We start from the raw sequence: 72,089 nt of genomic DNA, 5'->3' as shown, positions 1-72,089 counted from the left end.
GGGACTGGTCCCATTGTCATTTTGGAGTCAGGAAGGAATTTTTTCCCCTCTGAGGCAAATTGGATCTGGATCAACTGGCAGTTCGGCAGGTTAAAAAAGAGTTAAAAGTTTGAACTTGATGGACGTGTGTCTTTTTGCAACCTAACTTACTATGTTACTATGAGTGACAGAGGAGCAAGAGGCCCCCAAGTAACTTCTGATGCAGTCAGTGACCACCTCATCTCAGTCTGCTTAGAAATGATCTCTGACACGTAGGCTACAAACCTGTTGGGCTTCCCTCTGGGCACACAGACCCCCTCCAAGCATTTCTGGACCTGCGGGACACTGGTAAAAACCCAGTGGGCTCGGTCCTGGTTGGTCCCACTTACCCAGACCCAAACTCTGCAGGCGCTCCCCCAGGCCTCTGATCTCCCTCCACCAATGTGCTGAAGGTAGGTCTAATTTACACACACTCGGGGAGGGAGGGCAGTGGCAGCCCCTGTAGGGCAGTGAGGCGGAGGCCCCTTGGGGGTGTGGGTAAAGTCAGTATCTTATAGGATAAATCTAACCTTATATAGACAAAAAGATTTTTGCCTCAAACTCCCTTTCCAGAACCATTGACTCCCAGCGACTGTACTGGTACCACTTCATCAGACATTGCAACCAGGCAATTCCCTCCCCCACCACTTTGGCCACTCCCAGTCTCAGCAAAAAAGACTTTAATAAGTTCATATCAATCTCAGGTGTGACATTATTATTTTAGATAAAGTATATGTATATGGCGCACACTGTCTTAGATGGGACAGGAGCTCCCCCTGCAGGACAGAGGAAACCACTGCACTCTTTATTGAGCAGCGACTTGCGATTGGCAGTAAAGAAAATTGAAACACTCAATTATAAAAATTTTAATAATTAACAAGTAATGCCTGATGTTATGCTTTTGTGTAGATCCCAACTGTTGGCAGAGTATGTTGGTAATGTGAACACCGACACCTGCACCCGGCAGAGCTAAATCACAGGATAACACAGGGGATAAGTGAGAAGGTGTTTGTTACTAAATGACAATGTTCATACACAATAGTACTAGAAAAACAGATTAAATAAAGTACCTAACAAAGTCACAATAGACAGAATGAGCATAAATATGGTGCAACAGACATTAACTTCAGATTTCTTCTGTGGCATGTCAGATCCCAACATCGTTTCTTGTGGAGCAACATCTCTGTGTGTCTGAAAGACAGAAACATTTTCATTCTTATTCTATTGTAACTCATATAATCTGCACATTCATAGCTAATTCCCTTCAGCAGTACTGACACATTATGATTATGTATATATAGTAGCTCTTTAAATGGTCACAGAACCCTTCTAATATCCTTATCATTTACAGTAGGGGGTACATTATCCCTTATAATACATGAGTGATACTCAGAGTTCCCTGTATAACTCAGCCTGCAGCCTTGTGCCTTTATATGGTCACAGAACCCCTCAGTGACTTCTAATATCCTTATCATTTACAGTAGGGGGTACATTATCCCTTAAAATACATGAGTGATACTCAGAGTTCCCTGTATAACTCAGCCTGCAGCCTTGTGCCTTTATATGGTCACAGAACCCCTCAGTGACTTCTAATATCCTTATCATTTACAGTAGGGGGTACATTATCCCTTATAATACATGAGTGATACTCAGAGTTCCCTGTATAACTCAGCCTGCAGCCTTGTGCCTTTATATGGTCACAGAACCTCAGTGACTTCTAATATCCTTATAATTTACAGTAGGGGGTACTTTATTCTTTATAATACTAATCAAATAGACACAGTTATATCCAGAGTGGGTATTGATATATTGGTATACACATCTATCATATATAGCTATAACAAAACATGAATATATATTAAATATAGAGGGAGGAATAAAGTTTATAAGAACAGGATGAATTGAGGAAAATTCATGAGGAAATTCAAAAGAGACTAGAACATGTTAAGATTAACAAAGGTCCGGGGCCAGATGGTATTCATCCCAGGGTAATTAGCGAGCTTAGCTCTGTGATTGCCAAACCTCTTTACTTCATTTTTCAGGATTCACTGAGGTCTTAGCGAATTGCTAATGTGGTGCCTCTATTTAAAAAGTGATCCTGTTCTCAGCCTCAAAACTATAGGCCAGTTAATAAAGGATAAGATACTGGACTTCATAGCAAATCATAATACAATGAGTTTATGCCAGCGTGGTTTTATGTGTAATAGATCTTGCCAGACTAACTTAATTTCCTTTTACGAGAATGTAAGTAGAGACCTCGATTCTGGGATGGCAGTGGATGTGATTTACTTAGACTTTGCTAAAGCATTTGATACAGTGTCACACAGAAGGTTACTGGTTAAATGAAGGAATGTTGGCCTGGAACATAGTATTTATACCTGGATAGCGAACTGGCTAAAAGATAGACTACAAAGAGTGGTGCTAAATGGAACATTTTCTAATTGGACCAGTGTTGTTAGTGAAGTACCGCAGGGCTCTGTACTAGGTCCCTTGCTTTTCAACTTGTTTTTTTTTTTCAAATATGTCTTTATTGAAATTTTTTTTAAAACAAATAAAATAAACAAATACAAAGGAATTTGGAATTATGGAAAAAAAAGAGTAATGGAGAAATCCATCGTTAATATAATTCGAACGTACACACGCGATAGCAGAGCAGTAATCTTCACTTAATGGTACATTGTAAAATATACTAAGGCATTGCAGTACACAACATTATTTCTCTCATACCTATCAGTGAGGATAAAGAAAAACGATTAAGAATACTTCGTTCTTAACATCTGATTTATGTGGTGGTTCCTGGGGGGCGTTCGTGATGTTTCTTTTCAACTTGTTTATTAATGACCTGGAGGTGGCCATTGAAAGTACTGTTTCTATTTGTGCAGATGATACTAAATTGTGCAGAACTATAGGTTCCATGCAGGATGCTGCCACTTTGCACAGTGATTTGTCTAAACTGGAAAACTGGGCAGCAAACTGGAAAATGAGGTTCAATGTTGATAAATGCAGGTTATGCACTTTGGCAAAAATAATATAAATGCAAGTTATACGCTAAATGGCAGTGTGTTGGGAGTTTCCTTAAATGAGAAGGATCTTGGGGTCTTTGTAGATAACACGTTGTCTAATTCTGGGCAGTGTCATTCTGTGGCTACTAAAGCAAATAAAGTTCTTGTAAAAAAAAGGGCATTAACTCAAGGGATGAAACATAATTATGTCTCTTTATAGGTCCCTAGTGAGGCCTCATCTGGAGTATGGGGGCAGTTTTGGACTCCAGTCCTTAAGAGGGATATAAATGAGCTGGAGAGAGTGCAGAGACTAAGTGCAACTAAACTGGTTAGAGGGAGGGAAGACTTAAATTATGAGGGGAGACTGACAAGGTTGGGGTTGTTTTCTCTGGAAAAAAGGCACTTGTGAGGGGACATGATTAGACTTTACAAGTACATTAGAGGACATTATAGACAAATAGCAGGGGACCTTTTTACCCATAAAGAGAATCACGTACCAGAGGCCTCCCCTTCAGACTAGAGGAAAAGAAGTTTCATTTAAAGGAACAGAGTAGGGGGTTCATCACAGTGAGGACAGTGAGGTTGGGGAATGCACTGCCGGGTGATGATTCAGTTAATGACTATAAGAGGGACTTGGATGATTTCTTGGACAGACATAATACAAAGGCTATTGTGATACTAAACTCTATAGTTAGTATAGATATGGGTATATAGAATTTAATTAAAAGTAGGGAGGGGTGTGTGTATGGGGCTGGGTTTTCATTTGGAGGGGTTGAACTTGATGGACTTTGTCTTTTTTCAACCCAATTTAACTATGTAACCATGTATCTGTAACTATCTAACTATGTAACTGTAACTATTTAACTAACTATGTAACTATGTAACTATGTAACTATATACAGACCTTATTACAAACCTCAGTTTCCATTTACTAATTTATAAATAAAAAAACAAAACAAATACAAAAAGTATTGTAGAAGTGATACCTATATTGGCTAACAATAAAAAAATAGATTGCAAGGGATTCATGGGCAATAAATTAGGAAGTTACAGATAGAGATCAATTGTAGAGATAATACAATGAATTAGGGTGGGTTGTAAATAGTCTGGATTCAGTCAGGTCCCATGAATCCCTTTCACTGATCTAGAATATATGCCGTGCCTTTCCAGCTTTCATTTGTATTTTGCCTGACGAAGGGGCCTTGGTGCTCCGAAAGCTTGCAATCTATTTTTTTATTGTTAGCCAATATAGGTATCACTTCTACAATACTTTTTGTGTTTGTTTGGTTTTTTATTTGTTATTTCTGCTACTGGCTAACACGGTACCATCGTTTTTGTTTTGTGCATTTACTAATTCAGTTCGTAAATAGCGATAAGCAAAACTTTTTGCTAGATTTCTCCTAAAAAAAATGCCCATCGACTCATGTGACTTTTCATCACAAATCAAGAAAGTAAAAAAAAAAAAGTTTCCCCCCCCCTCACTGATTTGCCTTTGCAAATTAGGGTTCAGATTCGTTCAGTATGCGGCCGAATCTTTCATGAAGGATTTGGGGTTTGGCCAAATCCAAAATAGTGGATTTGGTGCATCCCTAGTTCTGATATACACAAAGATAAGCAATCAAAGCAACCAGACTTCAATGGAGAGCCACAGAAGGGAATCGGGTGCCAATTGAACAGTACTGTATTAGTATATAGGATATGCACAGGGACTATGAAGGTTGGCATTACCTAACTCATTTATTATCCTTATACTTCCCAATACAGTGTCATATTATGTCACTTTCAACAATTACATCTCCATTGCCCTTTGTTCAGTATTTGGAGACAAAGTAATATGGACTGACACAATACAGAGATTCTGGGGTCTTTAATTCAGCAGGACCCTTCTCCCCATTAAATTGCCCCATTTGGGGCAATTTAAACGAAAAAGTAACCTGGTCTATTGCCCCACCGTTAGTGCTGAAAAGAGTGTTGTTAGAACATGAGTTACATGAGCTTTGTCCATATGTGGCAAAGGTTAAAGTGAACCACTTGTATGGGCATCACATTGGGCTGACCCAGTTATAATGCCCACTACTTACCTGGGACTGGATGTTTATCAGACTTTCAGTTTATTCGGCCAGTGCCTCTCAATTGTACCTCATGAGGAGCAGCGGGTAGGTTTTTAGAGGGAAGAAAGTGAAGTTGAGGGCAGCTGGAAGGTGGGAAGTGTAGGATGAGGAGTATTCTGAGTTACTGATATTACGGCAGATTATAAAATGGCATTTGGGGTAAGCAGCTGGAGAAGCATACTCACATTGACTTGGATATTGGCACTGCCATTCTCTGCATCGGGGGGACTGCGCCCATAGAGACGCTGGTAGTCTGGGGTTTTTTCCTTGAGCAGATGCATCTTTCCAACCTTCTTCTTTCTCTAGAGCTTCACCTGTGTCTCTGCTGACACCGTCTCTGCATCTCTGCCCAGAGGAAGTGACCCATATCCTCCAACCTACATAGTCGCTCATGTGACCACATCAGTGGGCAGAGGAGACGAGAGAGTATTTCGGGTTTTCACACTGACATAGCTGGGGGCAGGGGGGCTGATATCATCCAGTCAACTCTGTGCCCTTTTCAACATTTCCCATAGGTGGTAAATGAAACCACAGACACATTTTCCTTTAAAGCAATGACTATTATTACTATTGTATAAGTATAACATCAGTAATTCATTAATAACGGCTAACTGGATCTCTTTATTGTGAATGAAGTCAGTGACAGGCAGAAGATATTACTGCAAGAAGAGAGAAGGGGGAAAACTGGCAGCTCCATCATATCAGCACCCTCTGACTGTCAGTTGCCACTGATCAAGTTCCTGATCCAACTGTCAAAGAAGATTAAAATTCTGATTTGTGGAGCAATTCAGTTCCAATCTGTGGCAGTTTAGGTACAACAGTGCTGAATAGCAGAGCCCAAAAGCAGCAGGCGGGAGACTGGGTATTGAGGGCATAACTGGATAGGGTAGATCAGGGCGAGGCCTTTAATGTCTCTATTTAATATATTGGCAGGCAGGGGATTTATTGAAACAAACAATGTAGCTTTTGTGCAGGTACAATAAGGGCATCTTGATTTGTTCTCACTACCAGGGGTGGTGTTGGCCATTCTAGCACCCTGAGATGCCCGCTCACTTCTTTATTTCTTTCATTGAATTGGAACTGCAAACTGGTATGAAAAATCAATGTTGTTTGCACTGGAAGGGTTAAGCTTTAATTGATTGAATATCAGCATTGCGCCAAAAACCACTGCTACAACTATCAGGATGCAGAACAGCCAACTGCAAATGCTGCAGCAAATATTGCAGCCAGATTTCTGCAAAGTGCTGGACTGATGGAGGGTCGTATCCTTCTGTCTGAAAGAGAGAAGTCATGAGAAATGAGACGCACATATATTGGAAATATCTCACCATTCCACTGGAATGCTACACCAACTATCAAAGTCTGAACCTCACACCAGTCTGCTTTGTTGCACATCCAAAGTACAGGGTCCAGGGGTACAAGGGAGCTGTGGAATTAGCGCCAATTAACACCCAGACAGAGGTTCTGAAATGTGGGTAATGGGGGCACAGATAGATTAGGGTTGCCCAAAAAGTTTAGGAAAAGTGAAGAATGGAAGAGCTGGACTTCCCAGAGGTTTTTTTGTTCAAAGACAAAGAGTAGGAACTTCATTTTCAGGGCAAATTATTTCTGGGAAATGAAGGAGGAAATGTAGGGTTCTTAAAAGGTTTTGGGTGTAGGAAAGTGTAGGGGTTTCCAGAGGCTTTTTATGTCAGGAACCAAACCTGGGATATACGAGTGACTCTGGCTTGAGGGTTTGAATGGAGGGTCAATAAGGAGGAGTGGGAATTCCCAGATGGACTGGGATTTGGAAGGAGGTGGGGAGAGGTAGCTTGATATAAAGCCGTTATATGTCTGACAACTTCCTTGACTACTTGCTGGTCAGACTGGTGGGAAAATGACCAGCAGGTGGTGCTGTTGTAACAAAATTCATTCATAGTAACAGTACATGTATCCTTTTAACAGAGCAAAAGTGCTTAGAATATCACCCTCATCAATTTTACATTCACTTATTTGTAAGGTTTACTTATCCTTTAAGAAGAAATCTAAGTGCATTGCTGTCAGCCAAGTGATGCCCTAATAAAATGCTGGAGCTTCCACTGTGATGTGTATGTAAATGGTCCAAAAATCACTGATATAGAGAGTAAGGTGAGAGGAGGAACAGGGTTTCCTTGAGGGACTGGGTATATGGAAGCATAACATAATATCAGAGTTTCTCAGAGGCTTCTGGTTTTAAGGAAGGAAAAGAGAGCGTGGGCAGGGTTTCCCGAGAGTTTGGAGTTTAGGAAAGAAGGAGATCATAGAGGGAACATTTTGTTGGGTTTAGTGAAGAAGAGAAAAACAACAGGGTTTCCATGATGTGTTGGGTACCAAGAACATTAGAGAAGCAGGGTTCCCCCAGAAGCTCTTAGGTTTATGGACTAGTGACTATTTGTCTATAGTTAAGAAACAACACTGATTGGTATCCCTGTGTGTATATATATATATATATATATATATATATATATATATATATATATATATATTTGATCCTTATTTAACCCAAACTATAGGTAGAGGTCTGACGAAGTCAGATGAAAAAGTGTTAATATTGTTTAAGAAAAAAGAAACCCCACCAAATAGATAGTTACTATATCTATACCAAGTAAACTCAAACCATAAATTGCAAAACCAAAATAATTAATTATAATAATAATTCATTCATAAGGGTGCTGACTAATAAATTAGGTAAAGTGCTAGTGCAAATAAATAAGGTGAAATCAATCAGTCCGAGGACTGATAAAAAAAAAGTTGATTATTCCTGAATCCAAAGGGTGTATTACCCCACCAATTCCAATAACACCCCTTAGTAGATAAATTCATTCAGTAATTAATATATAAAGTGTGATTAATCAAGATAGATTTGGCAAATTGATATTGCAATAAATTACACCAATAAAGTGCAGTGCAATAAATAGGCTAAAAAATGAGACTTGGTAATTAATTAAACCAATTCCTTTTTAACCATTTAACCTTTTTAACCACTAATTTATTAGTCAGCACCCTTATGAATGAATTATTATTATTATCATTAATTATTTTGGTTTTGCAATTTATGGTTTGAGTTTACTTGGTATAGATATAGTAACTATCTATTTGGTGGGGTTTCTTTTTTCTTAAACAATATTTGTCTATAGTTTTCATGTTTTCCCTGTTACAACTCCCATCCTTCTTAGTGGCTTTGTCTACCGTATTATTTAGCAGCAGTCACAAGTATCTCCCCGCTTGGATGGGGAACCAGGGCAGGAACAGATACAGAGAGTTAAGGGCTTCATCTTCAGGTGAGGAACTATACTCACACTGACTGGTGTATTACATACCTCCTCAGTATATTCCATATAGCTGAAGTCCTGAAACATGTCCAGAGGGTATGGATCACTGTAGGCTTCATAGGCTGGTGGCCCATCCATGTCTCACATCTTCCTTTCTTAAGCTCAGAGGAAACAACCCATTGTCCTAATGATACTAAAACACACTCTCTCTCTCTCTACATCTCACCCCTTTACATGTTTTAGCTGTATTAAGAGGAAGTGGTCAAAACAAATACTATACCCATCATTCCCACTAATAATTCGCTTGACCTTCATAAATAAGCCAAGGGATTCTGAAAAACAAATATGCAGCAGTGGGGCTGAGGGATATATTGGCAGAATGGTGTAGAATTGAACAATTTAAATAAAAGAGAAGCTGCTTCCAAGTAGGGATGCACCAAATCCAGGATTCGGTTCGGGATTCGGCCAGGATTCGGCCTTTTTCAGCAGGATTCGGATTCGGCTGAATCCTTCTGCCCAGCTGAACCGAATCCGAATCTTAATTTGCATACGCAAATTAGGGACAGGGAGGGAAATTGAGTGAGTTTTTGTCAGAAAACAAGGAAGTAAAAAATGTTTTCCCCTTCCCACCCCTCATTTGCATAAGCTAATTAGTGTTCGGATTCGGTTCGGTATTCGGCCGAATCCTTTGTGAAGGATTCGGGGGTTTGGCCTAATCCAAAATAGTGGATTCGGTGCATCCGTACTTCCAAGTGAATCCCACCGTCAAATAAATCCCTGCATATCTCTAGTGTGGGGCACTGGCACCAGTGGGGAAGGCTGTGGTTGCTCCATGAAAATAATTCTGTTAGTATCTTTAACTTGTTTATTAATGACATGGAGGTGGGCACTGAAAGATTCTGTTTTTGCTGATGATATTAAATTGTGCAGAACTATAAGTCTCATGCAGGATGCTGCCACTTTGCAGATGGATTTGACTAAACTGGAAAACTGGGCAGCAAACTGGAAAATGAGGTTCAATGTTGATAAATGCATATTGGTAGAAATAATATAAATGGAAGTTATACATTAAAATGTGGTGTTTTGGGGGTTTCCTTAATTGAGAAGGGGGGTAGGTGTGGATAACAGACTGTGCAACTCTTGACAGTGTCACTCAGTGGCTACTAAAGCAAATAAAGTTCTGTCTTGCATAATAAAGGGCAATAAACCTCTTTATAGGTAAGTAAAGGAAGCGGACTGGAGAGTATGTGAACTGCGTAGGAAAGAACAGTGTGGCACCAATTGCTACTCCCTGAACACCACCATATCTCCAACAGCAGATCCTTCTGAGGAGTCTGGACTTTTACCTTGGAATGTGATGCTGAACTGTTTGTGAGTAGGCTATTGGCGTTCTGTGATTGCTTTTAAAACATTTATGAAACGGAATTATACTATTATTATTTTCTCTTTTATCTCCACTTCATGTATGGAGTAATGAATTAACTGGGGAACACAAAACAAATATAACATGCAAGCTGAACATTGACTGTAAGTACATGCCCAAAAGGGAAGCCTAAAGAATTTTGAACCCTTTGCCAAATCTTAGAAAGTGGATCAACCAAGGAGTTTACAGCAGGCACATCTGTGGAGTGACCTGAAAATGAAAAGGCTCAAGGATTATAGCCAAAAACAGAAAAAATACTGACCAGAGAGACTGATTACTGGAAATATAATACCTGAGATATTGTTCCAAAGTCTAATTACTTCTTTCTGTCTGGCCATTGGTTGAGGATGGTATACTGACGAGAAAGACAAACCAGTCCCCGTGAGAGAACAAAATGCCAATCAAAACTTAGACACAAATTTAACCCCTCTATCAGAAACATGTTTTACTGTGGCCTGGATGTCCGGCAACTTTAGAGTCGTGAGTCTCTGCCTAAACTGCGTCATGAAGGTTTCCCGGAACAAAGAGTTTGCCAGAAGACCCATTGGGAGGAGAATTTACCTGTGCTTTAGACAAAGACAGATCTGGGCTCAGACTAAACTTCTTAGGCACAATGGGTACAAGTTCAGATTCTTCCCTAGGACTAGAGACAAAAAGAATGGGCATCAGCTTTAGTATTCCTTTGTCCAGGCCTGTATGTTATAACAAAATTGTAGCGAGCAAAAAACAATGCCCACCTGGCCTTTCTGTGATTTAGGAGCTTAGCAGATTCAATATACAACAGGTTCTTGTGATCGGTAAAGACTGTAACCATGTACTTAGTGCCCTCTAGAAGATGTCCCCACTCCACAAAAGCCCATTTAATAGCCAACAATTCCCTGTTATCAATATCATAGTTCATCTCCGCAGGGGAGAATTTTCTAGAGAAAAAAGCACAAGGATGAATTTTACCAGTAACAGTACCGCATCAGTTCCGATTTCGGAGGCATCCAACTCTACTAGGAAGAGGAGAGTTGAGTTTGGATGCTGGAGAGCTGGAGAGCTGGAGCTAAGGTGAATGACTCTTTCAGCAGATCAAAGGCTTCTATAGCCTCAGCAGACCAAATACTGGATCTGTCCTTTTCTTAGTAAGAGCTGTGATTGGAGCCACCAGAGTGGAATTTTTTTAATAAACTGCCGACAGTAATTGTCGAACCCCAAAAACCTTTTGATAGTCCTTAATAAAAGGGGCTATGCCCAATCTAGAATGGCCTGAACCTTAGTTAGACCCATCTCTAACCCTTCTTGGGAAATTATGTACCCTACAAAGTGTACGAAGGAAACCTCAAAAACACATTTTTCAAGCTTGGCATATAGCTGGTTGTGCTGTAGCCTAAGTAACACCTCCTGCACATGAGCACAATGATCAGTTAGGTTAGAGAAAAAAATGAGGGTGTCATCTATGTATACCCCTACATACTGACCCAGGAGATCACGGAAGACATTGTTTACCAAAAGGCATTACTAGGTACTCAAAATGCCCATCCCAAGTATTAAAGGCCATCTTCCATTCATCGCCTTCCCTTATACGAATTAAATTGTAAGCGCCCCTCAGATCGAGTTTGGAGAAGATTGTGGTGCCTTTAACCCTATCAAAGAGTTCAGAGATCAAGAGAAGGGGATAACAATTCTTGACCATGATCTTTTTTCTCTACAAGAAGCCGGCACCCACAGGAGATGAGAAGGGCCTAATAACCCCTCTCTTCAGGTTCTCTGTAATATACTCTTCCAGTGTCTGACTGGGGTGCCAGTAGCCCACCAGAAAACCTTAGACTGTGGGCCCACACTCTATGGTTAGAAACAAGAGGGCCCACTGACACCTGGGCTCACCGGGAGTTTTGCTGGTATCTCGGTGGGCCAGTCCGACACTGTATTCCTCCATGGGAAGGAAGAGAGAGAAGGTCAATTCTACCCTTAGAAGGAGAGGAACCTGGAGTCAAATCTATAGGACAGTCATAGGGTGTGTGTGGAGGCAGGGTTTTGGCAGCTCTTTTAGAGAAAACATCAGAATAGGAGCAATAAACAGACGGTAACCCCTCAAGACAGGTTGCAGCCAGTAATTGGGGAGACTTAGGACATGAAGGTTTATAGCCTGTACCCCAGAGTAGCAGCTTGCCTGTGACCCAATCAATTTGAGGGTTGTGTTCCTGTTGTAAGGGAAACAACTCAGCAACGCCATTCCTCGATCCAAAATGGCAGCGCCCTGTCCTCCCACATGGTTCTTCCTGGTCGCAGCTGTGACGCCAGCTCCTTCTCGCCAGCCGATTGGATGCCAGCGCCGGAATGGTAAAAACACCAGCATAAAAACGCCAGAGTCAACGTCGCCACGTCATCACTTCCAATTTTGTCGTCAAAGGAGGCCTATTTAAAGGAGCCTGAAGACTGCAACATTGCCCAAATATAGGTTTCGCCTTGTGCATTCCTGGGTGTGATTCTAGTATTGTTATATTGATTCCAGTGTACCGACCTTTGCCTGTTTAACCGCTTTGACCCTATTCTGCCTGGATTGACCCTTTGCCTGGACTGTGACCACTCTTTTGCCAAACCCTTTTGTTCCTTGAACTTTGTTTGTTGAACTGCTTCCTCCTTGGTCCGCACTCCATACTGAGCCTTCGGGCCCTTACACCCATAACCAGGGAAGGCCTAGATCACAGGAGTGTGAGGGCAATGGATAACATTGAAGAAAATCCCATCAGAGTGACACCCCACAGATAAAAGGAGCCTTTCATACTGAGAGGATACCAATCCATCCCATAGGGAACTACCATCTATTGCCACCAGTTTGGATAATGGGTTTTGTAGTTATTCCATTCCTTAGCACAAAGCTGATATCCAAAAAGTTCCCAGCTGCCCCGGAATCTAGAAAAGTGAAACCCTTATCCCAACTCACGAGTACTGGAAGAAATAATTGAGAGGAATGTTGTTAGGGAGTTGAAATGGTATGACCCAAATAGGACTCCCCACTCCTGTTTAGGCTCTGTCAGAGGGGGGTGGTAGTGGTCTGCTTGCGGGGGCTGAGGGTGACATTCTTTGCTTTTTGTCTCAGACAAGCAGTGTTGGACTGGCCCACAGGGATACCAGGAAAACTCCCGGTGGGCCCAGGTGTCAGTGGCCCCTCATGCTGCTAAACATTTGGCCTATTTCATGGCCATTCCCTATTTCTATGAGAACAAAGAGGCCAAATAGATGGAATAATAGATTATAGTGTGCAAAACTATAACTAGAGGTTGAGCTAGGAGAGGAAGAATAATAGTACTGACAGTGGACCCCTGGTCTAAATTTTCTTGGTGGGCCCCTGGTCTAAGGTTTTTGGGTGGGCCCCTAGTATCGACACTGCAGACAAGACACGGGTGCAAGTGAAGAGATAAAGCTGAACTCTGTCTCCATGTGGCGTATGGTGTGAATCACACAGGAAACCACATTTACATTCTCTGATTTATAACACAACAAAGAAAACGGAAAGTTCTGCCCACCGGCTCCCACATACATGGGCTCTGGGACTGGCACTGCTGGCTAACAGGCACAAGTCCCATTGGTGGCTCCTGTGGCACTGCCAGAAAGCAATTGGGCCAGACACTTATCTCATGGTTTAATACATAAAACCTCAATAGATACAGGAGGAGGGACAGTATTGGGAAGCATGGGTGCTTGGGTGCTTGGTTTCAGGGGGGAGGCCTCTTTCCTTGCCCTTTATATCCCCCTCACCCTCTTCAAGCCTAAACTCAGGGCTCACTCCTTGGATCACTAGCCCAGCATTTCGCCCAGTCTTGCCACTTATACAGCAATGTGGCTGTAAGGTTCCCATCTGGAATTACTATTTGCATTATACTAATAGTTAACATTGAGATTAACTTCCCCTTTAAAGGGTTCATTACAGGGGCTATGTAACCCAGGTGCAAAGTTGCTAAAGGTTTAGCCCGGTGGAGGCTGGGCAGGGGGTGGGGCTGTGATGTGGAGAGGGCGGGCTGTAATGTATAGGGGGCAGAGCCCAGATGCAGAGGGGGCGGATTGTGACATTGGGATTATGATGCCGCATCAATCTTAGAGAATCCTGCCAGGTTTTCCTAATATGGAAAACCGGGCATTTAGTTTTGACCCGGACAGCCCTTCAAATTACTGGGCTGTGTGGGTCAAAACCAGACAGGTGTCAACCCTAAGGTATGCTCACCTGTATCTACTTATAAACTGGCCTACTTGCTAAAGTTACTGCACCTGGGCAAAGTCTGCACCTTTTATACCATGGGGAAATATTAGCCATATGTTGTTATTAAACACTGCCATCAGTGAAGGTGCTGTGATGCCACAGGAGCTCCCCCTGCAGGACAGAACAAAGCACTGCACCAATGGTAAATACTTATACTGGATCCCCTGCACTAAGAAGGACCAACCTGCAATGGACTTTTAGTTAAAGGCAATTAACTCTCCTATCAGTAACTTTTTATTAAAATAAACATAATATTGTTCAATAAATTTGAATTCAGCAGGTACTGTACAATTTTTAATCATGACGGCTTTCTTTCCATATGATATAAATATATGACTGGTCTTTCTTTGTGTTTTCAGTTTTATTATAAAGATATTAATAATTACACCAACAAAATGGTTCTGTGTGGCTCCAATATAATTTCTGGAAATACAGTGGTGGCCAGGGGTTTAAAAAACAAAACAAAAAACACACACATTGGTGTTCAGTAGAATTGAACTTGTGGCTTCAGGACTTCAACTTCAGATCTTTTTGAGACTTTGGGTCTTTTTGCAACTTCGGTGGTTAAGGATTTCAGAAGAGGCGGAATGGCTTTGGCGCTGTCAAGGGGGGGGCCAGATATTTAAAAAAGTGCAGCACATCCGGGCCCCCTTTAGACCGTTGCCTGGTACAGAAGTACCCCCTGTTCCCCCTGATGGTGGTCCTGTAACTGTCAGTATGATGTACAGAGGGATATTCTGAGAAAATTTGCAATTGGGTTTTAATTTTTTATTATTTGTGGCTTTTGAGTTATTTAGCTTTTTATTCAGCAGCTCTCCAGTTTGTAATTTCAGCAGTCTGGTCCACGTACTTACAGAATTCCTTGGTGACTTCTAATATCCTTATAATTTACAGTAGGGGGTACATTATCCCTTATAATACATGAGTGATACTCAGAGTTCCCTGTATAACTTAGCCTGCAGCCTTGTGCCTTTATATGGTCACAGAACAACCCCTCAGTGACTTCTAATATCCTTATCATTTACAGTAGGGGGTACATTATCCCTTATAATACATGAGTGATACTCAGAGTTCCCTGTATAACTCAGCCTGCAGCCTTGTGCCTTTATATGGTCACAGAACAACCCCTCAGTGACTTCTAATATCCTTATCATTTACAGTAGGGGGTACATTATCCCTTATAATACATGAGTGATACTCAGAGTTCCCTGTATAACTCAGCCTGCAGCCTTGTGCCTTTATATGGTCACAGAACAACCCCTCAGTGACTTCTAATATCCTTATCATTTACAGTAGGGGGTACATTATCCCTTATAATACATGAGTGATACTCAGAGTTCCCTGTATAACTCAGCCTGCAGCCTTGTGCCTTTATATGGTCACAGAACAACCCTCAGTGACTTCTAATATCCTTATCATTTACAGTAGGGGGTACATTATCCCTTATAATACATGAGTGATACTCAGAGTTCCCTGTATAACTCAGCCTGCAGCCTTGTGTATTTATATGGTCACAGAACAACCCCTCAGTGACTTCTAATATCCTTATCATTTACAGTAGGGGGTACATTATCCCTTATAATACATGAGTGATACTCAGAGTTCCCTGTATAACTCAGCCTGCAGCCTTGTGCCTTTATATGGTCACAGAACAACCCCTCAGTGACTTCTAATATCCTTATCATTTACAGTAGGGGGTACATTATCCCTTATAATACATGAGTAATACTCAGAGTTCCCTGTATAACTCAGCCTGCAGCCTTGTGCCTTTATATGGTCACAGAACAACCCCTCAGTGACTTCTAATATCCTTATCATTTACAGTAGGGGGTACATTATCCCTTATAATACATGAGTGATACTCAGAGTTCCCTGTATAACTCAGCCTGCAGCCTTGTGCCTTTATATGGTCACAGAACAACCCCTCAGTGACTTCTAATATCCTTATCATTTACAGTAGGGGGTACATTATCCCTTATAATACATGAGTGATACTCAGAGTTCCCTGTATAACTCAGCCTGCAGCCTTGTGCCTTTATATGGTCACAGAACAACCCCTCAGTGACTTCTAATATCCTTATCATTTACAGTAGGGGGTACATTATCCCTTATAATACATGAGTAATACTCAGAGTTCCCTGTATAACTCAGCCTGCAGCCTTGTGCCTTTATATGGTCACAGAACAACCCCTCAGTGACTTCTAATATCCTTATCATTTACAGTAGGGGGTACATTATCCCTTATAATACATGAGTGATACTCAGAGTTCCCTGTATAACTCAGCCTGCAGCCTTGTGCCTTTATATGGTCACAGAACAACCCCTCAGTGACTTCTAATATCCTTATCATTTACAGTAGGGGGTACATTATCCCTTATAATACATGAGTAATACTCAGAGTTCCCTGTATAACTCAGCCTGCAGCCTTGTGCCTTTATATGGTCACAGAACAACCCCTCAGTGACTTCTAATATCCTTATCATTTACAGTAGGGGGTACATTATCCCTTATAATACATGAGTGATACTCAGAGTTCCCTGTATAACTCAGCCTGCAGCCTTGTGCCTTTATATGGTCACAGAACAACCCCTCAGTGACTTCTAATATCCTTATCATTTACAGTAGGGGGTACATTATCCCTTATAATACATGAGTGATACTCAGAGTTCCCTGTATAACTCAGCCTGCAGCCTTGTGCCTTTATATGGTCACAGAACAACCCCTCAGTGACTTCTAATATCCTTATCATTTACAGTAGGGGTACATTATCCCTTATAATACATGAGTAATACTCAGAGTTCCCTGTATAACTCAGCCTGCAGCCTTGTGCCTTTATATGGTCACAGAACAACCCCTCAGTGACTTCTAATATCCTTATCATTTACAGTAGGGGGTACATTATCCCTTATAATACATGAGTGATACTCAGAGTTCCCTGTATAACTCAGCCTGCAGCCTTGTGCCTTTATATGGTCACAGAACAACCCCTCAGTGACTTCTAATATCCTTATCATTTACAGTAGGGGGTACATTATCCCTTATAATACATGAGTGATACTCAGAGTTCCCTGTATAACTCAGCCTGCAGCCTTGTGCCTTTATATGGTCACAGAACAACCCCTCAGTGACTTCTAATATCCTTATCATTTACAGTAGGGGGTACATTATCCCTTATAATACATGAGTGATACTCAGAGTTCCCTGTATAACTCAGCCTGCAGCCTTGTGTCTTTATATGGTCACAGAACAACCCTCAGTGACTTCTAATATCCTTATCATTTACAGTAGGGGGTACATTATCCCTTATAATACATGAGTAATACTCAGAGTTCCCTGTATAACTCAGCCTGCAGCCTTGTGCCTTTATATGGTCACAGAACAACCCCTCAGTGACTTCTAATATCCTTATCATTTACAGTAGGGGGTACATTATCCCTTATAATACGAGTGATACTCAGAGTTCCCTGTATAACTCAGCCTGCAGCCTTGTGCCTTTATATGGTCACAGAACAACCCCTCAGTGACTTCTAATATCCTTATCATTTACAGTAGGGGGTACATTATCCCTTATAATACATGAGTGATACTCAGAGTTCCCTGTATAACTCAGCCTGCAGCCTTGTGCCTTTATATGGTCACAGAACAACCCCTCAGTGACTTCTAATATCCTTATCATTTACAGTAGGGGGTACATTATCCCTTATAATACATGAGTGATACTCAGAGTTCCCTGTATAACTCAGCCTGCAGCCTTGTGCCTTTATATGGTCACAGAACAACCCCTCAGTGACTTCTAATATCCTTATCATTTACAGTAGGGGGTACATTATCCCTTATAATACATGAGTGATACTCAGAGTTCCCTGTATAACTCAGCCTGCAGCCTTGTGTCTTTATATGGTCACAGAACAACCCTCAGTGACTTCTAATATCCTTATCATTTACAGTAGGGGGTACATTATCCCTTATAATACATGAGTGATACTCAGAGTTCCCTGTATAACTCAGCCTGCAGCCTTGTGCCTTTATATGGTCACAGAACAACCCCTTAGTGACTTCTAATATCCTTATCATTTACAGTAGGGGGTACATTATCCCTTATAATACATGAGTAATACTCAGAGTTCCCTGTATAACTCAGCCTGCAGCCTTGTGCCTTTATATGGTCACAGAACAACCCCTCAGTGACTTCTAATATCCTTATCATTTACAGTAGGGGGTACATTATCCCTTATAATACATGAGTGATACTCAGAGTTCCCTGTATAACTCAGCCTGCAGCCTTGTGCCTTTATATGGTCACAGAACAACCCCTCAGTGACTTCTAATATCCTTATCATTTACAGTAGGGGGTACATTATCCCTTATAATACATGAGTGATACTCAGAGTTCCCTGTATAACTCAGCCTGCAGCCTTGTGCCTTTATATGGTCACAGAACAACCCCTCAGTGACTTCTAATATCCTTATCATTTACAGTAGGGGGTACATTATCCCTTATAATACATGAGTGATACTCAGACTTCCCTGTATAACTCAGCCTGTAGTCACACGCCTATATAAAGACATATATATATATATATATATACAAGTAACAAGCAGCCAGACTGACATATAATAATGGAGGGGTAAAGTGAAGACACGGAGCTCAGTGTTGGATGGAACAGACAGACCAGGCCCAGCCATGTCATTTCTAATGAAAGGAAATAAAGGTATATAGATACAAATACAGCTACAGCAGTTGGTTACCCAGTAATATAGAAAAAGGTAATAGAAAATGTAAATCTAATCTAGTAACCCATAGTAACCAAACAGCCGGAAGCAATATCTGCCCTTCATCCTTTGCTGCTAGAACTACAATAGACAGCTTTGCCCTTATCAGTCATGGCGGTGGTTACCAGTACAGCACTAATCACGTGAGTAAGTGATGCCGGGAGCTGTCATTGCGCGATTGGCTGTGTGAGGCGCATTTCCGCTCGCTGACTTTCTCACATGCGATTGGTGGGAATTGAAAGGTTTCCGGTGATGTGGAGTTGTCAGTGCCGGGCGGGTAACATGGCTTCCCTCAGACTGTCTGTGCTCGTGTCGCTCGTGTCCGTCTCATGGCTGCTGCTGCTGGTGTCGGGCTTCCGCGCTGGGCCTCGCACTCTCGTCTTACTGGAGAACATCAACTTGCGGGAGACGCACTCTCTCTTCTTCCGCAGTCTCACCGGTAATGGCCTGGGCTGGGGTCTGGGGGTCCCGGTACTAAGCTGAGGGGGTCGTGTCCCTGGAGGAACAACTTTATGTGGGACTAGATCTCGACTTCCTGTGCTATTAATTGTCTGGATTGTTCCTGTCACTTATATTTGTGTATAATGAGATCAATGAGCTGCAGCTATTCATTCTGCAGCCTGGGCCTCCATCATTAGCTTCTTTATATTCTGTATATAATACACAAAAGCCATGAATATCCTGTAAATTATATCCTTATAAACAGTGAGTTCTGATGTCATCAGTTATAAACGGTGAGTTCTGATGTCATCAGTTATAAACGGTGAGTTCTGATGTCATCAGTTATAAACGGTGAGTTCTGATGTCATCAGTTATAAACGGTGAGTTCTGATGTCATCAGTTATAAACGGTGAGTTCTGATGTCATTTCTGTCACATGACTCACTGAAACTTGTGTATTATAATAAATAAAGTACCCCCAGTTGTAAAATATGAGGATATTAGAAGTTACCTCGGAGTTCCATGACCTGTATAACTCGCCCTTCGGCCTCGTGTTTTTATATGGTCATGAAACTCCTCGGTAACTTATAATATCCTTATATAGTGAATAAAGTATCCCCTCTTGTAAATTATAAGGATATTATAAGTAACGGAGGAGTTTCATGACCATATAAAAGGCCAAGTGTTTTTATACAGGTCATGGAATTCTAAGGTAACGTCTAATATCCTCATATTTTGCAACTGGGGGCACTTTATTTATTATAATACACAAGTTTCAGTGAGTCATGTGACAGAAATGACATCAGAACTCACCGTTTATAACTGATGACATCAGAACTCACCATTTATAAGGATATCATTTATAAGATATTCATGGCTTTTCTGTATTGTATTTCTATATACACACATATATATATCTGTATTGTACAGTGAAGTGACATCACGTGGGACTGTATAGAGACTGGTTACAGATCTCACTGTGTATAGAGTATATATTATAAGACTGGAGTCCCCAGTCTGCACATTGTACTAGTTAATGGTCACAGTAAGATGAAGTCACCATACAGGCTAGGCTACAGCACTATAAAGATAAGAGTATGTATAGATAAACCAGCATTCAGAGAGCTCGCTCCGCTTTAGTAGCTCTTTAGCCGGCGTGGTAAGCGTGCGGTGCTGGGCCCCTTTGGATGACGTCACAGCCGACGCGTTTCGTCTTAGTCAGACTTCCTCAAGGCTTCAATGTCATTACTGCGCTATAAAGATTTATATACATAGTAACATAGTAATTTAGGATGAAATAAGATCAAGTTCAACCTTTTAAGTCTATATATAACCTGCCTAACTGCCAGTTGATCCAGAGGAAGGTGAAAAACCCTTCTGAACACAAACCAATTTGCCTCAAAGGAGAAAAAATGCAATGGGACCAGTCCCTGGATGAACTTGTACTATGAGCTATCTCCCATATCCCTGTATTCCCTCACTTGCTAAACACCATCCAACCCCTTCTTATACCTATCTAATGTATCAGCCTGTACCACTGATTCACTTCCCAGCTCTCCCTGTAACACCCCTTTCCCTCCTCTAATCTCATTGGCTCCCTCCTGTCTGCTGGGAGGAGCTACTGGTGAATAAAGCATCCGACCCTTCCTTGTACCTATCTAATGTATCAGCCTGTACCCCTGATTCACTTCCCAGCTCTCCCTGTAACACCCCTTTCCCTCCTCTAATCTCATTGGCTCCCTCCTGTCTGCTGGGAGGAGCTACTGGTGAATAAAGCATCCGACCCTTCCTTATACCTATCTAATGTATCAGCCTGTACCACTGATTCAGGGAGACAATTCCACATATTCACAGCTCTCACTGTAACAAACCCCTTCCCAATATTTAGCTGGAACCTCTTTTCTTCTAATCGGAATGGGTGACCTTGTGTCAGCTGGAAAGACCTACTGGTAAATAAATCATTAGAGAGATTATTATATGATCCCCTTATATATTTATACATAGTTATCATATCACCCCTTAAGCTCCTCCTCTCCAGTGTGAACATCCCCAATTTGGCCAGTCTTTCCTCATAGCTAAGATTTTCCCTTTACCAGCTTAGTTGCCCTTCTCTGTACTCTCTAATCCAGTATACATTCTGCTGGTTCCTGGCTTGTGGACAAAGTTTGGGTGATTTGCAGTTCAATTAATTTGTTTAATTAATTTGTACTTAGCAGTGTCAGATACAATTGAAGTTTGAGCAAGTGTAGAGCTACAATACATTTGAAGTATAGGAGGACACCAGGGGGGGAATAGTGTTGTACTGGGGTCCTGGTTTGTTTTGCCGGAGGGATAGAGACAAGGCTGAGCCCACGTGACTCTACGTTGCCCTAGATTAGTTCAGTTGCTCATTAAAGCTCCCTGTAATAATTGCTCCGCACATGGAGCAGGGGTTTTAACTTATGGGATTTCTTTTTGTTGTCTGGTCTATAGGCTACACAGCAGCTTGTTTATATAAACTATAGTAGTACTTATCTGTCATCTACTGTGTATCTTGTGCTTGAATGGCTGCCCCCATGGCTACACAGCAGCTTGTTTATATAAACTATAGTAGTACTTATCTGTCATCTACTGTGTATCTTGTGCTTGAATGGCTGCCCCCATGGCTACACAGCAGCTTGTTTATATAAACTATAGTAGTACTTATCTGTTATCTACTGTGTATCCTGTGCTTGAATGGCAGCCCCATGGCTACACAGCAGCTTGTTTATATAAACTATAGTAGTACTTATCTGTTATCTACTGTGTATCATGTGCTTGAATGGCTGCCCCCATGGCTACACAGCAGCTTGTTTAAATAAACTATAGTAGTACTTACCTGTTATCTACTGTGTATCCTGTGCTTGAATGGCTGCCCCCATGGCTACACAGCAGCTTAATAAACTATAGTAGTGTTTCTGAAGCAAACACATCAGTTTTACCAGTGCAGGGCAACACCGCATTATATTTTTATTACTTTAAAAATATAAATTTTTTGGTGTTACTGTACCTTTAAATATTTAGATATCAGATTGGAGGAGGTACCAGATTGGGTTTTTCTTTTTTACTTCTGAATATATATATATATATATAATATCAAAACAGGGAACTGTGAGGAACTGAAACGTCGGATCTAATAAACCTATTCTATTTTTGACACTATACTTTGCTTGTCAAATCCTTGGAGTGCTGTCATCCTATGCTTGCTACACATTCTTCACTTGGACTAGCACCCAGGTTATTTCCATCTCATGGTGTGCGGACTACACGCATTTATATATATATATATATATATATATATATATATATATATATATATATATATATATATATATATATATATATATATATATATATATATATATATTTATATATATATATATATATAATATTTATATTATATATTTTTTTTTTTTTTTGCAAATTGTGAATACAAGGTTCTCCAGCCCTGCAAGGCTTCTCAGTGAGGATTTAGGACCAGGGATCCAGTTGAAAGGAATGCTTGAATGATACTCTATCTGTGTAGTTAATGAATAGGAAGTTCATTAGGGGGGTGCTTGGTGGGCCATGATACGCAGGGAACAAAGGGAGCAGTAAGATAATAAAATAACATTTCCCATTTCTTCCCCCAGACAGAGGATTTGACCTGTCCTTCAAAACAGCTGATGATCCCAGCTTGTCCCTCATCAAGTACGGGGAGTTCTTGTACGACAATCTAATCATCTTTTCCCCCTCCGTTGAAGGTATGTTGGTTACTTTTTGTTTCTATTTCAGGCACCACAAGTGCACACTAAGGAGTTAAATTACACACAATTTGTGCTGCCTGGTTCCTTATAGTCTGCCAAATGTTTCTTTGTAGTGACTTGAACAAGAACAATTATGAGCAAACAACGGAAGCTTCTACATATTTGCACTACAACTCCCAGCATGCTGCTGGAGCCATTGTGTTGTTGGAAGTTTTAGTGAAACAGCAGTTTTAGATTTTAAAGAATTTTGACTTTAAAGGGTTAAATATTTATATAGCCCTGTTTTGCTTGCCCACAGTGCAGCCCTATTGACAGCGTTCTGTTTTTCAGATTTTGGGGGGAACATCAATATCGAGACTATCAGCTCATTTATCGATGGAGGTGGAAGTGTGCTGGTGGCAGCAAGCTCGGATATCGGTGAGTCTTCATCTTTATTCTGTGTGTAATGCGTTATTTCTACTCCAGATTATTTCTAAAGAACACTTGAAGGTTATGTAAAAGGCAAAAAAAATAATAATCCCATTTTAACTTTCTTTAATGAAAAAGAAACCTATCCCCAATATACTTTAATTAAAAAATGTGTACCGTTTTTATAAGAAACCTGACTGCATGCAGTGAAATTCTCCCTTCATTTACTGCTGTGGATAGGAATTGTCAGACGGTCCCTAACTGCTCTGCAGGGAAACAATCATACTTATGAACAGCAGGGGGAGCCCTCAACTTACTTCCCAGCCATGCAGAACTCAAGCAGCTTTGTTTGTTTCCCTGTAGAGCAGTCGGCGACTGTGTAGAGATTTGTATTGGATTTTATTTTTGCCTTTACATCCCCTTTACTGTTTCCAACTCCAGCTGCAGGGACAAAGACCATGGAGCCAGATTTAAACAGATAAACTGGGATTCTATTTGGAGGATTATTTTGCTGCAGCCACTGGTTCTGCAGAGTTGCATAAAGTTTGTATTAAACAATACAAAAACTATAAAATCCACATTAGATTACATGACAACACAGGACCCAGTGCAGTCTGTATATTCTGATTATTAATCAGTCTTGTTGTATCGGCTTCTGGCAGATATTATTTGACTTGTGCTGTTTTTGATCATTTATGACGATCCCTAAGCAGCCCAGATCACACTGAGCAAAAGATCTTGCAAAGATGTGTTACAAGATGGGGACCCCCTGTGGTAAAATTTGAAAGCATAAATCATTTGTTTTATTAGACTTGTGGTGCAGTAAATTTATGTTTATGTTTAGTATACAAAATACAGCACTTCGAGCTTTATTCTATTTTAGACTTTACTTGCAATGCAATGGTCTGTGAATCCCTGTAGGGGGCCCCAGTGCTTTGTTTCTGCAGCCTCCAAACAGAATGATTATCTTGTTACATAGTTTCTGTTAAAGGGGTTGTTCACCTTCCAAACACTTTTTTTTTCAGTTTAATTGTTTTCAGATAGTTCACCAGAAATAGGCTTTTTTAAATTACTTAACGTTTTTCCAAAAAGTTTAAAGGATAATTAATGATGAGGGGGCTATTCTAAGCACTTTTGCAATGTACATTCATTCATTATTTATTTTTAATTCCAAGATATTAAGGGATACATGTACTGTTAATATGAATGAATTTTGTTACAACAGCGCCACCTGCTGGTCAGTTTCCCACCAGTCTGACCAGCAAGTAGTCAAGGAAGTTGTCAGGAGAAAGAAAGAGGCTGATGTTCTTCTGCTTAGGAAAGATGTGAGAAAGGTTTCTAATTTTATTCCTAAGCAGAAGAACATCAGCCTCTTTGTTTCTCAACAAAATTCATTCATAGTAACAGTACAAGTATCCTTTAATATCTGGGAATAAAAAGAAAATATGTATAAATAATGTAAATTACAAAAGTGCTTAGAATAGCCCCCTTATCAATTTTACATTCACTTATTTTCAAGGTTTACTTATCCTTTAATGAAAATCAGGGATGCAGCTCAGCAGGGACAAAGATAGTGAATGTATCAACCTAGGGGCACATTTACTTAGGGTCGAATATCGAGGGTTAATTAACCCTCGATATTCGACTGTCGAAGTTAAATCCTTCAACTTCGAATATCGAAGTCGAAGGATTTACCGCAATATGTTTGATCGAACGATCAAAGGAAAAATCCCTGTGCAGTAAGTTTATGTTTAGTAAACAAAATACAGCATTTCTAGCCTTATTCTATTTTACACTTTCCTTGTCCTTTAATGGCAGGCTTCTAAACTAGAGTGCTAGGATAAAGCTATACGCAGAGCAGGAAGTCATAGTCCAAGGAGACACGTAGGGAAGGCATGGGAGCTGCCGTCTAAATACACAAATCTAATCAAAATAAACTCACTTAAACAAAATAACTTACATTCCTGTTATCTGACTTTGCATTTTAGGGGACCCTCTGCGGGAGCTGGGCAGCGAATGTGGCATTGAGTTTGATGAAGACAAAACAGCTGTGATTGACCATCATAACTACGATATCTCAGACCCGGGCCAGGTGTGTGTCCTGTTGTACCACGGGAAAGCAGCCGGGGGAAGTGGCTGTTACTAGTGACGTTTTATTGGGGAATGTTGGGAGACTTATACCCTGCTCAGTGTTCTTCTTTATCATTTTAAACAACGTTTCAGTAAACATTCATTAAACTTGTGTAGTTATTTCAAACGGGTGGTTCACCTTTAAGTTAATATTTAGTATGTTATAGAATGGCTAATTCAAAGCAAATTTCCAATTGGTCTTCATTATTTTTTATACTTTTTGAATTATTTGCTACCTTCTCCAGACTCTTTCCAGTTTTCAAATGGGGGTCACTGACCCCATCTAAAAAAAAATGCTCTGTAAGGCTACAAATGTATTGTTATTGTTACTTTTTGTTCCTCCTCTTTCTATTCAGGCCTCTCCTATTCATATTCCAGTCTCGTATTCAAATTAGTGCATGGTTGCTAGGGGAATTTGGATCGTGGCAACCAGACTGCTGAAATTGCAAACTGGAGAGCTGCTGAATAAAAAGCCAAATAAGTAAAAAACCACAAATAATAAAAAATGAAAACCAATTACAAATTGTCTCAGAATATCCCTCTCTATATCACACTAACAGTTAATTTAAAGGTGAACAACTCCTTTAAAGTAATTTGCGACTATAAGGTCCTGTCCACATGCACCTCTGAGACAATGTAGTAGTAGTAGTAGTAGTTATAGTAGCAGTGTGGTAGTGCAATCGCTCCAGTCTTGACTCAATTACCCACAATGCCTTGTCAACATTTATGATTATTTTTGTTCAAAGATTTGCTGATTGCAGACAATACATTGTGGGATTGGGAGTGTTGGCTGCAGGAGATCTGACTGCTATGACTTTGTATCAATAGTGTCACACAAGCACAGGGGAATGTTCCTATGGGTTGCAACTACTAACACCGTAACAATGCATGATCATTTTTGTGCATTTTTATTGTCAATCAGAACCTTCATTGTGCTTTATAATAATTAATAGCTGCAAAAATCATCCTAAATTGAGCAATCACAGCAAAAACCCACCAAATCTCCTGATATCCAGTCCCCTGGTACTTACTCCTGCAGGAATCCTGCTCTCCTCCCTGCTGCGCATCTGAAAGTGCAGCCGTTATCTGCAGAGCAATGCAATGGTCATTAGATTCTTGCACTACCCCAGCCAGAGGGATGTTCATTTTATTGGCTGAAGGAGGGGCCGTATTCCTGCAGGGGCATGTGCATGAAGTTTATGGGGTGGCTAAGTAGTACATTTAATTTGATTTTGTTTTCTCTAATGGTGATAGTTCACTTTAACTAGGTTTTTTTCTAGTCTTTACAACATATTTACTCTCTTGATAGAGAATTGAGCAGTGATTGATTTCAGTGTTGACATGTATATGTATTGTGTCTCTCCCTATAGCACACACTTATTGTGGCCGACTCTGAGACTCTACTGAAGGCTCCAACGATTGTGGGAAAGACTCCTCCGAACCCCATTCTCTTCAGGGGTGTTGGGTAGGTACCTGCTGCTCAAAGCTTGTTCTATAATGTGTTGTGCCCCCCAAGTCTATCCAGCTCATGTAGTGTTGCACCAAGCTTGTTTCTTTTAATCCAAGTAACAGTGTTTTTTCTTGCTCTGCCTCCAGTAACTACTGTGTAACTATTCTTTCCTTACAGCATGGTAGCTGATCCAGACAATCCTCTAGTACTGGACATTCTAACTGGGTCTTCCACTTCCTACTCCTTTTTCCCAGATAAGCCAATCACACAGGTACATGGTCGCAAGAAAATATTTGTTTATATTTATACCAACAGGTAATTTGTGGAGTAGCACGAGTGAGCTGTACTATAACTCGTTAGTGCCCAACACCCAGTCCATATTACTTAAAGGATAAGTGAATCTAAAATTAATGAGGAGGCTAGTCTAATTACGTTTGTAATTTACATTCATTATTTATTTTTAATTCCAAGATATTAAAGGATACGTGTACTGTTACTATGAATGAATTGTGTTACAACAGCGCCACCTGCTGGTCATTTTCCCACCAGTCTGACCAGCAAGTAGTCAAGGAAGTTGTCAGGAGAAAGAAAGAGGCTGATGTTCTTCTGCTTAGGAATAAAATTAGAAACCTTTCTCACATCTTTCCTAAACAGAAGAACATCAGCCTTTCTTTCTCCTGACAACTTCCTTGACTACTTGCTGGTCAGACTGGTGGGGAAATGACCAGCAGGTGGCGTTGTTGTAACAATTCATTCATAGTAACAGTACATGTATCCCTTAATATCTTGGCATTGAAAGCAAATTAGTAATGAATGTAAATTACAAAAGTGCTTAGAATAGCAAGGTCATCAATTTTACATTCACTTCATTTTAAAACTTTACTTATCCTTTAACCATTTTACAACCCAGTTCAATCCCCTCTGCTGGGATCACAGCTTGTGGGGTAGGGGAGTGAAGCAACTTCATGGGTATTTCCAATTCCAATTCAGCAGAACAATTTAAGTGAACAGTATTTTTATAAAGTTTCTTTGACCGAGCTTCTTGTGATATCACTTTTCTCTCTGCAGTACCCACATGCTGTAGGAAAGAACACGCTCCTCATTGCAGGGCTGCAGGCCAGAAATAACGCCCGTGTTGTATTCAGCGGCTCCCTGGATTTCTTCAGTGATGCCTTTTTCAACTCTGCTGTACAGAAAGCAGCCTCCAGCTCCAACAGGTACATTGTTGATCTCTCTTCCCTCCCGTAGCTTGGGTATACAGTATTTGTCAAGCTATTTGGGCTCATTCCCTGTACCTGTCCCATAGGTATGCCAAAACCGGCAACTATGAACTGGCTGTGGCCCTGTCCCGCTGGGTGTTTAAGGAAGAGGGAGTCCTGAGAGTTGGGGAAGTCTCCCATCACCGCGTAGGGGAATCCTCTCCTCCCAGTGCTTACACCGTCACCGACCTTGTGGTAAGTGTTGATCACATGACAGTCAGGGCCGCCATCAAGGGGGGCACAGGGGCAACATCTGGCCCGGGCCTGAAAGGGGGCCCAAGCTGTGCTGCACATTTTGAACTAGCCGGGGGCCCCCATACGATCCAAAGCTGCAATCGGACCCGAAGCCACAAATGAAGCTGCAAAAAGACAGGAATCGCCAAAGACCCTAATAGACCCGAATCGCCGAAGACACAAATAGACTGGAATCACCGAAGACACGAATAGATCCAAAACCGCAAATAGACCCAAAGCCACGATGGTGGGTGGGACCACTGGGGGTCAGAAATTTTTTTTGTAGGGGGTCCTGTGACTTCTGATGGCAGTAGAGAAGATTACGCTATAAACATGAGTCTTGTATAAACAGTGATATTAAAGGGAGGCTTAAACCCCATAGGTATGTGGGCTGAATTTGTTGGTACTGTTGCCTCTCTGTGGTACTAATTCCACTTGCAGAGATCATGTGTTGGAGGTAGGTGTCTCCAGGTGTCCACTTACCAGCTCCTTCATGTGTATGTGCATGGAGATCCTGCACTGGAGCTCTATATAGAACTTTAGTACAAGACTTCCGTACAGGCAGTCTTTAGCATAGGTTCTTACAACTCCTTGGATTTTTATTTAGCCTTTAAACGTTTGCTGGTCTGACTTTCCCTTGTTTGTTGTGCTTCCCTCTCAGGAATACAGCATCGTGATTGAAAAGCTTTCTGATGGAAAGTGGGTGCCCTTCGATGGGGAGGATATCCAGCTGGACTTTGTCCGAATCGATCCATTCGTCAGGACCTTCTTGAAGAAAAATGGTAAGTTCATTGCAAAATACTCTCTCTCTCAGATATTCACTGACAGTTAGATCCAATATATCTTATAGGGGGGCTCCTTTTGCCTAGAAGATGTATTAGAGCTCACTCTATTAAAGACATCATGTCTCTCTACATGCAGGATTTGTGCAAAAGTCAGTTATTTTGTTAGATTGTTATTTTGTACTGGAATCAGTTATTTGAGTGATCTCTAATACATCTGCTAGGAAAGGAGCCCCCTATAAGATATATTGGATCTAACTGTCAATGAATATCTGACACCCAACTGCTGCATGAAGACAGAATGAAGAGAAACAGATGCTGAGAGAGGAATAGTGAACATAAACTTGATTATTTCAGAAACAATGCAGAATATTTAATTATATTTAGAAAGTTTCTTTTTTTCAGTATGATGAAGCTTCTATTACATTTTTATTTTCACAATAGTTCCCCTTTAAAGGAAAAACAAACCCGTAACGCAAAAAAACCCTACCCTTTGTGGACCCTCCTCCCTTCTCCCCTCCAGCCTAGGTGATACCCGGGGCAAAAGCGCATGCGCCAAAAGTCACGAAAATGTCCACAGTTGTTTGGGACCGGAAAATTACTCCAACTGTGTATGCGCCAAAAACGAAGGTCGGCTTCCGAAGTGTAACAAAGAAAAGATGGCTGCCGTGAGCTGCAGGGGTTTGTTTCTCCTTTAAAGGGGAACGATCGCGAAAATGAAAATTTAATATAAGCTTCATCACACTGAAATAAGAAAGTTTCTAAATACAATCAATGAAATATTCTGTATTGTTTCTGAAATAATCAAGTTTATCTCCACTATTCCTCTCTCCGCTTCCGTGAGAGCCGGAGGACTGCCTTTCCCATGTTTCTCTTTAATTCCCTGGCTTTGTTTGTTGTTTCTCCTCGTAGGAGGGAAGTACAGTGTCCAGTTCAAGCTCCCAGATGTTTATGGTGTTTTCCAGTTCAAGGTGGATTATAACAGGCTGGGATATACTCACCTGTACTCGGCCACACAGGTGAGCATGTGATCTATCTGCATTATAATAGGGAGTCACATATAAAGTAAGTGTTCACTCTTGTGATATCGGCACATTGTTTCATGTTATTGTCACCCTTACAGGTATCTGTGCGCCCCCTCCAGCACACACAGTACGAGCGTTTCATCCCCTCGGCCTACCCATACTACGCCAGCGCCTTCTCCGTCATGTTCGGACTCTTTATATTCAGCATTGTCTTCCTACACATGAAGGAGAAGGAGAAATCTGACTAAGACTCAGTAGAGCACTGTGTAAAATCTCCACTAGAGGGAGCAACACCTGAGATTCATTGACTGGGGCCGGAATTCAGATCTGATTTGGGATGGTTGTTGGTTTAAAAAAAAATAAAAAATTAGCAAAATTAACTTTTACTGTGCCGCACTGAGAGGGAGCGTCCGGCCGCAGCACAGATGGGGTTAATCATCAGAGGGGAGAGCGTGAATTTCACCCGTCCAGGGAACCCGCACTCATCACATTCCCCAGCAGTCGGGCTTATCAGTCATTGGTTTGTGTAACTGGATGTATTTTTATTTCTTACTTCTTTTTATCATTGGACTGTGATGATGGGCACTTGAACCTTTGTAATAAACTCTCATCCTCCCCCCTTATTGTGTCACTGTTGGGCTTGTTTTATACACAATGGTCTAATTTAAAGGAGCAGTACATCTACTTTCCTAATAAGGCTAATGCAATATATTCTGGCTTGTCTTTTAATTATTTGTTTTATTATAAAGGAGAATGGGATATGTTTTTACCCTCTTATCATTGAATGCACAGAGTAGTGATGAGCTGCCCAATCCTAACTCACTACTGCCCAACCCTAACTCACTACTGCCCAACCCTAACTCACTACTGCCCACCCCTAACTCACTACTGCCCAACCCTAACTCACTGTTATAACCCTGGGCCGGTGCAGTTTTCTGCTGAGCCCCGACCTGGGGTTTCAGGTAAGAAAATATAATCACTTGGGAGTGCGTAACTTTTGGCACCCCCAAGTGCTAAATGACTTTCCTTCTCCTTTAAGGAGAAAAAAAAATAGGCCGTGCACCTCATGGTGTTAAACATTGGGCTTGAGCAGTGCACTACAGAGAGGTAAGTTGCCTGATTGTTACATACCTGGGCAGCTCCAGCTGAATATTATTAGTATTTATCTAGGGGTCTCCTGTGTCTCTACCTGAACTTACAGCGTCTGGCCCCAGCCCTGTTTTGTGGTTACTTGTTAACTAGCCGGGATTTTATTGGCCCCACCGGCAAAAATGATGGTTGATCCCAATGTTATTAATAGAGTATAAAGATAATATATAAAGCACTGCGTATCTTGACAGCGCTATATAAATAAATGATGATGATATATAGGAAGGCCGGTATTTTTATCCAGAAAAGGTGTCAACCCTACTTGCAGACCAGGGTCACCTTCGGGGGTACTCGTGCCAGGCCTAAAGGGGTCCCGGCTGTGCTGCACTTTTCAAAATATCCGGGTCCCCGTGACATAGAGGAGGGGCAGTCAATTACTTTCACTTTCCATTCAGCACTTCCTACATGTCACTGCTCTCCCCACATTCCCCCTTCCCTCCTCAGGCTCTATAATTGTGTAGGGCACTGCACATGGACATTAGGTCCCCCATTCTGGTGCATAAACAAGATTTTGGGGTGATACACAATTTCCCTTAATAACCGTGTCCACAAAATGGCAGCTGCCTGCTTGCTGTGATTGTATAATTCCAAGACAGAAGGAAACAAAATTTAAATAGTAAATACAGTGTAAGTTGCTCAACTAACATGATAGAAAAGAATTTGAAATTATTTCTTAGGGTGACAGGTCCCCTTTAAAGCTCATAACAAAGATGCCATAGAGGCATACCTCCCAACTGTCCTGTTTTTCACGGGACAGTCCCGATTTTGACAGCTCTACCCGCAGTCCCGGATTGTTATTGAAATGTCCCGACTTTCTCTTTGATCTCCTGCGCTGAACAGCCAGAAAAAAGATACAATGTTTCTAAGACTTAAATGTCTCAAATTTAAGCTCCATATTAAATTAAACCCCAAATTTGCACTACTACATGATTCATTGATCAGCCTAATCTGAATGGACTCCTTCATTAACAGATATGTTGGCAAGAAGCAATAAAAATTCAGCAGAACTCCAACTAAAAAGAAGATTTACTGAAACTTGGTCAATATTCTGGAACCATTCTGATTCTGAGGCATGCCTCATTATATAGCTTTATTCTTTTATCTTTAAACCCCTGCTTGTTTAATATGAAAAACAATACAAACATTGAAACAGAGAGCCCAGAACATTCAGCAGGTGCACTTAGATACTTATGTAACAATTTAAGATAAGCAAAGAAACAATTGTAACAATTTAAGATAAGCAGGTCTCTTGGGGAAACTTGGACTTGCAGCTTAAAAGGCAATTCCCCTTCATTAGCAAAATTGTAATAACACATAAAACCACAGAAAGGTGTTCAAACTTTTATAACCTGACAAATTTGTAGAATAAACATGTTAATTATGGGGTATGGCCACAAAAATGGGTCGTGGGCAAATTTTTTTGTCCTTATTTATATTTCCAAAATGTTGGGAGGTCTGCACGGAGGGGGTGGGTGACTTTTAAAGATTTGGGGAGGGTCCTTCTGATGGGGGCGGGGATATCCCAGTGAGTGCTGATATGGAGTATTGCCAAGAAAGGAAAATAACAGTAAATATGATACAATTTTCCCTTTCCCCCAGGTCTGTTAATCAACTGGCTGCTGCTACATTATCTCAGGAGTCAGAACCAGCAAGACACATACAGTATTCAGTAGCATTACACTCATTTTGGGGATGGGGGGAGCACACTTACAGCACAGTTTTCACTTTCTTTTTCTCCACTATATATAGTGAGTTTTATTGCTGCTGGGACACGTCAGTACAGATTATGTTGGGCTATTACCTTTATAGGTTACTTTGATGATGTTTTTTCAGTTACTTTACTTCCCTTTACTTGTTTGTCCCATAAAACTTTATAGTGTGACCCGACTAGTAACAGTGGAACTGACTGTGGGAAACATCTGTTGTTTTTATTGCATTTCACCGATTTTATTGCATTTCACCGATTTTATTGCATATCACTGATTATATGGCATTTCACCGATTTCATGGCATTTTTACTGATTATATTGCATTTCACTGATTGATTTTATTGCATTTCACTGATTTTATTGCATGTCCCGATTTTATTGCATTTCCCGATTTTATTGCATTTCCCCGATTTTATTGCATTTCCCCGATTTTATTGCATTTCCCCGATTTTATTGCATTTCCCCGATTTTATTGCATTTCCCCGATTTTATTGCATTTCACTGATTTTATTTCATTTCACTGATTTTATTGCATGTCCCGATTTTATTGCATTTCCCGATTTTATTGCATTTCCCCGATTTTATTGCATTTCCCCGATTTTATTGCATTTCCCCGATTTTATTGCATTTCACTGATTTTATTTCATTTCACCGATTTTATTGCATTTCCCGATTTTATTGCATTTCCCCGATTTTATTGCATTTCCCCGATTTTATTGCATTTCCCCGATTTTATTGCATTTCACTGATTTTATTTCATTTCACCGATTTTATTGCATTTCCCGATTTTATTGCATTTCACCGATTTTATTGCATTTCACCGATTTTATTGCATTTCCCGATTTTATTGCATTTCACCGCTTTTATTGCATTTCCCGATTTTATTGCATTTCACCGATTTTATTGCATTTCACTGATTTTATTGCATTTCACTGATTTTATTGCATTTCACTGATTTTATTGCATTTCACAGATTTTATTGCATTTCACTGATTTTATTGCATTTCCATTCTGAGCCTTCAGCATGGCACATTGTCATAGAACCCTATAAACACGGGGCAGCAGACCCCCGGCATTCATCCTGCAAATTTCACATAATTCATCAAAACCCCTCATGTACCACCAAGATTTGCAGCTGGCCAGTTTGGGGTGAAAACACATAATTTACCTATGGCAATTCTATAAATATGTGGTTTCCCAGGGCAATTCCTTTAAATAGCTGGTTCATCTTTGAGTTAACTTTAGTATGTTACAGAATGGCTAATTCTCAATTGGCCTTCATTATTTATGATCGCTTTTTTAATTATTTGCCTTCTTCTGATTCTTTCCAGCTTTCAAATGGGGGTCACTGACCCCATCTAAAAACAACTGCTCTGTAAGGCTACAAATGCATTGTTATTATTCCTCTTTCTATTCAGGCCTCTCCTATTCATATTCCAGTCTCTTATTCAAATCAATGCATGGTTGCTAGGGGAATTTGGACCCTAGCAACCAGATTTCTGAAATTGCAAACTGGAGAAAAACCACAAATCATAAAAAATAAAACCAATTGCAAATTGTCTCAGAATGTCCCTCTCTACATCAGACAGTTAATTTAAAGATGAACAACCCCTTTAAATATTCAGCAATATACACATCAGGTTCATGGTGTACTCAAGGGGCTTTGGATCTACAAACCAACCTAGAGGGTTTTTTCATGGAATAGACCTTGTAACCCAGGAGTGATGTCACTATCAACAGGAGATGATGTCACTACTAAAGGCAGAAGATCCGCTTTACAGAACGGACTACTTTGTGGGTATTCTACTAGTACCCATGTCTACAGTGCCCAGTGGAACCCAAGCTGGGAGTCATCTCTGAAATCTTTTGTTGCCTCTTCCAAATGCTGACGGTTGGGGCAGTTATTGAAAAGGTTCAAGAGCTGAGCCCCTCACAGAGAGAGAGAGAGGAGCCCCTTAAGGCCACACAACATGCAACGCAGCATAATGAGAAATGCTCACTGAGAGATAAATAGCAACTACTGAAAGCCGCTTCATTTCTCTTGCCTGTAATTGCTGGTTCTTACTGAAGAACTCACTCACGCTACATTGTTTCAAGAGTCAGAACTACAGAACAGAAAGGGACAGAGAGGCACAATGACAGTTACACAGAACTATAAACCCAGTGAGAATGAGGAATTAATGGATATTGGGAAGTTGTATCAGGAGTCAGAAGCAGCAGTGCAGAGAAAGGGACAGACACAATGACAGTTACACAGAACTATAAACCCAGTGAGAATGAGGAATGAATGGATATTGGGAAGTTGTATCAGGAGTCAGAGGCAGCAGTGCAGAGAAGAGAAAGGGACAGACACAATGACAGTTACACAGAACTATAAACCCAGTGAGAATGAGGAATGAATGGATATTGGGAAGTTGTATCAGGAGTCAGAAGCAGCAGTGCAGAGAAAGGGACAGACACAATGACAGTTACACAGAACTATAAACCCAGTGAGAATGAGGAATGAATGGATATTGGGAAGTTGTATCAGGAGTCAGAAGCAGCAGTGCAGAGAAAGGGACAGACACAATGACAGTTACACAGAACTATAAACCCAGTGAGAATGAGGAATGAATGGATATTGGGAAGTTGTATCAGGAGTCAGAGGCAGCAGTGCAGAGAAGAGAAAGGGACAGACACAATGACAGTTACACAGAACTATAAACCCAGTGAGAATGAGGAATGAATGGATATTGGGAAGTTGTATCAGGAGTCAGAGGCAGCAGTGCAGAGAAGAGAAAGGGACAGACACAATGACAGTTACACAGAACTATAAACCCAGTGAGAATGAGGAATGAATGGATATTGGGAAGTTGTATCAGGAGTCAGAGGCAGCAGTGCAGAGAAGAGAAAGGGACAGACACAATGACAGTTACACAGAACTATAAACCCAGTGAGAATGAGGAATGAATGGATATTGGGAAGTTGTATCAGGAGTCAGAAGCAGCAGTGCAGAGAAAGGGACAGACACAATGACAGTTACACAGAACTATAAACCCAGTGAGAATGAGGAATGAATGGATATTGGGAAATTGTATCAGGAGTCAGAAGCAGCAGTGCAGAGAAAGGGACGGACACAATGACAGTTACACAGAACTATAAACCCAGTGAGAATGAGGAATGAATGGATATTGGGAAGTTGTATCAGGAGTCAGAGGCAGCAGTGCAGAGAAGAGAAAGGGACAGACACAATGACAGTTACACAGAACTATAAACCCAGTGAGAATGAGGAATGAATGGATATTGGGAAGTTGTATCAGGAGTCAGAAGCAGCAGTGCAGAGAAAGGGACAGACACAATGACAGTTACACAGAACTATAAACCCAGTGAGAATGAGGAATGAATGGATATTGGGAAGTTGTATCAGGAGTCAGAAGCAGCAGTGCAGAGAAGAGAAAGGGACAGACACAATGACAGTTACACAGAACTATAAACCCAGTGAGAATGAGGAATGAATGGATATTGGGAAATTGTATCAGGAGTCAGAAGCAGCAGTGCAGAGAAAGGGACGGACACAATGACAGTTACACAGAACTATAAACCCAGTGAGAATGAGGAATGAATGGATATTGGGAAGTTGTATCAGGAGTCAGAAGCAGCAGTGCAGAGAAGAGAAAGGGACAGACACAATGACAGTTACACAGAACTATAAACCCAGTGAGAATGAGGAATGAATGGATATTGGGAAGTTGTATCAGGAGTCAGAAGCAGCAGTGCAGAGAAAGGGACAGACACAATGACAGTTACACAGAACTATAAACCCAGTGAGAATGAGGAATGAATGGATATTGGGAAGTTGTATCAGGAGTCAGAGGCAGCAGTGCAGAGAAAGGGACAGACACAATGACAGTTACACAGAACTATAAACCCAGTGAGAATGAGGAATGAATGGATATTGGGAAGTTGTATCAGGAGTCAGAAGCAGCAGTGCAGAGAAAGGGACGGACACAATGACAGTTACACAGAACTATAAACCCAGTGAGAATGAGGAATGAATGGATATTGGGAAGTTGTATCAGGAGTCAGAAGCAGCAGTGCAGAGAAGAGAAAGGGACAGACACAATGACAGTTACACAGAACTATAAACCCAGTGAGAATGAGGAATGAATGGATATTGAGGAAGTTGTATCAGGAGTCAGAGGCAGCAGTGCAGAGAAGAGAAAGGGACAGACACAATGACAGTTACACAGAACTATAAACCCAGTGAGAATGAGGAATGAATGGATATTGGGAAGTTGTATCAGGAGTCAGAGGCAGCAGTGCAGAGAAGAGAAAGGGACAGACACAATGACAGTTACACAGAACTATAAACCCAGTGAGAATGAGGAATGAATGGATATTGGGAAATTGCTGAGAATTCAAATTTCTTTTTTTTATGTTTGGGTTTGCATCCCCTTTAAACTTATGATTATCATTTTTGGACAGTGATACACAAGGTGCCATTAATACCCCTCACCTGGTGCAGTGACAACACTTCCTGCTCAGTGATGTTTTTATTGCTCACTGGGAATTCCTCTTTAAGATGATTTGCATAATATATGGCCTTAAAGGGCCAGTAACACCCAAATACCTTTACCCACAACAGCCCCATACATAAAAATAGATTTCATAAATTGTTGTATTTTATTGACATAAAACAATCTACTTTCTTTGGCCCAGCCCACAGGTCGAGGGATTGGGGGAGAGGTGAAAGCAGTAAAGACATATCAATATAATGAGTTGGCAGGAAAAGAGAGAGTCATTTAAAAACATTGTCATTGCTTCAAACCCCCCCCCCCTGACCCCAGTCAAGTGCATCTAAAAGCAAGAAACATCTATTTCCTAGAATCCCCTTTAATACTTGTAGCATCAACCTGAAATCAGGAACAAGTGAGTCCCCAGTGCTGAGAATAGTAGATTGTAAGCTCTTCAGGACAGGGACATCACTCCCAGCTGCGTATTAACACACCTAGCACAGAGAAGGCAGCTGAACTGTTCTATTCATTTTTATTGATCATTTCCTCAATTTTTTGAGAGCAAAGGCAGCACAGATGAGGAAAAAAAAAGTTTTAAAGAGGATTATCCTTCCTTGCACTGAGAGAGAGAGTGAGAGTAAATTATTCTTGTTTTAAACAGCTGAGTAACTTAATTTGGCCTTTACTCGTGCCCAACAGCTCCATATACAGCACAAGTCTGTGACCGGAGTAAATCAAAATGCAGTTTATTACAGAAAGCTTTTCGGATCCCTTTTACAGGATAAATTAGATGCTGATTTATGACATCATCATGGGATTAGTAGCCATTAGACTACAGCTCTCAGAGCGATGAGAGGGGGTTGTAGTTCTACAACAGCTAGAGGACTATAAAGCTCATATCTCTGGTCTATAAGTGACATTATACAGAAATGTGTCATCAATAAGGGCTGAGCTCCCAGAATCCTCCATTAACCGTTATAGTTGTAGCTGGACGTTATGGAATTTATCACAGCAAGAAAATAAATGACATAAATGATCCATGACACGTGTATAGCGATTCCCACTCCCAGAGCCGCCATGTTCAGGTTGAACGCCATGCGGGAATCGACTGCAGCTGATGTCACATCACCTTGATTTAGATCTTCTGAAAAAAATGGGGGTTATTTTCATATTGTATATGTATTACATCCCCTGTAATCCCACTGTATATGTACTACATCCCCTATAATCCCACTGTATATGTACTAAATCCCCCTATAATCCCACTGTATATGTACTACATTTCCTGTAATCCCACTGTATATGTATTACCTCCCCTATAATCCCACTGTATATGTACTACATCCCCTGTAATCCCACTGTATATGTACTATATCGTCTATAATCCCACTGTATATGTACTACATCCCCTGTAATCCCACTGTATATGAACTATATCCCCTATAATCCCACTGTATATGTACTACATCCCCTATAATCCCACTGTATATGTACTGCATTCCCTGTAATCCCACTGTATATGTACTACATTTCCTATAATATCACTGTATATGTACTACATCCCCTGTAATCCCACTGTATATGTACTACATCCCCTATAATCCCACTGTATATGTACTACATCCCCTGTAATCCCATGTATATGTACTACATCCCCTGTAATCCCACTGTATATGTACTACATTTCCTATAATCTCACTGTATATGTACTATATCCCCTATAATCCCACTGTATATGTACTACATCCCCTGTAATCCCATGTATATGTACTACATCCCCTGTAATCCCACTGTATATGTACTACATCCCCTGTAATCCCATGTATATGTACTACATCCCCTGTAATCCCACTGTATATGTACTACATTTCCTATAATCTCACTGTATATGTACTATATCCCCTATAATCCCACTGTATATGTACTACATCCCCTATAATCCCACTGTATATGTACTACATCCCCTATAATCTCACTTTACATATGCTACACCCCATATAATCCCACTGTATATGCCCTCCATCCCCCTATAATCCTACAGTATATACCCTGCAAACCCTATAATGCGCTACATACCCTATAATATGACTGTATATGCCCTACTTTCCATATAATCCGACTGAATATACCCTACACATTTTATAATCCTACAGTATATGTAATATAACCCTATAATACCACTATTTATGACCTATATTCCCTATACCACTGTATATACCATACAGACCCTATAATCCCACTGTATATATGCACTATATACCCTATAATCCCACTGTATATATGCACTATATACCCTATAATCCCACTGTATAAAATCCACATCTTCTATAATCCCACTGTATATGCATCACATGCCCTATAATCTCACTGTAAATTGTTTTTACTTTATGTTTTGCCAATAAACTTTCTGTCTGTTTACATCCTCTCCAGTCTACTCCCTCCTAATTATACTTTAAGTATTGACCCAGTGGCCCTGCTGGTCATTCCAGTGTGGGGTTTGGGCTACTGGGCATGACAGAGGGCTGTACGTCAATTATGAGGGATTAGATAAATTCTGGCCATTCCTAATTTGTGCAGGACATCCAGTTCAAGTGATCAATACATTTAGAGTAGGGTTAGATATGTGCAATGTGAATTTGGATGAGGTAGAACAGACCCATGGTGGAGAAGGAGGAGATCTCCGAGTTTGAACCTACATTTAGAATAAAGAATTTTAATTCCACCACCATGATGATCTTCATGTCCAGGTGTGGGAACCACTATAGGAGAGGGTCTGGCGATATATGGCTCATTGAACAGTAGCAAGGTTACTGTAGTTGGAACATGAGCTCAAATTATATATATATATATATATATATATATATATATATATATATATATAATGTTTAGATAGGGACCCGCACTCCAATATTTCCGTGAAAAAAGGTTTTTATTTTAACTTGTGCAGCCAACGTTTCGGCCCATGTTTGGGCCTTTATCAAGGATAAATTACAAGTGTTCATGGTGCATATTTATACACATAGCCCAACCCCAAAGGGAGGCGCTCAATTATGACGTCATACATGTGAATCACATCTCGTTAAAATCATTAACTTAGTATACAGGTTAAATCAACCGTGACACGTAATTAGCATTCTCACCACAAGATGCCACTACCGAGTGGAAAAAGTGAAGTAAGTGAAAGTTCTTTAAAAAAATCCATTTGCTGAGATTTCTTCCATGTACACCCTGCAAATGCATACAAAATATATGTAATAATGCTTGACAGAAGCGATAGATACATAATAAAATACGTTACAATAAACAATGTGTCGTCATTTTTCACTGATCACATGTTAGATACTTTAGTAACTTTGTAGTTTTTTCTATCTACTTAAATGTCTTACATTTACACAACGTGAAAACGTTTCACAAGATTGTTAAGAAATTTTTTCAATCCAAAAAGCAGCTTAACACCAATTGGCCATTTAACCCTTTTGGTGCCACACAGTCCAATTCGTAGGTCCAGTAGGCTTCCCTCTGGAGTAAGGCTTTATCAAAATCACCTCCCCGTGTCCGTTCAGGGACATGCTCAATTGGCATGCAACGGAACGCTGCAGGGCTATGCTTCGCCTCCGCCCAATGCCTCGCCACCAATTGTTGTGCTATATCTTGTTTTCTGCCCTTTTCTTTACTCCTATCATCTCTATCAGGATGTAATGCAGCCCTTATACTGGCTCTATGCATCCCAATCCTCTCTTTGAGTTGACGTATCGTCTTCCCACAATATAGGAGACCACAGGGGCATTTAATGATATAAACTACCATCGTGGTGGTACATGTCATGCGGTGCTTTATCTCGTATTTTTTACCAGTATAGGGGTGAGTAAAACTTGAACCCAAAATCAGACTGCTGCACATTATGCAACCAGTGCATTTAAACACACCTGGACGTGGCGTTAAAAAATGTTGTCGCTGGAGCTCAGTATATTTTGATGCCGGGTCCGCAGAGCTTAAATTCTCTTTCAAGCTTCGACCTCTTTTGTAACTAAATTTAGGTCTTTTGGGGAGTTTCTTAGTCAGCACCCCATCGCTCTGTACCAGCGGCCAATGTTTAAGCACACATTTGCGTCTATACGGCTGATGACTTGGAGTGTTTTGTCACACGACTAAACAATGAGATTAGCCCTGTTAAGTTCACCCTAAAATACCATAGGGACAGTATCGAATTTTTGGATGTCAAAATATACAAGGAGGACAACAAATTGAATTCTTGCATTTTTGTGAAGCCCACAGACAGAAACACCATTCTCCATTATCACAGTAACCACCCAAGGCATCTTTTGGACTCCTTACCGAAGTCCCAGATGCTTAGGGTGGTACGTATAGACAGTAATTGGCAAAAAAGAAAGGAAGATTTAATGGTGATGTCTAGGAAATTTCTAGCAAGGGGGTACCCACACAAATTGGTGCAGGATACTATGCAGTGGGCCTTAGAGCTTGATAGAGATGAAATGCTGCTGGAGCAAGCTGATGAATTGAAGTACAAAAAACGCACTGATGATATGTACTATGTCAGTCGCTACGATGTAGCGGCTAACTATAGACGCAAATGTGTGCTTAAACATTGGCCGCTGGTACAGAGCGATGGGGTGCTGACTAAGAAACTCCCCAAAAGACCTAAATTTAGTTACAAAAGAGGTCGAAGCTTGAAAGAGAATTTAAGCTCTGCAGACCCGGCATCAAAATATACTGAGCTCCAGCGACAACATTTTTTAACGCCACGTCCAGGTGTGTTTAAATGCACTGGTTGCATAATGTGCAGCAGTCTGATTTTGGGTTCAAGTTTTACTCACCCTATACTGGTAAAAAATACGAGATAAAGCACCGCATGACATGTACCACCACGATGGTAGTTTATATCATTAAATGCCCCTGTGGTCTCCTATATTGTGGGAAGACGATACGTCAACTCAAAGAGAGGATTGGGGATGCATAGAGCCAGTATAAGGGCTGCATTAGATCCTGATAGAGATGATAGGAGTAAAGAAAAGGGCAGAAAACAAGATATAGCACAACAATTGGTGGCGAGGCATTGGGCGGAGGCGAAGCATAGCCCTGCAGCGTTCCGTTGCATGCCAATTGAGCATGTCCCTGAACGGACACGGGGAGGTGATTTTGATAAAGCCTTACTCCAGAGGGAAGCCTACTGGACCTACGAATTGGACTGTGTGGCACCAAAAGGGTTAAATGGCCAATTGGTGTTAAGCTGCTTTTTGGATTGAAAAAATTTCTTAACAATCTTGTGAAACGTTTTCACGTTGTGTAAATGTAAGACATTTAAGTAGATAGAAAAAACTACAAAGTTACTAAAGTATCTAACATGTGATCAGTGAAAAATGACGACACATTGTTTATTGTAACGTATTTTATTATGTATCTATCGCTTCTGTCAAGCATTATTACATATATTTTGTATGCATTTGCAGGGTGTACATGGAAGAAATCTCAGCAAATGGATTTTTTTAAAGAACTTTCACTTACTTCACTTTTTCCACTCGGTAGTGGCATCTTGTGGTGAGAATGCTAATTACGTGTCACGGTTGATTTAACCTGTATACTAAGTTAATGATTTTAATGAGATGTGATTCACATGTATGACGTCATAATTGAGCGCCTCCCTTTGGGGTTGGGCTATGTGTATAAATATGCACCATGAACACTTGTAATTTATCCTTGATAAAGGCCCAAACATGGGCCGAAACGTTGGCTGCACAAGTTAAAATAAAAACCTTTTTTCACGGAAATATTGGAGTGCGGGTCCCTATCTAAACATTGTATGCTAAAGCTTTGGCCCAGCACCCACAGTGACTTCAAGACTGGATCAGAGTGCGAGCGTTTGCTGATATATATATATATATATATATATATATATATATTTGCTTTAGATTGGGTGCATTTTTATAGCACCTTTAAAACAGAAGGTCATCAGATGTCCACTTAAATGTACTGTGAGTATGATGTAGAGAGGGATATTCTGAGACGATTTGTAATTGGTTTTCATTTTTTAATATTTGTGTTTTTTGAGTTATTTAGCTTTTTATTCAGCAGCTCTGCAGTTTGCAATTTCAGCAATCTGGTTGCTAGGGTCCAAATTACCCTAGCAACCATGCACTGATTTGAAAAAGAGACAGGAATATGAATAGGAGAGGCCTGAATAGAAAGATAAATCATAAAATGTAGCATTAACAATACATTTGTAGCCTTAAAGAGAATTTGTTTTTAGATGGGGTCAGTGACCCGCATTTGAAATCTAGAAATAGTCAAAGGCAAATAATTCAAAAACACAAAAAAATAATGAAGACCAGCTGAAAAATTGCTTGGAATTGGCCACTCTATAAAATACTAAAACTAGGGGGCGCTGTGGGGTGGCATTATGATTGGGTTTCTAATTGCTTTAAAGTTTCTTTATGAAAGGACCCTGTTTCCGTTCTGTTTAAGAGATGGGATAATTGGGATGAGAAACTGCACACAGACGCCATGCTTCTCTTGCTTCAAGAAGACAAATCTTATAAACACTTCTGCATTAGCAGACAAAGATCATGTCACATGACACTGCATCAGTATCAGATGAGCATGGGATCTGTAGGAGAGCACAGCCATTAATACATATTGTAGGGACCCATGGGGTTAATGTGCCCATATGGCTTTAAATCCCTACCCTTCCTCATTTCCCTAGTTGCTGGGCAAAAGCCCATGTTTCTAGTGTTAATCACATATCCCAGTTATTGGCCAGAGGAATTTAAAGATTTTCCAAGAATTTATGGGTATTGGAAAATTGCTGAGAATTCAATTTTCTTTCATTGGGCAGCGTTTTATGTTTGGGTTTGCATCCCCTTTAAACTTATGATTATCATTTTTGGACAGTGATACACAAGGTGCCATTAATACCCCTCACCTGGTGCAGTGACAGCACTTCCTGCTCAGTGATGTTTTTATTGCTCGCTGGGAATTCCTCTTTAAGCTGATTTGCATAATATATGGCCTTAAAGGGCCAGTAACATCCAGCAATAAAAATAACCCAAATACCTTTACCCACAACAGCCCCATACATAAAAATAGATTTCATAAATTGTTGTATTTTATTGACATAAAACAATCTACTTTCTTTGGCCCAGCCCACAGGTCGAGGGATTGGGGGAGAGGTGAAAGCAGTAAAGACATATCAATATAATGAGTTGGCAGGAAAAGAGAGAGTCATTTAAAAACATCGTTATTGCTTCCAACCCCCCCCTGACCCCAGTCAAGTGCATCTAAAAGCAAGAAACATCTATTTCCTAGAATCCCCTTTAATACTTGTAGCATCAACCTGAAATCAGGAACAAGTGAGTCCCCAGTGCTGAGGATAGTAGATTGTAAGCTCTTCAGGGCAGGGACATCACTCCCAGCTGCGTATTAACACACCTAGCACAGAGAAGGCAGCTGAACTGTTCTATTCATTTTTATTGATCATTTTCTCAATTTTTGAGAGCAAAGGCAGCACAGATAAGAATTTTTTTTTAAAGATGATTATCCTTTCTTGCACTGAGGGAGAGAGTGAGAGTAAATTATTCTTGTTTTAAACAGGTGAGTAACTTAATTTGGCCTTTCCTCGTGCCCAACAGCTCCATATACAGCACAAGTCTGTGACCGGAGTAAATCAAAAATGCAGTTTATTAAGGAAAGATTTTCGGACCCCTTTTACAGGATAAATTAGATGCTGATTTATGACATCATCAGGGGATTAGTAGCCATTAAACTACAGCTCTCAGAGCGATGAGAGGGGGTTGTAGTTCTACAACAGCAAGAGGACTATAAAGCTCATATCTCTGGTCTATAAGCGACATTATACAGAAATGTGTGTCATCAATAAGGGCTCAGCTCCCAGAATGCTCCATTAACCGTTATAGTTGTAGCTGGACGTTATGGAATTTATCACAACAAGAAAATAAATGACATAAATGATCCATGACACGTGTATAGCGATTCCCACTCCCAGAGCCGCCATGTTCAGGTTGAACGCCATGCGGGAATCGACTGCAGCTGATGTCACATCACCTTGATTTAGATCTTCTCGCGTCTGAAAAAAATGGGGGTTATTATCATATTGTATATGTATTACATCCCCTGTAATCCCACTGTATATGTACTACATTCCCTATAATGCCACTGTATCTGTACTACATCCCCTATAATCCCACTGTATATGTACTAAATCCCCCTATAATCCCACTGTATATGTACTACATCCCCTATAATCCCACTGTATATGTACTACATCCCCTATAATCCCACTGTATATGTACTACATCCCCTATAATCCCACTGTATATGTACTACATGCCCTATAATCCCACTGTATATGTACTAAATCCCCCTATAATCCCACTGTATATGTACTAAATCCCCCTATAATCCCACTGTATATGTACTACATCCCCTATAATCCCACTGTATATGTACTACATCCCCTATAATCCCACTGTATATGTACTACATGCCCTATAATCCCACTGTATATGTACTACATCCCCTATAATCCCACTGTATATGTACTACATCCCCTATAATCCCACTGTATATGTACTACATCCCCTATAATCCCACTGTATATGTACTACATGCCCTATAATCCCACTGTATATGTACTACATCCCCTATAATCCCACTGTATATGTACTACATGCCCTATAATCCCACTGTATATGTACTACATCCCCTATAATCCCACTGTATATGTACTACATCCCCTATAATATATTGCATTACAGCAACGTTTCAGGTCACACCTGACCCTTTGTCTGACAAAGGGTCAGGTGTGACCCGAAACATTGCTGTAATGCCCTAAAGGGTTCCAATAAAGGCATTTTAATTTTAAAAAGAAGGTGGTGCTGTTTCGTCTTGTACTACAAACTATATCCCCTATAATCCCACTGTACATATGCTACATCCCCTATAATCCCACTGTATATGCCCTCCATCCCCTATAAACCTACAGTATATATCCTACAAACCCTATAATGTGCTACATATGTATATGCCCTATTTTCCATAGAATCCAATTGAATATACCCTACACACCCTTTAATTCTACCACTGTACATACCCTACAAACCCTATAACCCCACTGTATATATGCACTATATGCCCTATAATCCCACTGTATATGTGTTACATCTTCTATAATCCCACTGTACATATTCTACACCCCCTATAATGCCACTTTTTATGCATTACAGCTTCTATGATCCTATTGAATATGCCCTACATCTCATATAATCCCACTTTATACACACTAAATCCCATATAATCCCACTGTATATGCATTACATGCCCTATAATCCCACTGTGGATGTACAGTTATTAGTAAGAATGTGAAAGTCATTATGAATGGGATCCATCACAAGAAAGACTGAAAGATCCAAAGTGATCATGATGTGTAAAAGTTGGGCCAATTAACTGCAACGTGAAGTAAAATTCATAAAAAAAAATCTGTCATGTCTGCATCATTCAGTGAGTCTAAACCCACATTTAGAATAAAGAATTATAATTCCACCACCTTGATAATCTCCATGTCCAGGCATGTGATGTGAGAGAGGGGGTTGGTAGATGAAATAGAACTCATATTGATGAGCCAAGTGTCAGTAATAGTAAAAAGGTGAAAGGATCTGGAGATACACCGGTCATGAACAGCAGTGCAGTTACTGCAGGTGGTACATTCCAGAGACAAGGGGAAGATCAGTTGATGAGGAACATTATTGGGCAAACAAATTATTCATGTTGTGAGTCCCAAATAATGAACTGGGTCAGTTGGTTCAACCAGTGTCTGCTACTGAATTAGCCTTGGGTAACTATTCTATATCTCTATGAAATGTTAAGGATGTTCCCTGTATGACATGGACACCTCAAGAATAACCAGGCCTTCCGTGGAATTTAATTGACACCTATCCTTGAGTGACCAAAGCTTGGCCATTGTAAATTTCCGTATTCTCATCAGTATTGGGCAACCTTTACTCTGACCCCAAAACGTCCATCAACCACTAGGAACCACAGGCTGGACATTCTTAAATTACACAAGTTGAGGTCCCTCAGGTTCTTCAAGCTTGGTCCCTCTCTATAAGGTGTCATTTTTTCCCCATTCACACACAATCATTTCCACATTCCCTGACTGCCCCAATCCATCCCCATCCTTTCATTAAGAGATGTAGAGCTCAGTTACCTTGCAAGAGAAGATAAGGGCAGCAATAGCAATGGGAAAGCAGCAACAGATGAGGCTAGCAATGGAGAATGCCATATAATCCTTGTAGGTACTCTGGGGCGTCATCATGCTACGTGGTTGGGTGTTGATCACAACAGTATGTTGAGAAGCTGCAGGTGATTGATGAAAATGAGCACCTGGTGCTGAGTTGGAGTAAAATGCATTATAATCTGGTGGTGGCATTTGCTTGGGATAATGATCCATTGTGGGATTGTGCTGTTGTCCATACATTCTTCAATGGGTCGTCTTCAAAGGAGGAACTGGTTTATATCTGTATATCAAGCAAGGTTATCTGCATAAACTTAATCCCAGCTCAGTCTCCTTTTCAAATGATTACTGGGTTGCCAAATGACTGGATATCTGATCGCTCGTAGATTTTCATATGAAGACCCCATGGACACACCCACCAATTGGCCTTCACTATAAGGAAATTGTTTTCTTTTATTTACCGTAAAGACCCAGTAAACTTTATATGTGAGTGAATCATTACCCAGGGATAGTGTTAAAGTGTCAAGAACAAAGAACTGTACCCATTTTGTGTATGTGTGACTTTTCCCCAGTACGTGACACCCCTCCAATACATGACACTAGGGATGCACCGAATCCAGGATTCGGTTCGGGATTCGGTCAGGATTCGGCCTTTTTAAGCAGGATTCGGGTTCGGCCGAATCCTTCTGCCTGGCCGAACTGAATCCGAATCCTAATTTGCATATCTAAATTAGAAGCTGGGAGGAAAATCACGTGACTTTTTGTCACAAAACAAGGAAGTAAAAAATGTTTTCCCCTTCCCACCCCTAATTTGCATATGCAAATTAGGGTTCGGATTCGGATGAATCTTTCGCAAATGATTCAGGGGTTCGACCGAATCCAAAAAAGTGGATTCGGTGCATCCCTACATGACACCCCTCCAATACAGCCCCAATAGCCCTAAAGGTTCCCCAAAAAGCAGTGCAGCAGGGTTGGTGGCCCCGTTACTCACCACTTCTCATGGAAGTCAATGAAAAGGTGGGCAGTTTCATGTGCTTTGGTGCTGTTTGGATTGCTACTCACAACTCCTAAAATTGTTCTTGTTCTGCTATTGAGAAGGACCTGGGGGTACCTGTGGACTCCACTGCTCAAATGGGATATTAGAGAAAGACCAGACAGGCAATTAAGTTGATAAAGAGAATGAAAGGGCTCAGTTTTAGGGTAAAGAGCTGAGGCTCCTCTTCAATTATTTTCAGCCACCAGGATCAGTGTTGGACTGGGCCAACTGGACACCAAGAAAAAAACCCAGTGGACTTCGGGGTCAGACCAGGCCTGTACTACCACTCCTGTCTCAAGCTCACTCCCCTGCTCGCATCACAAGTTCTTTCCCTCTGCCCAAATCCCAAGGTCTTTCCCCCTGCCTGGATCCCAAGCTCCTTCCCCCTGCCCGAATCCCAAGCTCGCAGAATGTGAATTAGGATGGGGTAGAACAGACACATGGTGGAGAAGGAGGAGATGTTAGAGTCTGAACCTACATTTAGAGAGGGGTTGGTAGATGAAGTAGTGCCCATATTTATGAGCGAAGTGTCAGTAACAGCAAGAAGGTAAAGGGTCTGGAGATACACAGGTCATGATGAATAGTAACAAGGTTACTGCAGATGGAATAGGAGCTCAAATTAAATATTGTGAGCAGGATCAGATAAACAGACAGTTCTTTAATAGGGTCAATTCTGCTTTATTGTTCGCAGTACCAGACTCTTGTGCTTGAACAGGTAACAAAACAAAATAAAACAAAATAAAACCTTTGCCACACTCAGGCTCTAACTAAATAACACACAGGGTAATTTCCCTCTCTACTACTGGTCCCTACTGAGATTCCCGGCCAAACATACAACTCCACAGAGTCCCAGTAACTCCTCAGAGTCCCTTTTCCTTTGGGAAAACAAACAGCAACACTCCAAACTGTCTCACCGAGATCCCAGGTCTCAACCCAATCTGTGTGTAGCTCAGTCTCACTCTGGGGCCCCTCTCTCTTGCAGCTCACACATCTAATTATTCCCCAGGTCAGACTCCCTACGGGAATGAACCCCCTCAGGACTGCTGTACATATGGGAGTAAGAGAGGAATCTAGGGAAAATATTTCTCCCTTCAAACTGTTCTCTAGTTACCAGTTCACAATGAGCCATCTGGCAATGAACCCTTGAGAGAACATCCACATTCCCTTTCAGATCTATGTTCCACTGTAAACTTAAAGTTTTGTAGGGCCAAGAACCATCCGGTGACTCGAGCATTCTTTTCTTTATTTTCTACCCAGCAGATAGTACTTGAGGGCCTCTAATGCCCACTGAATGGCAAGACATTCCCTTTCTACAATAGAGTATCTACTCTCAGCCTACTCTCAGCTTTCTGCTTAAGTAAACTACTGGGAGAGGACAGCCCCCAACATCTGAGGCATCAGTTTGCACAATGAACTCTTTCTGAAAACTTATTAACACTGGTTGCCTACAGAGGGAATTTTTTATCTCTATGAAATCTTTTTTATCCTCAGCTAACCACTTAACCGTTACTAAGCTCTAAGCAAAGTTAGGCACAGATCTAAGATAGTAACCTACTATCCCCAGGAAGGCTCTCACTTGTTTCTTTGTGATGGGCTGGAGCCACTTTTATATTGCCTCCACTTTATTTATTTGAGGCCATATTACCCATCCCTTCAAATTACATAGCCTTAGTATTTGGCTACTTCCATTCCTACATGTTTTAGGGTTTTAGTAATAGAGTCTAACACCACCTGTACTTTTGCTAAGTGAGAGTTCTAATCAGGGCTGAAGATAACCGTTATTTATCCAGATAAGGTGAGGCATAGGGATTATTCGGTTTAAGAACACAGGCCATTAGCCTTTGAAAGGTAGCTGGGGCCCCATGTAAACCAAAAGGCAGTACACTGTATTGGAAAAGACTCTCAGAAGTAGAAGAGTCTCTTTTCTTTAGCCGCATCTGTTAGTGGTACCAGCCAATACCCTTTTGTGAGATCTAGAGTTGTGAGGTAACTAGCGGGGCTTAGTCTTTCTATGAGTTCTTCTACCCTAGGCATATGGGATAGGCATCACATTTTGAGACTTCATTCAGTTTACAAGTAATTCAGCATGACCCAGAGGCACCAGCTCTGGTACAAGGACCTCCTGTGGCATTTTAAGTAAATGATACATTTGCACCTGTTTTCTCTTATCAGGTTGCAGTGCCTTATAGTTTACTTCATCAGCTTTTTCAATAACTTCATATGGCCCCTGCCATTTGCCCATGAACTCACTTTCACCTCTGGTGAGTTGACTACCAAGACTTTATCACCAGGATTAAAGGTCCTTACTGTTGCAGACCTATTGTAAATCCTTCTTTGGACCTCCTGGGCTTGGGCCATGTGTTCCTTTACCATAGGTAACAAAAGCTGCAACCGACTCCTGCATTTAAGCAATGAGTTCTACCACCTGATAGGGGTAGCCTCTTGTTCCTAAGTTTCCTTAGCTACATCTAGCAGACCCCTGGGGTGTCTCCTATACAGTAATTCAAATGGCAAGAACCCAGTAGAGGCTTGTGACACCTACCTGATTGAGAACAACAAAAATGGCATTAAGCAGTCCCAATTTTTCCCAACTTTATTTACAACTTTTTTCACCATGACTTTCAGGATCTTAAACCTTTCCACCAAGCCTTCAGTTTGAGGGTGGAAAACTGAGGTATGCAAGTGCTTAATACTAGTGATGGGCGAATTTATTCGGCAGGCGCGAATTTGTGGCGAATTTGCGCTATTCGCCACCAGCGAATAAATTCGCGAAACGCCCGCGAAAAGTTCGCGACAAAAATTCGCGTCAAAAATTCGCCGGCGTCAAAAAAATATTTTCCGAAAAACGGGCGCCGGCGCCAAAAACGGGCGCCTGCGTCAAAAAGACGAGCGCCAGCGTCAAAAACGGGCGCCGGCGTCAAAAATTTCGCGCAAAATTTGCGAATTTTTCGGCAAAGCAAAACGACGGAAATGCGCCCATTACTACTTAATACCTAAAACATAAAGGGTGTGCTTTAATCTGTCAGAATTTCTTCAGGTGTTCCCACCCTAGAAAACAAATGGACCAGCTCTTTGGCTACACAGTTTTTCTGAAGTATCCCTTAAAAGCACTGCTTCAGGATATCGGGTTGCATAATCCAATATTACACGTATGTTTTGGTGCCCCCTTGTGGATTTTGGCAGGAGACTGACCAAATCCATAGCAACCCTCTCAAATGGTACCTCAATGAAAATGGGACAGTTGGGAGATATGCCATTGCCACACAGGTTCACATTCAGGGTCTAACTAAATAATACACAGGGTATTTTCCCTCTCTCCTACTGGTCTCTACTGAGATTCCCAACCAAACACCAAACATACAACTCCACAGAGTCCCAGTAACGTCACAGAGTCCCTTTTCCTTTGGGAAAACAAACAGCAACACTCCAAACTGTCTCGCCCAGATCCCAGGTCTCAACGGTCTCAGTGTGTAGCTCAGTCTCACTCTGGGGCCACTCAATCTCTGACAGTCGGATCAATGTAGTTGTAACCTGCGATTTCTCCGTCACTTCAGTTTTATGTAAAACATCCGACACGTCGCGTGCTTTAAGTCGCATTGCGAAGTGTCGGGTCCAAAGGCATAATTTAGTCCTGCCCTTAAAGGAAAACTAAACCCCCCACGGTGATAAGTCCCCACTGGCCCCCCTCCCTGCCTTCCACTGCTCAGTGTTACCCCAGAATTGCGTCCCCTGTAGGATTACTGACCGCAAATGCTGAGCCAGCGCAGAGGAGCTCACGGGCGCCATCTTCGGTAATCCTCGTAAAGTGAACGGCGTATCGGTGCATGCACAGTTGGAGCAGTTTTCCGGTTCGTTACAACTGCACATGAGCCGGAAGTGGCGGAAATTGCAGAAGTGGCGGAAAAAGACGCGAAGATTACCAAAGTGCCGGAAGATGGCGCCGGTGAGCTCCGCTGCACTCACCCTGCATTTGCCGTTAATAATCCTACAGGGGACACAATTATAGGAATACACTTAACAGGGGGGAGGCAGGGAGGGGGGCCAGCGGAGGGGGACCAGTGGGGACTTATCACCGTGGGCGGTTTAGTTCTCCTTTAAAAGGGTAGTTCACATTTAAAGGAATTGTTAGTATGATGCAGAGAGTGATATTCTGAGACAATTTGCAATTGGTTTTCATGTTTTATTATTTGCAGTTTTTGACTTATTTAGCTTTTTATTCAGCAGCTCTTCAGTTTGTAGATTTAGCCATCTGGTTGCTAGGGTGCAAATGACCCTAGCAACCATGCCTTGATTTAAATAAGAGACTGTAATATGAATAAGAGAGGCCTGAATAGAAAGAGGAGTAATAAAAAGTAACAATAACAATACATTTGTGGCCTTACAGAGCATTTGTTTTTTAGATGGGGTCAGTGACCCCCATTTGAAAGCTGGAAAGAGACGAAATAATTCAAAAACTGTAAAACAATAAATAATGAAGAGCAATTAAAAAGTTGCTTGGAATGAATGATTCTATAACATACTAACAGTTAACTTGAAGGTGAGCCTTTTGCATTTCTACCAAACCATAGTATTTAATTCCTTCTCATTAAAGACTACAGAATTAATTTTTTTCATTTCCGAGATGTTTAATAGTTAATAAGCAAGTTTCCTAAAACAAACATTAGTTGCACATAGACTGCAGTTCACGGTAGGACAGCGCTCTCTGGTGGTGGGAAATAAAAGGGCTGATTTCCACTGTCATTGGTTCTGAGGGTTGAAGTTCGACAGCATCCGGCTGAAAATAATGGCCTATAAGATATGACATTAAACCAAATGTGTGTTTCCCAGAATCCTCTGCTGTGAGTCCATTAACCCTGTCCATAGAGAGACTGAATGTAATTATATTGAATGATATAATAAATGAAAATAGAGATGGACAAGACATTTAGAAGCAGCCCCACTCCCAGTGCCACCATGTTTAGGATGAGCGCCATGCGGGAATCACTATCGGCAGAGACCATGTCACCTCGAATTATATCTTCTCTGGTCTGAAAAAATAGAAGGATGTCATATATCTGATTACTGTTATTTCTTTCAAATAAACAATCGTTGACATCCCCTTTAATCCCATTGTATATGAGCTAAATCCCCTATAATCACCCTGTATATGAGCTATATCACCTATAATCTCACAGTATATTTACACTACATTCCTTATAATCACAATATATATGCACTATATAACCCTATAATCCCACTGTATATAAAATAAATTCCCTATAATCTCACTGTATATGTGCTACATCCCATATAATCCCACCGTATATAAAATAAATTCCATATAATCTCACTGTATATGAGCTAAATCCTCTATAATCCCACTGTATATAAAATAAATTCCATATAATCTCACTGTATATGAGCTAAATCCCCTATAATCCCACTGTATATCAAATAAATTCCCTATAATCTCACTGTATATGAGCTAAATCCCCTATAATCCCACTGTATATAAAATAAATTCCCTATAATCTCACTGTATATGAGCTAAATCCCCTATAATCTCACTGTATATAAAATAAATTCCCTATAATCCCACTGTATATAAAATAAATTCCCTATAATCTCTCTGTATATGAGCTAAATCCCCTATAATCTCACTGTATATAAAATAAATTCCCTATAATCTCACTGTATATGTGCTACATCCCTTATAATCCCAATGAGCAGCTACCTCTAAAATTGTCTTTTGCCTACCCCTAGTCTGCACCTCTGAGTCTTACTCCCCTTCCTTCCCTCTGTCACCCTCCTCTCCATAGCTGTCCCCTCCCTCCTCTCTCCTCTGTCGCTTACCCCTCTGTCGCTCTCTCCTCCCTCCCCTCTGTCGCTCTCTCCTCCCTCTCCTTTGTCGCTCTCCCCTCCATTCTTTCATCCTCCCCTCTGTCCCTGTCCCCTCCTCTCCCCTCCCCTCCCTCCCCTCCATCACTCTCCCCTCCCTCCACTCCATCACTCTCCCCTCCATCACTCTCCCCTTCCTCCCCTCCATCACTCTCCCCTCCATCACTCTCCCCTCCTTCCCCTCCATTTCCTCTCTATCCAAGATGGGGAGTTACCAGCCAGGTTGCTTAGGGTGCGCTGCCAGCCAGGCCCCGGCCCTACTTCTTCCCCATTTACACACAATCATTTCCACATTCCCTGACTGAGCCAATCTATTCCCACTCCTCTCCTTAAGAGACGCAGAGCTCATTTACCTTGAATGAGAAGATAAGGGCAGCGATGCCAATGGGCAGGCAGCAGCAGATGAGGTTGACAATGGAGCATCCCAAATAATCCTTGTAGCTACGCCCAACTGGCTGGATGTTCATGACAACGGCATGTTGAGAAGCTGAGGGGGGCTGAATAAAATGAGCAGTGGGTCCTGAATTTGTGTAAAGTGGGGGATCATCAGAATAATCTCCCGTTGGAATCATTTTAGGATATTCATCTTGATAATTCATATTTGGCACTGAGTGGTGGAGACTTTCTTCAATGGATTCCTTCAAACTGATTTCTCTTCTTGTATCAGCAAATTGATCAATTATTGAAAATATTGAATATGGCGCCTGAGTGAGAGGAGGATGGAATTGAAGCTCCAGAGCGTTACCATAAAAATGCGCAGGTTTAAGAGTCTATAGGAGTAAAGGTAAACTGACCTATAAAACGCTCAATGCTTCCTCAGATCCCAAAAGCTTTTTTAGGATTCGCTGCAGAGGATCTTTGTTTCTGAAGTTGTGACAGAAGGTTTAACTAACCTGAGAGTCTGAAACGTTATTTAAGGTGACGAGATAAAACCGCTGCAAATAATTAACTCGTCAGTATATAAAAGCTGGTCAGGAGATATGGGAATATTTACAAAGAGCTTTTCCTAATCAAATAGACAAACTTTAGAGAACTTGCTGGGATTACTTCACTCACTGAGCAGCGGATCAAGCTGAAAGATCTGATCATTTAAATATACGGCTGAAACTGACACAAAGATACTTTCTACAGCTCAGATACACAACACAATATCTTCACCTCACACTAAGACCTTTTGCTTTGCTGGATGTGATTGTGAGCAGTGCGGAATTCCCATGGTGATGTTGAGAGGGAAAGAAAAGGCGCCATTTTCCTAATGTCATGAACCTAAGGGGCTTATTTACTAAACTCTGAATGCAAAGATCACGAAAAATTCATGTTTTTTTTTTATAAAATCGAACTTTTAAAAAAATCACGAATTTTTCGGAATTTATTAAACCCCGAGGATGGAAAAGTCCGAATCTGAAAATCCGGCATCTCAGCCCTGTCAAGATTTTTCGTCTGACAATCCAAAAAAATCGTGAAAACTGGATGAAAAATCTGGAAAAATCGTGACAATCTTATTTTTCATGATTTTTTCAGATTCTGTCCTGCAAATTTTTTTTCCAGAAAGTGTATTAATAAATAAACCCAAAAAACCCTTGCAGATTTAGCTGGAGTTTTTTTCAGAAAATATTGAGATGTATTCGGACTGTGATAAATAACTCCCTAAGAGGTTATTTACTACACTCTGAATGCAAAAATCACGAAAAATTTGTGATTCTTTTTTTTATAAAATCTGACTTTTAAAAAAATCACGAATTTTTCGGAATTTATTAAACCCCGAGGATGGAAAAGTCAGAATCTGAAAATCCGGCATCTCAGCCCTGTCAAGGTTGCATATAAGTCAATGGGAGAAGTCCCAATGATTTTTTGATGTGCGCTGGGTTTTTGGCAATACCCCGAAGTTTTCAGGCTGACAAATCCAAAAAAATCGTGAAAACTGGATAAAAAATCTTTAAAAATCATGAAAATCTTATTTTTCATGATTTTTTCAGATTCTGTCTCGCCAATTTTTTTTCCGTGAAAGTGTTTTAATAAATAAGCCCAAAAAACCCTTGCAGATTTAGTTGGAGTTTTTTTCAGAAAATATTGAGATATATTCGGACTGTGATAAATAACCCCCTAAGAGGTTTCCTAGACTCCGAATGCAAAAATCACGAAAAATTTGTGATTTTTTTTTAATAAAATCAGACTTTTAAAAAAATCAAAAATTTTTCGGAATTTATTAAACCTCCGAGGATAGAAAAGTCAGAATCTGTAAATCCGGCATCTCAGACCTATCGAGGTTGCATATAAATCAATGGGAGAAGTCACAATGATTTTTTGATGTGCGCTGGGTTTTTTGCAGTACCCCGAAGTTTTCAGGTAAAATTCGGCTGAAAAATAGTGAAAATCGGATGAAAATCTGACAAAATTGTGAAAATCATATTTTTCAAGATTTTTTTTCGGTTTCTCAAAAAACTAAGATTCAATACTGAAAAACCCGATCAAACGACCAGAGACAAGGTTATAAAGACTATGTTCTGTTTTCGAAGAAAATGCAAAGAACGGTGTCATGGTCGGCACCCTAAACCAGTACCGGTGCCAAGCTCCTTGGTCTCGGCTTCATCAGTAGTGTGACCGCCTTTGGCTTCGGGAAGAGCCTTCATCGTACTCAGATGCCACCTGGACTTTTCGAGAGGAGCAAGGCGAGGAGTTCTGGCAAGCAAAGGGGCACGACAGCTGTAAAAGTCAGTTAGGCCGAAGGTCGCGGTACAACAGGATAAGGCAGAATCGGAGTCAGGCAGGCAGGGTCGAGGCAGGCGGATAACTAGGATCGTCAGGAAGGCAAAGGGTCAAAACCGGGTAATCAATCAGATGGGTTGAGGCAGAATCAGAGTCAAATAACAGGCAGAGGTCAAACTGGAACGTCAAACAGGAGGGTTAAGCAGAATGAAGGTCGGTTTCAGGCAAGGGTCAGGTTCCAGAGATCAGAGTAGTCAAACAGGCAGGCAGGGGTCAAAACAGGTAAACAGAATCAGGTTCAAGCAGAATAGCAACAGCTAACAGCACCAGGAAACAAATCCTATCACGGGCCTGTGGTTTAAACTGGCCATTTATACTTTCAAATTTGGCGCCATTGCGCGCTGGCATCATCACGCCAGCGGGCCTGCGCCTTTAAAGAACAAGGAAACAAGGAAACAAGATGGCGCCGGACACAGAGTGGAGTCCCCGCCGCACCACTGGACCACTAGGGTGAGTTCTATTTATTACAAACGGCCTCCTATACCCAGTTCTAGATCTAGATCACCTCTTTTTGAGGCTGGAGCTTCATATAGCCACTTATCTCTTGTTGTAAGAGTTTTACTTCCTTTCTCTTTAGGAAACAAATGAAGTCACATAATTGACATTATATTTAAAAAAAAAAGTCATGATCTATTGTTTTCACATTGTTCCTGACATATTTAACTTTAAATTCGCAAAGTCTTTATTAAGAAATAACTTACCGATACTTCTCTTTATAAAAGGCGACAGGGCGACGAACCATCATGCGGTACTCGATTTCTCCTCCCTGCCTTCTATAGGAGATAGCCAGGGAGGAGAAGTTGAGGGCCGCACCATGGATTGACACCCTGTGGCCTTTTCTGAAGAGGAGCGCAAGTGGAGTAGCGGTAAGTGATTTTAAAGTTAAAAATGTCTTGGTGTTTTTTTTCCGTTATATACAAACAAATTCTTTTTGAAATAAATTTGATGTTAATGGTCCTTTAACCTTTTGGGAAGAGTGGCTTTTTGTAAAATGTTGATATTTCCAAAAATCCCATACCACCTTTTCAACCTTCCTATTCTATTAAAACATGCAGATGTTAAAAAATTGGACAATCATTTATCAAAATTCTCATGGCAAAATAAACAACACCAAGATTGCTTTATCAAAATTGAGAAATATCAAATTGTAGATATTTGATCGAATGGATCTCAGGAAAGGAGATTTATACCAATTTGAGATTAGAGTCAGGAGAGCATATCGTGTCTTATTTGCATATAGATGGAAAAATCAACATGTAAATACTAAAAGGAATGTACTCTATAGAGATACAATTGTTACATGGAAGACCCTCTTCAAACTTAATGGGTATAATTATTTAATTTCAGTTACCATTTAATTTGCTACTTTTCTAAAAATGAAAGAAATCTCTTAATATCTCCCGTAATGGTGGTGCTGGTCCTCCGTCGACACGGCAAGATTCCTTAGCAACCGTAGAAAATTGACGGATCCGCACACACACTATTATCTGCAGTCGGGGATGTGGCCCCACTTTTTATTAATATACCACCAAAAAGATCAACGTTTCAGGGGGATTCAACCTTCATCAGGATTAGAAACTGCTATCAAGCATTGCTTTGAATTTCTGTATTGATTCTCTCGTCAATAATATTGATATTTTGTGATATATCTGAATGGCAACACTTCAATAAAAACAATTGAAAAAGAAACTTAATCCCGCAATAATCAATAGGTTCCCAAGTGGCTTGATATCTGCCGCCAGCAGGTTTTTATGAGAAAAGCCCAGAAACACATCCGTTTATTGGTTCCCATAATAAGGAAGCGGTTTTCCTTGAAGTACAATAAAAGACCTATAAACGTGTATTTAAGTGAATCATTATCTACGAACAACGGAAACCAGGAAATATGTCCATGGGAACCTGCTCTAGTAAGTCATACATTTTAACCCATTGCATAGGAATTGTACGTGTTCAGTGTTGGAGATCTATTGCAAGAGAAGATTAAGTGGTGCAAGTTGGCACCCACCAAGAAAAGGGCCACGTGCAAACCCACCACAGCTCTGTGACCCCTTTGCAGTTTAGGGGCTCATTATGATACTGTATATTCCCCCAATAAGTATTTGCAACAGGCAAAGATAAAAAATGGAAAGAGGACACCGTCTCTATTGCCTTGCGCGTCTCATGCTCTCCGAGCACAAGGAACATGAAATGCATAAGACAATAGAGATTTCTAATTGAAGTTTTTTTGTTTTTAACTTTACTTTTTGGTGACTTTCATCGTTTTTTGAATCCCCATGTTTCACTAACATGCGAAGTTGCGTCCAGGGCGCCTAACGCTGGCGAAGTTGCAATAGCGTTAATTTGGCAAGTCGAGTCAAGTTGCACTAGCGTTGGCTAATTTGCATACGGCGCCAAGTTAAAGTACAATGAACGTATATGTTGCAGCAAATACATTACACAAGCCCAGGAAACCTTAATAAAATTAAATAAAGTTGTTATATTGCCCTACACATGAGCCCAGTGTATAGTTTATGTGCCATATGTTAGGAAACATTTTACAGACTTTTGCAGCCTATCACCCTGAAAAAAGTAAAAGACGCCAGTGTTTTTTGGGACTTAGAAAAATTTGTAACTAAATTTTGAGCAAGTCCTATCTACTCTATTGCACTTTGTCTGGCTGAGGCGGTGAAGGCAACCACCATCAAGGTCTCCATGTCTCAGTTTATGATGGAGAGTGGTTGGTAGGTGAAGTGAAACCCATAGTGATGAGCCAAGATTCAGTAACAGAAGATAAAGATTTAGGAGATACACAGGTCCAGCATTGAGATTACTGAAGATGGACCATGCATTCCAGATAGAGCCAGAGAAAGGAACAGAGGAAGATGGAGGAGGAAAGTTATTAGGCTCACGGCACACGTGGAGTATTATTCACTGATGTCTTGGAGCAGTGACAGGTGAATTCCATTCATGCAAATGCCCGGTTCTGCCAACTGAAGAAAGGGCAGCAGAGGACACATCATGAACAGCAGAACCGACAGTTTGAATTCAGATCTGAAGAAGGGGAAAAAAGCTGAAGAACTGGTTTAGTCAGAATAGAACAACGGTATAGAACAATCGACTTATCTTCTTATATCTACACAGAGGCAGAATTTGACTTGACCCAAAACACTGGAAACACCCAGGAACTGGTTTCCATTATGATGACCTCTTTTTCTTACAGTAAAATCCCTGGGGAACATTTGTTTGACAGACTCATTATCTGAGGGTTGATGAAAAGCATCAAAAACAAGGAAATATCTCTGTTGTGAGTGTCCTGCCTAATCTCAGACACCTTCCAGTGGTTCAGCCTACAATCCTTATACACGGCATGAAGGAGAAGTGCAAAAGTTTTAATACTTTATTAACTGAGTCATAGTTAAATATCCAGTCGACATCTTTAAACTTCATGTAGGAGACGACTTACTAAAATTCCGATTTTTATTTTTTTTCCCGAATAGCATTTCAAGTTTGTGTTTTTTTATTTCGCTAAAACTCTAACAATTCTAGACTTGTGAAAAACTGTAATTCAAAATTTCTCCAAGTAAAAACAGTCAAAGCCCCATAAAAATCAATGAGGTCTGTGTTGCTCCTATTGGATTTTTTTTGCAGACTTTTAGAGGCTTTTGGATATTTTTTTTTTTAATAAACAGCCTCTTAGTGTTTGAGAGTAATGCTGGAATCACTGGGGCAAAAACTGAGCCCCATTTCCCCTATTTCCTATTTAGCAATTGTAGGGGGCTATTAAATGTTTCCCTATTTACTTTGCATTCCCCTCAGAACTGACCACAAAGGGGACCCTTAGTCTAAGGAAGTGAGTAGTTTCCAATTTCCTGGGTCACAGTATATTCCCGAACTACCCCTGAGGTGCAGTAAGGGTGTCTGACTTTAATTTACCATGAGGAGGATGTCATCTGCATACAGTCCAATGTTGTGCTTTGTATGAGTTTGCTAGGGGTTTTAAGGAAAGGGCAAACAAGTGGGGGGAGAGGGGGCAGCCCTGACTTGTTCCACTTTTAGTGTTATATCTGCTGAGAGTAGTCCCATCATATCAAGTTTTTTTTATAAATAAGTGGACATTGGTGAGATTTTTCCCATTTAAAAACAAAATCCAAAATTTTAATTTAGGTAAATCTGCCTCTAAGTATCTCTCTTTCTCTTAGCGGTGGGATTATAAAAGTAGAGGACTTGTTGGAAGCTTTCTGTATTATACTTTATACAAGTGAGAAGTAGAAGAAGTTTTTTTTTTAAATTCCGAGAAATATATAACATATATCTCTGAACTGCATATACAGTTGCATGCATTAACTTGTATTAAAGGGGAAGTAAACCCTGCTGCACTGCACTGCTCAACCAAACTTTGCTCAGTTGTTTCTGGACTAAAAATTCCAGAATAATGTAACATATAATGAAGGTTGAGGCATGCTGTGAACTGTAGTCCAGCAACATCAGGGTTGTATTCTTAAAGTAATATTGCACAATAAATCTTTTCCCCAAATCTCCACAGCCAGCAACTGCTTTAAAATGCAAAAAAACCTCCAATGAGAATCCAGCTGATCTGTATCAATCTGACTCCATGTTCTTGTTCTGCGACTGGAGTTGGAAGCTTTAAGCCCAGTTTCCCAGCACTGAACAAGTCTGTCCTTTATCCCCATGTCTCATTCCAGTGTCATATAATGAAGAAATAAATAATTCTCTCTATATGTAACATAACAGCAAGATGCCTGACATGGGAATCAGCATTCTCATTGGTCACTTCTTTTGCTTTTATAATGACGTTTTTGATCAGTAGAATTCTCATTGGTGAATTTTCTTGCATCTATAGTTATAAAGATGTGAGAAAGGTTTCTAATTTTATTCCTAAGCAGAACATCAGCCTCTTTCTTTCTCCTGACAACTTCCTTGACTACTTGCTGGTCAGACTGGTGGGAAACTGACCAGCAGGTGGCGCTGTTGTAACAAAATTCATTCATATTAACAGTACATGTATCCCTTAATATCTTGAAATCAAAAATAAATAAATAAATAATGAATGTACATTGCAAAAGTGCTTTGAATAGCATTCTATAGAAATGTTTGTTCTAACAACTTGCCACCACTAATTAGGAGTCCAAGGGCGTAATGTAGAAGTGCTGACAACTCTATAAATAGAAAACTGACAAGTACCAAAAAGAAAGGAACTGCTAAGAAGAGTTAATAGCAGTGTCGGACTGGGACACCAGGGGCCCACCCAAAAACCTTAGACCAGGGGCCCACGTAGTACTATTTTTCTTCCTCTCCTCACTCAATCTCTATTCTTCTAGTCTCTATTCTTTACATACTATAAACTATTATTTCATCTATTTAGCTTCATAGAAATAGGGAATGGCCATGAAATAGGCCAAATGTTTAGCAGCATGAGGGGCCACTGACCCCTGGGCCCACCGGGAGTTTTCCTGGTATCCCTGTGGGCCAGTCCGACACTGGTTAATAGTGTTGCACAATCTATAACATGCTAAGGGGCCCATTCACCAAGCTCGAGTGAAGGATTCGAAGTAAAAAAACTTCGAATTTCAAAGTTTTTTTTGGCTACTTCGACCATCGAATGGGCTACTTCGACCTTCAACTACGACTTCGAATCGAAGGATTCGAAGTAAAAATCGTTCGACTATTCGACCATTCGATAGAAGGTCCCCATAGGCTTGGCTAAGTTTTTTTGGTCGAAGGATATTCCTTCGATCGTTGGATTAAAATCCTTCGAATTGTTAGATTCGAAGGATTTAATCGTTCGATCGAATGATTATTCCTTCGATCTTTCGATCAAACTTTTTGCGCAAAATCCTTCAACTTCAATATTCGAAGTCGAAGGATTTTCATTCCCAGTCGAATATCGAGGGTTAATTAACCCTCGATATTCGACCCTTGATGAATTTGCCCCTAAGGGTAAAGTTAATTGTATATCGCTGGAACTCAGTGTAAATAAAGAAATCACTTCCTAGTGTGTGAAATAAATCATTATCACTTTAATTCATCAACTCATCAATAAATTCATTTTGTGAAAAACCAAAAATTCATTGTTGGGTCTTTTTTAGAACCAATTAATAATTAATTCATTGATAAAGTGAAATTCGCCAGCGTCAAAAAAAACGGCTGCCGGCGTTAAAAACGGACGCTGACGTCACAAACGAGACGCCAGCGCCGTTTCCCAAATTTTTCACATTTTCGCGAATTTTGTGAATTTTTAGGCGAAACGTCGCAAATTCGCCCATCACTATTTTAATAGATTCTAAAAAGACTCAACAATGACACTGAATTTTTTGTTTTTCACAAAATGTATTTATTTATGAATTGAAGTGATAATGATTTATTTCACACACTAGGAAGGGATTTCTTTATTTACACTGAGTTCCAGCGATATACAATTAACTTTACACATGTTATAGATTGTGCAGCACTATTAAAGGATAAGTAAACCTTAAAAATAAGTGAATGTAAAATGGATGAGGGGGCTATTCTAAGCACTTTTGCAATGTACATTTATTATTTATTTATTTTTAATTCCAAGATATTAAAGGATACATGTACTGTTACTATGAATGAATTGTGTTACAACAGCGCCACCTGCTGGTCATTTTCCCACAGTCTGACCAGCAAGTAGTCAAGGAAGTTGTCAGGAGAAAGAAAGAGGCTGATGTTCTTCTGCTTAGGAAAGATGTGAGAAAGGTTTCTAATTTTATTCCTAAGCAGAAGAACATCAGCCTCTTTCTTTCTCCTGACAACTTCCTTGACTACTTGCTGGTCAGACTGGTGGGAAAATGACCAGCAGGTGGCGCTGTTGTAACAAAATTCATTCATAGTAACAGTACATGTATCCTTTAATATCTTGGAATTAAAAATAAATAAATAATGAACGTACATTGCAAAAGTGCTTAGAATAGCCCCCTCATCAATTTTACATTCGCTTATGTTAAAGGTTTACTTATCCTTTAACTCTTCTTAGCAGTTCCTTTCTTTTTGGTACTTGTCAATTTGCTTAGAATAGCCCACTCATCAATTTTACATTCATTTATTTTTAAGGTTTACTTATCCTTTAAGAAAATGCAAATTCTGGGGTCAGAGTAAATCAAAAGGCAATTGATTACATTTCAGGTACAGGTATAACAAATATACAAAGCCTTACAGAGTAATATCCTCTCTCAATTGCACAGACACACACCCAGAAATGCTCGATGTATGACATCATCAGGGGTGTTATAATAAAGTTATAATAAAGTTATAATAAAGTAACATAGAGGGGCATCACTTAAGAGGGTCCAGAGTGAAAAGCCTCCACTGTTCTACGTCCCTCTTTACCCCTGGGGGCTTAATAAACCTGCATAAACATTGTCCCCTAACTATTGCCTGGATTGGTTATTGAGGGTAAGTAGAGGCTGGTAAGTCTCACCCACTCTATGGTGGACAACTCAAGCCAATCACATTGGAATAAATGTGCAGGATCTTTCACCCAAGGTAATGGAAAAAACAAACCAGGTTCAATTTGCACTGTTTAATGATAATAATACTAAAGAGAAAAATGGATAAATTTAATTTATTACAGGAGTTTAATTTCCTATTTATATTGCCCCAAAGGAAAATCATTAGCCTTGGCTTAGAAAGAACCCCTACTGGTTCACTAACCTCATGGAATATCAACACTACGGCCCTTTAGCTCTTATTGATCTACGATTCCCAGAGGACAATAATGTGCCCACCCCTGGTCTAGAAGCTATGACATGGGAAATGGGTGTATATTGGCAAAAGTTGGGTACTCCACATTGTAAGATACAGAAGGAACTGAGGGAATGGATATCAAATAAATGGTATAAGTGATCCATGCCAGGTTTCCAAGAAGTCCAAGTACCAGTGCCATCATGTTCAGGGTGAATGCCCAGCGGGAATCACTTGCGGCGGAGATCATGTCGCCTCGACGCATGTCATCCCGGGTCTGAAACAAAAAAATGGGGGAACAGTATATCAGCAGCCTGAGGTGCCGCCCCCCCATCTCCCACTCCGTGCTTAAAAATTCGCGTTGGATCGGGTCAAAGAGGGGCAGCATCACTAGTGCATTGAGCGCGATAGCTCTCTCTGCACTACTAGATCCAAATTTTTGGGTTAAAACCCAGAAGTTCGACTCTTAAAGTTACAAGAGATGGCTTTTTTGTGGCCAGGAGATGTTATATAAAAAGGGGAGCCAACATGTGTTCTGCCTCTTTCTTGTGATTCCACCTCTCTGGAAGGTGGATGTAGTGGAAAAAGTGTTCATTCCAGGAGTGAGAGATAGGTTCAGATTAGCTAGTGAGCAGCCTGAGCTCCACCACTGAACATTAGAAGGGTTTGGGTCCTGGGTGTATCACTCTAGCTCACCTAGGTTCCACTTTAAGGGCCTGATACCTGGTATAGCACACTTTCAAGTTTTAAAGTCAAACAAAACCACACTGACAATTTAGATTGTATCAGTGCCTGTCAGGAACTGTCATCTCTTGTTAAACTGGCCAATCACAATGAGAGGCATCACCCCAAGAGTGGGGAAAACCAACCTGGAACTTACATTCCCCGAAGAGAGGAAGAAGACGGAGTGTTGGAAGAGAGAGAGGTGCAATGGAATTTTATCAAGGTTGGTGCCAGTATTTAGCATTTAGTACACATAGAGCTTCCTAGTATGAGAATTTAGTAAGGGCAAAGTACTGCAGACTCACTGCCTCTTTCTCTTTACCATCCTCTGGCATTTGGATTACCAACACTGTATGTGTCCAGTAGATGTGCCCAGTTTGGGAGATTGCCCACATTGCAGTTCCCTCCTTGCCTGGCACAATCTGATGAGTGGCGCCATACCTGTAGGTCTATACTCTGCCTCGTCTACATGTGCTGGATTATATCTCAGTGTGCAAATGCTGTTGTCCTCCTGTGACTGGTGATGGGAAAACAACATATATCCATCATCAGCTGGAGATGATTGAACACAGAGGGAATCAATTTACTGCATCATTGCGAGTGGATCCAACAGATTTAACTCTGGGACAATCCTGCCACTCACCCTCCAGGAGAAACTGGAATAAAGGTGGTCATTTGGTGTTCTACTGTTTCCTTCATTACATGAGAGTTTGGCTGCAACTATTGTTCTCAATTCACTGAGGAGCATTATAGTTATTCCAGAATTACATTCCATTTTGCATATTCTATTGTTCTTTCAACAAAGAATTAACAAAAACCCAGGCCTTTGAGAATAAGTTAGCGAATGAGTCTCCTAAAGTCCACAGACCCTGTTGTGACACCACCTAGAATGTGGTGTGTCACAAGAGAGATAGCAAGGGGGGGGAGGATCTAGAAATATAGAAGAGGGACCAGGGGAGCAATATATAACACACATGATGTGGACTTTAACAGAAGGTAAGGAGAAAAGCAAGAAGAAGAGCTTAAAGTCTAACCCTACATTTGGGATAAAGAAAAAGAACAATTCCACCACTATAATGATCTTCATGTTCAAGTACAAAACTGAAAATGGAGCCCCCATAGGAATGGCCAGTGGGTAATGTCCATAGAGGTGAGCAAAGTTTGAGTAACAGCAAGAAGATAAAGGATTTGAAGATAGGTCATACATGCCAGTGAGTTTATGACAGATTAAATATCTTCTAGCTAGGTCACATTCTGATCAGCTAGAAGTTGTAACTCCTTACCCATTCAACCACTGCATTCCCCAATTGGCCCAATCTACCCCACTCCTCTCCTTAAGAGGTGTCCAGTCTAGTTACCTTGAAAGAGAAGACAAGGGCAACAGCACCAAGGGGCAGGCAGCAGCATAAAAGGTTGGCAATGGAGCATCCCATGTAATCCTTGTAGGTAGGTTGAGGTTGCATTATGGCAATAGACTGGCCACTAATCACAGTTTGAGAATCCAAGGAGGACTGGCTAACATAAGCAGGGGGTCCAGTCTGTACAGGATACATTTGCACTGGTATTTGGTTGCAATATGCCCCTTGAAAATCCATTGTGGGATTCTGCGGTGGTGGATACATTCTTCAATGGTTTTCTTCAAAGGAGGAACTGATTTATCATTAAATATCAAGCAACTTTATCAACTTTAATCTCAGCTCAGTCTCTCCAAGTTCCCAAATGATTTTAAATCCTCACTCACTAAGTATTTTATTTGAAGGCCACAACACTGGGCACACCCATGACATTGGATATCTACCATTTTCTTTCATGACCTCAGTACCGGTTCCACCTAGTTGCCTGATATCGGTTGTGTGCAAACTGAAGCTTTCAACATGGCTCATCAGGTTACAAAACTTTCAAGGGAGAAGAACAAAACTTGCTTCAATTAAATATATTAAATATTCAATCAACTAGGAGTTAGGAGCTTCTGCCTTGCTCTTATTCATGCTATTTTCAAAGCCTGTAGAGAACACCTATGTATGTTTTTGGAACCCACCATACATATACTTGGAGAACATAGAGGACCTTAGTGCTCCAAACCAGAAGTGCTACCCAATGAGCCACCCTGTTTCTTGAAAAACCTCCCAACCTTGCAAGAGAAGATAAGAGCAGCTATCCCCAGGAAGGGGGCAGCAGAAAATAATGTTGGCAATGGAACATCCCGAATAATCCTAGTAGCCAGGCTGAGGCACCACCATAACATTGGGTTGGGTTGTCACAAAAACAGCATGAATGGTTGAGTGGGATTGGTTGAAACTTGCGCATGGTGCATCGGGATATCCTTTCATTAGTGTCTAGTTGGGATGAGAACTTTGGAAATCCATGTTGGGATTCTTTTGGGGTGCATACACAGGTTGTCAGCAACAGAGGAGGAATGTTAGCTTCTTTGCAGAAAACGATTAGCAGGAAAAATAGGAACCAAAGCTAATTTGACTTAAACTCAAGTTTAAAATACCCCATTAATAACATCCTGGCGGTATTTTATCTACTGACCATAGTATGGTCTAGCTGATTAGTGGGGGAGGCAAGGCGGTAGAGCTCATGGTCAAGGCAGGCAGTGAGACCCCCCTGCCATTACTTTTCCATTCTATCTGCCTAAGTTCTACCACTTGCATGAAACAATGTTTGTTTCACATAAATATATCCTAAAGGTGCTAGAACTTTACCTGAATTAGAGTGGGACATCAAGGAGAAGTCAAGCCATTGTTGTTTCATTAGTAGACCATCTGATTGGTCTATAATAAAATGACATACATACATTACATGGTCAAATGTGGACACCTGCCTCTTCATCATCTCCTTCTAAAACGAAGTGGATTAATAAAACAAATTGCCCCTCACTTTCTATGGCTGTATAGCAACCCATACTCTAGGCCAGTGATCTCCAACCAGTAGCTCGTGAGTAACATGTTGCTCACCAACCCTTTGGATGTTGCTCCCAGTGGCATCAAAGCAGGTGATTATTTTTGAATTCCTGGCTTGGAGGCAAGTTTTGGTTGTATAAAAACCAGGTGTACTGCCAAACAGAGTCTCCTGTAGGCTGCCAGTCCATATATGGTCTACCAAACAGCCACTAACCATCCTTATTTGACATCCCCATAGACATTTTCATGCTTGTTTTGCTTTCCAACTCTTTTTTTACATTTAAATGTGGCTCACGAATAAAAGAGGTTGGGTACCCCTGCTCTAGGGGGACTGTCCCCAGTAGATGTCTCTAACATTGTTGCTGGGAGTTGCTTCCATTCAGCCATAAGAGCATTATTGAAGATGGGCACTGATGTTGGGGATCAGGCTCACAGTCAGGGTTCCAATTCATTCACTTTGGTTGAGGTCACGGCTTTGTGAAGTCAGGTTCTTCTCAGCTAACCCATGATGTATGGACTTGGCTTTGTGCATGGGGGTATTATGGTGAAACCCTGTATCAAGCTTAAGGGAGCATAAGATGTAGTGAGTGACCAACTCAAATTTACACCAAGCATCCTGGAAAGTGGAGAGGCCAGTGAAGTCAAAAAGTGAGGTTCCTGAGAGTAGGCAGATGGGGGTCAGACAAGCCAAGGGTCAGGGCAGGTGGAACAGGATCAGAGTCAAGTATTTGGCAGTAATCAAAACCAAGTAGAACCAAATAGGAAGTAGCCCAGAGAATCAGCAGGAACATCACTTAATAACCAATCAAGGAATGACCAGAGTAACATCCTTAAATAGCCAAATTGCAGTATCATGACACGTGCTACATTGAAGCCCACAGCATGAGGGACCGGAGGCACGCCCTTGCACCTGTGCTCCATCACCTTTTCTCATTTTTCCATCTAACTTTCTGCTGCCATTTGCCACAACTGATCTTTTCTACACACTTTTTCATCAGTTAATCTCCGGAGGCAGAGGAAAAGTATTTAATTACGTTATTTGTCTCCAATCAAAGGAATCTGCTGTTTGGATCTCATTATATTTCTGACTCTCCATACTTTAGTACGTGGATAAAGCTTGTTATTATCTTTATTCCAGTTAATATTTGCTGAATGTCCTCACTAATAGAAGTTGCACAATAGCTTTAATAAACTGAGTGACTTAGTAACCCCAGTGAATACTGACAATCCCTGTATCTGGTCACTTAGGCTTTCCTAATCATTTATTTCTTGTTATTCACACTCTTTGGCTTTTGCAAGCTAAATTCACTGGTCTTATTTTTTTATAAAGTTTTTGAATTATTTGCCTTCTTCTGAATTTCTTGAGCTTTCAAATGGGGGTCACTGACCCCATTTAAAAAACAAATGATCTGTAAGGCTACAAATGTATTGTTATTGTTACTTTTTTTTCTATTCAGGCCTCTCCAATTCATATTCCAGTCTCTTATTCAAATCAATGCATGGTTGCTAGGGGAATTTGGACGCTAGCAACCAGACTGCTGAAATTACAAACTGGAGAGCTGCTGAATAAAAAGCTAAATAACTCAACAACCGCAAATAACAAAAAATAAAAACCAATTGCAAATTGTCTCAGAATATCCCTCTCTACATCATACTAACAGTTAATTGAAAGTTGAACAACCCTGTAAATGCCCCTTCTATTCTTTATATTTGTGTGTTAAAATGTTTAGTCCTAGGGGGACCCCTAAAGTGAATCTTGGTACCCGGTAGGTGGAGGTACAGCACATGCAAAGCACAGGTGTCCCAGTCTCTCTCAAAACACAGTTTTAGGTAAGTTGCCGGATATTTTTCCAGCAGGGACCTCTCCCATTCCCAACCTCTTTAGTAATATACCTTCCAACATGCCAATCATGGGGACTGTTTCTCAAGCCATCCAAATGGACAGGTCCAATACAGGCTTTAAAATGGGGAAGGGTTATTTCCTAAAATCCAAATTTATCTAATTTTTTTAATAAAAAAAATCACAACCAAACTCTAATACCCAATTTGATCTTATTTATTATATAAAAAGTATTGTTTTAATCGGTTTGGGTAGAAACTCGATAAAATGAAGTGAAACCCCAAATCGTATGATTTTTTCTGAGTATTTTCCAGAATCGCTCAATTTTTTTTGGCTTTTCCCCCCAAAACAAGTTTAGTAAATAACCCCCTAAATGTATCTTTGCACATTGCAGTTCAATGGTTTTGCAGTTTGTCTTCATTCCAGTTGAATAGAAGACATAATTATATAAAGATATATAATATAAAATATCTAATATAAAGGAAACAGCCTATGTTCTTTCTCCTATGAAAGGTTCGTTCGACTCAATATTCTGCTTTAGTCAATATTTGAAAGAACATGGATTCTCTCCCATCCTGTGTAGTAAATTCTTCCAGGCAGGTGTAATCCCAGTAATAAACATGAATGTTCACAATAAATGAATAACTGATTTGATTAACACCTGGGTCCCAGACTCCCAGTTTTTAAAGAAGCTTTGGATTGTTAAAAATAACTTTTATTAGTTTAGCTATAACTGTAAGTGCAAGATAATCCAACCACTATATAAATTAATTATTAACGGAATTTGACCCTGTTCCTTTGTTTCTTCGTTATACAAGATCTAGTGATACCTATAAAACATCTACAAGGGGAAGGCAAGAAAGTAACTGAAAGGGGTTGTTCCCTTTTAAATTAACTGTTAGTGTGATGTAGAGAAGGATATTCTGAGACAATTTGCAATTGGTTTTCATTTTGTATTATTTGTGGTTTTTGAGTTAATTAGATTTGTATTCAGCAGCTCTTCAGTTTGTAATTTCAGCCATCTGGTTGCTAGGGTCCAAATTCCCCTAGCAACCATGCACTGATTTGAATAAGAGACTGGAATATGAATAGGAGAGGCCTGAATAGAAAGAGGAGTAATAAAAAGTAGCAATAACAATACATTTGTTTTTTAGATGGGGTCAGTGATCCCCATTTGAAAGTTGGAAAGAGTCAGAAGAAAAAAGGTAAATAATTAAAAAATAATGAAGACCAAATGAAAAGTTTCTTCGAATTAGACATTCTATAACATACT

The 72,089-nt window shown here is 40.6% G+C and overlaps 3 protein-coding genes across 3 annotated transcripts; 1 reads left to right on the top strand and 2 right to left on the bottom strand.

The window, feature by feature from the left end:
- Window positions 1-19,079: 19,079 nt before the first annotated feature.
- On the top strand, window positions 19,080-30,971 carry ddost.L (dolichyl-diphosphooligosaccharide--protein glycosyltransferase subunit (non-catalytic) L homeolog). Its single transcript, XM_018226565.2, has 11 exons — window positions 19,080-19,299; window positions 22,951-23,061; window positions 23,395-23,481; window positions 25,461-25,564; window positions 26,973-27,067; window positions 27,230-27,323; window positions 28,121-28,269; window positions 28,359-28,506; window positions 29,207-29,327; window positions 30,240-30,346; window positions 30,451-30,971. The coding sequence occupies exons 1-11, from the start codon at window positions 19,080-19,082 to the stop codon at window positions 30,598-30,600; spliced, it is 1,386 nt and encodes a 461-aa protein (XP_018082054.1). The 3' UTR covers window positions 30,601-30,971.
- Window positions 30,972-45,225: 14,254 nt separating this feature from the next.
- LOC121395791 (transmembrane protein 91-like) lies at window positions 45,226-48,201 on the bottom strand. The gene is made up of 2 exons (XM_041570074.1): window positions 47,941-48,201; window positions 45,226-45,801 (listed from the first exon to the last, which is right to left on the bottom strand). The coding sequence occupies exons 1-2, from the start codon at window positions 48,181-48,183 to the stop codon at window positions 45,619-45,621; spliced, it is 426 nt and encodes a 141-aa protein (XP_041426008.1). The 5' UTR covers window positions 48,184-48,201; the 3' UTR covers window positions 45,226-45,618.
- Window positions 48,202-53,703: 5,502 nt separating this feature from the next.
- LOC121395790 (synapse differentiation-inducing gene protein 1-like) lies at window positions 53,704-55,730 on the bottom strand. The gene is made up of 2 exons (XM_041570073.1): window positions 55,234-55,730; window positions 53,704-54,030 (listed from the first exon to the last, which is right to left on the bottom strand). The coding sequence occupies exons 1-2, from the start codon at window positions 55,477-55,479 to the stop codon at window positions 53,851-53,853; spliced, it is 426 nt and encodes a 141-aa protein (XP_041426007.1). The 5' UTR covers window positions 55,480-55,730; the 3' UTR covers window positions 53,704-53,850.
- Between the last annotated feature and the right edge of the window lie 16,359 nt (window positions 55,731-72,089).

The sequence above is a fragment of the Xenopus laevis genome, chromosome 7L, assembly GCF_017654675.1.
Source record: "Xenopus laevis strain J_2021 chromosome 7L, Xenopus_laevis_v10.1, whole genome shotgun sequence".
In the NCBI taxonomy this organism is placed as follows: Eukaryota; Metazoa; Chordata; class Amphibia; order Anura; family Pipidae; genus Xenopus; species Xenopus laevis.
The sequence above is the reverse complement of the archived record's forward strand: the minus strand, read 5'-3'. Positions and strand labels throughout refer to the sequence as shown.

What these genes read in the sequence shown, in the direction of transcription:
- LOC121395790 (XM_041570073.1), bottom strand. Translation starts at nt 55,479, where the DNA reads ATGAATTATCAAGATGAATATCCTAAAATGATTCCAACGGGAGATTAT. An exon ending in CCCTTATCTTCTCATTCAAG is followed by an intron (nt 54,031 to 55,233) that starts GTAAATGAGCTC and finishes CTATTTTTTCAG; the next exon opens with ACCAGAGAAGATATAATTCG.
- LOC121395791 (XM_041570074.1), bottom strand. Translation starts at nt 48,183, where the DNA reads ATGGATCATTATCCCAAGCAAATGCCACCACCAGATTATAATGCATTT. An exon ending in CCCTTATCTTCTCTTGCAAG is followed by an intron (nt 45,802 to 47,940) that starts GTAACTGAGCTC and finishes CATTTTTTTCAG; the next exon opens with ACGCGAGAAGATCTAAATCA.
- ddost.L (XM_018226565.2), top strand. Translation starts at nt 19,080, where the DNA reads ATGCGATTGGTGGGAATTGAAAGGTTTCCGGTGATGTGGAGTTGTCAG. An exon ending in GGCAGCAAGCTCGGATATCG is followed by an intron (nt 23,482 to 25,460) that starts GTGAGTCTTCAT and finishes TTTGCATTTTAG; the next exon opens with GGGACCCTCTGCGGGAGCTG. An exon ending in ACCTGTACTCGGCCACACAG is followed by an intron (nt 30,347 to 30,450) that starts GTGAGCATGTGA and finishes TCACCCTTACAG; the next exon opens with GTATCTGTGCGCCCCCTCCA.